Source organism: Juglans microcarpa x Juglans regia, chromosome 1D (genome assembly GCF_004785595.1).
Source record: "Juglans microcarpa x Juglans regia isolate MS1-56 chromosome 1D, Jm3101_v1.0, whole genome shotgun sequence".
NCBI classification, from domain to species: Eukaryota; Viridiplantae; Streptophyta; class Magnoliopsida; order Fagales; family Juglandaceae; genus Juglans; species Juglans microcarpa x Juglans regia.
In genome coordinates, this window is record NC_054594.1 from 20,278,449 (window position 1) to 20,347,902 (window position 69,454).

At 35.8% G+C, this 69,454-nt stretch overlaps 2 protein-coding genes and 1 pseudogene across 6 annotated transcripts in view; 1 reads left to right on the forward strand and 2 right to left on the reverse strand.

Annotated features, from left to right (window-relative positions):
• LOC121268112 (GDT1-like protein 4) overlaps nucleotides 1-1,001 on the reverse strand; it is a 13,124-nt gene extending 12,123 nt beyond the window's left edge. Inside the window, exons 1-4 of one of the 2 annotated variants that reach the window (XM_041172249.1) lie at nucleotides 848-1,001; nucleotides 570-741; nucleotides 406-471; nucleotides 1-64 (exon numbers count right to left, since the gene is read on the reverse strand). The exon at nucleotides 1-64 is cut by the window's left edge and continues 74 nt beyond it. In XM_041172249.1, the coding sequence (XP_041028183.1) occupies nucleotides 1-64; nucleotides 406-471; nucleotides 570-671 (232 nt within the window). In that variant the 5' untranslated portion in view covers nucleotides 672-741; nucleotides 848-1,001. Of the gene's footprint in view, nucleotides 65-405; nucleotides 472-569 lie in introns of both variants that reach the window. The other variant, XM_041172243.1, reaches the window with a different exon arrangement.
• A 40,669-nt stretch (nucleotides 1,002-41,670) lies between these two features.
• On the reverse strand, nucleotides 41,671-48,659 carry LOC121239546 (annotated as a pseudogene).
• LOC121234026 (organic cation/carnitine transporter 7) lies at nucleotides 48,370-54,431 on the forward strand. 4 transcript variants are annotated; one of them, XM_041129827.1, is made up of 6 exons: nucleotides 48,370-48,696; nucleotides 49,263-49,531; nucleotides 51,384-51,621; nucleotides 52,265-52,793; nucleotides 52,905-53,107; nucleotides 54,105-54,431. In XM_041129827.1, exons 2-6 carry the CDS (start codon nucleotides 49,263-49,265, stop codon nucleotides 54,351-54,353), a joined length of 1,488 nt encoding a protein of 495 aa, XP_040985761.1. In that variant the 5' UTR covers nucleotides 48,370-48,696; the 3' UTR covers nucleotides 54,354-54,431. The 4 variants fall into 4 exon arrangements, with proteins under 4 accessions (XP_040985761.1, XP_040985769.1, XP_040985785.1 ...); XM_041129835.1 differs by lacking the exon at nucleotides 48,370-48,696 and adding an exon at nucleotides 48,728-48,769; XM_041129851.1 differs by lacking the exon at nucleotides 48,370-48,696 and adding an exon at nucleotides 50,170-50,260 and having other exon boundaries at nucleotides 49,395-49,531.
• Nucleotides 54,432-69,454: the final 15,023 nt, after the last annotated feature.

The following is a 69,454-nucleotide window of genomic DNA, read 5'->3' on the forward strand; positions in this document are numbered from 1 at the left end:
GACCGACGCCAACAGAATCCATGACAACCTTGTCCCCAATATTCTTGAAGTCACTCAAATTAATCTGTACATAAATTAATTCTTTTTGATAAGTACAAAAATGCTGTTTGGAAGCCTTCAAACTTCTAACGTGGACTTTTCATTTTTTTTTTTACATAAATTATCTAATTTCTTTTGCCTCACTTCATAACAAAAACACTACTTTGCCTCGGTTCTCCCCGTCAAAATAACCAAAATTTAAATATTCACTTACAAGAACATAACGTCCAGAATTCAGATATTGTGCATATGGTAAAATTTTATTATGTTGTTTCTAGTCAACTTTCTCAGCAGCCAAACAGTATATTAGAGAGAGAGAGGAAGGAAGGGAGGGAGGGAGGGAGAGAGAGGGAGATGTGAGAGTACCTTGCTACGGCGGCCCAGATCTTCGGATCCACTAGATTTCTCCTTCTCGGTTTCAAACACAGATTCCTATGTTAGAACAAGACAACAAAATTAAGTAACACAAACTCGTAAATACATCTATACATATAAATATATGTCGAGAGAGAGAGAGAGAGAGGAGAGACCTGCGCAGAGACGGGGTGGGCAACCCATAAGACGAAGGCGGTGAAGAGAACGAGTAAGAAGAGAGAGGGAATAGTGATTCTAGGGTACGAGCGCAGCTCCATGACGATACGTTTTTCTAGAAGCTCAGCTTCCCCCCGTTTTTTTTGTTGGAGAAAATTTTAGATCTGCGTTCTGAGAGAGAGAGAGAGAGAGAAGAGATATCAAAATGGATCGTGCAACTCCACTCTCTCCTCTTTCTCTCGCTGAAATTGAACGCACAGCTTTTCCCTTGACTTACCCGTCGAGATCTGAGAGAGATCCTGCGAAGATCTCAGGTGAAGTAGAAAGACGTTCGCATATAAAATCAAATAAAAAAAATTAAAAAATAAAATAAAATCTTGCGCGTAGCAGTGGCAGTGCCAAAGTGACTATTTTTTTCCGGCACTCTCGTCCTATTACTATTTATTTTTACTATTTATTTATTATTTATAATTTTTTTTAAATTTTTAAATTTTTTTATTATTTTTTTAACATTTTTAATTAATAAGAAAATTAAAAAAATATATAATTTTATTAATAGTCAGTATTTTTAATTTTTAAATAAAATTTTAAAAAAATTAAATATAAAATAAATAATAAATAAATAAGAAGAACCAGTCATTTTCTTTTCCTCAACAACTCTCCTATTGAAAATTCCTTACATTTGGGTGTATGAGAAATTCCTGTGCGACCCATTTCCCCCTCCCTAGCTGATCTATCTCTCCCCTCACCCTCTCTACTAGCCAGATCAAACCATTTCGTTAGATCTCATTTTCGCTTTCTCTCCCTTTAATTCATAATCTTATTAAATCAAAACATTTCTCCTCCCTTAACATGAACCTAGCTTCTAGCTTCTAGTTTCCTTTGGGAATTTAGTGCAGGGTTTTAGATCTTATTTGGTTTTTTTCCCATAGAAATTACTGCAAGATCTGATCTTTCATTCTAAGTTCATAGAGAATTTAATACCCCGCCACTCTGGTTTTTTCTAAGGGTTTTGATCCAAACATATTAGGTAAGGGTATTAATTCACTCCTATACTGTTATTTCATCAAGCTATTTTGGCTTAATGATTTAGGATTTCAAAAATCAAAAATTAGGGTTCTGAAAAGAGGGAGAAAGGAGTAGAGAAGAGAGGGAGAGCTTCTGTTGGCGGAGCTGAGGTGGGGAAGAGAAAGGAGAAGAGAGGAAGAATGGAGAAGAAGAAAAGAAGAAGGAGAGAGCCTTCTGTTGGGGGAAAGGAGAGAAAGGATTTACTAAACCGTACTCATGAATTCATCTCTAGAAGACTAGAATCACATGTGAGATGTTATGATTAGAGCGTGTTTTACACCAAATTCATTTTGAAGATATTCTCTTCACTATTTTTTCACTATTATTAACAAATCATTTGAAATCATCTCAATATCAGAACGTAACATTAATCATTTATGTTCACTAAAATGACCCATCCTACGACACTAGGATGCAAATAATTATAGAAATAGAGTTTACCTGACATAGATTTGTGATAAACATTCTTTTCTTTTTACCAAGCGGACTTAGCGAAGGGTTCTTTTTTTAAAAAAAATGCAATGGAGGGTTGGTTCTTTTTCCTTTGTTGGTGTGGGAGACAAATGATATAGATTCTAGCTATGATTTAACGGATGATGTCATCGTTTCATTGAGTTGCATTGCCTTTTCACTTTGTGTAGTTATAGAAAAAATTTATTTGAAGTAGTGAAAGATCTCTAGATTTCTGTAAATCTAAAATTTTATCTCCGTACATCCATAATTCCAATGAGGTTTGTGGGGCTTAACGACGAGTTTTACGGTTGAACAGAGAGAATGTAGGTGAGTTAGAGTGATCATGGGAGGCCCAAAAAAGTGAATTATCAAATCAAAACTTTCGTTTTGATGAAGGAGGGAGGCTCCTTGCTCGTTATATAAAGGAGTTGGAAGGTAATAAAGGAGATAAGACTTCGAAAAGTAATGGTGCACGGGTTTATCAGAATCTTGGAGGAATGTCTAAAAAGTGGGATGAAGGAATTGTTTGCTATGTCAAGGGAAGGTGATAAAAGCTTCATAGCACAGAGGTGCTCAAATGCTTGCAGCAGATTTTATGGCGCTAGTGGGATATAGTCGGGGTGGAAGATGTAACTTTATCTTCATTATGAAAGATGTGGAAGGGAGAGGTTAAAGGAGGATGGCAGCTGCACTGAGGGAGCAGTAGTTGTCGGAGGTGAAGACCAGTGTGCAGAATCGATCATATAGGGAGGTTTTATTGTAGTTGACGGCGCTGGTGTAGTCCAGGGAACAATACAAGGGTGGAGTTATTGGCAATAGGGCAGCTCATAATAATGGCCAGAAGTCAGATATGGCTCCTAAGCTCACTGATACAGTATGTACGCAGAGGGAAGGAGGTGGTGGCAAGTTCTTTGTCAGCCTGTCAAAGAGTGGCGTGCACAATACCTTGCAAAAAATGCAAGAACAATTGGAGACATTACAGGAGCAAATTAATTTATTGATACGGTGCGTTGAGGAAGAAGCTGAGGTGGGCATGGACCTAGGCCACGAGATAGGGCATGGACAAGGCTATAAGCCATAGCTCGTGGGGCAATTGGAAAGTGATGAAGTCTTTGTGGGCCTTACAAGTGGTAAGGGCCAGACAGTTATGAAAGAAGTGAAGAAGGATTGGGTATGTGGGCCATAGCCTGTGGGGCATGTCAAGGGCAAAGCAAAAGTAGGAGCTCAACCTGTATAGAGAATCAGAGAGGGAGGAGAGGTTGGACCTTCCACTGACAAGAGGCAACATGGGGAGACGACGAAGAAGATCCTGATAGGCTTGCTCCCAGTTGAGATGCCGTCGATGGTGAGCCAGCAGGTGGAGACGACGAAGATAGTGGCATCACCGGAAGAAGTGAAAACTGATCCTATGGCTGTCATAGAACTGAGCATCGATTCTCAATCACAACAAGGATAGACAAGGCTAACGAATAAAGGAGGAGAGTTCTCTCTAGAGATTCAACCAGCAGCTTTGCCGACGAGTGCTTTTTACCCACTGGATATAGCCCGTGTGCTATTTTCAAAGATTGGGAGTGACGGAGGGAGACATGGGACCTTCACGGATGCTAGTCATCACAAGTGATTACTCTAAGTGGGGGGAAGGCCTATTTGTCCTGAGGAAGAATTTGGCATGCCAATGAAGACACAACAGACACCCAGGGATGAGATAGACATGGTTGGGGGGGGGGACCCAATACCTCTAAAATACATGTTGCCAAATGAGTCTAGTGTCTCTGATTGGGTGTTGCACAAGGTAAAGGAAATCCAGCATTGTGTAGGAATTGAGTGTGAGGGTTTCGACGAACAATTCATGGCTTTACTAATAGCCATTGAAGATGGACATGGACAGTCAAAGAAATTAGGTTCTAAAAAATAGTGGGAACTAAAGAGGCTAACATGGTCTTTAAACTATGAGGGTAGCTCAAGTTCAAGCAAAGAAAGAGCCAAAGGGAAGGGGCAAGCTCCATATTTATGAAGTCCAAAATTGTATCTTGGAATGTGTAAGGGCTCAACGAGGCAAATAAGTGCCTTTAGGTAAAAACTATGCTTCGTGAGTGGAAAATGAACATTATGCGTTTACAGAAAACAAAGCTGAAATCTATCACAATGAGAATTGTTCGGAGTTTAAGGAGTTGTACATATGTGGATTGGGCCTATCATGCTTCTTATGGAGCTTCAAGAGGTGTATTGATTATGTGGGATAGAAGGTGGTGGAGAAAATGGAGGAATTTATTGGGGAGTATACAGTAGCATGTTCCTTCAATAGTGTAGATGATAATATTTTATGGACTTTCACTGGTATTTAAGGGTTGAATCTAGACAGCAGTAGAAGAATCTTATGGGAAGAAATTATTGGACTGCATAGATCGTGGAATTTACCATGGTGCATTGTTGGTGGTTTTAATGTTCTCGGGTTCCTAAGCGAACATTTAGGAGATAGCAGGTTGTGACAAAAAATGATAGAATTCTCAAAGCATACTTTCGACTTGGGTTTAGTGGATATCCCTCTAATGGGAGGTGCTTATACATGGTCTAGATTGGATAGATTTTTAGTCTCATCGGATTGAAAAATCCATTATCCAGACCTTTACCAAAAGAGGCTACCTTGCCTTTTATTACTAGATTTGTGAAGGTATTTAAGGTAGGCAACCATATTTTAAATTTGAGAATATGTGGCTGAAAGTCGAAGGTTTTGTGGAAAAGGGTTAGGCAATGGTGGTCTTCTTATCAGATTCATGACACTTGTAGTTTCATTTTTTAAGGTAAACTAAAAGCTCTAAAAATGAATTAAATCTATGGAATACTCAATCTTTTAGTGATGCAGGTGCCAGTAAAAACTCCATGTTGGGGGAGCTTCAAGAGGTAGAAAGGATACAAGGGGGTCAAGTTCTTTCCTCAAAAGAAGTATCTCGGAAGGCTGAGTTAATGGCAGAGTTAGGAAGGGTTATGCTATTGGAGGAGATTTATTGGCATCAAAAACCAAAAGCATTGTGGTTGAAAGAAAGAAACCAAAGTACAAAGCTCATCCACATAGTAGCCAACTCTCACAGGATCACTAACACTATTGAGATGCTGAAAATAGATGGTGTGGATTGTGTGGAAGCTCCTGTGATTAGAGAGGATGTTGCTAGTTTTTTGAACACTTGTTTACTAAACAGGTGGGATGGCGGCCAAAGCTCGATGGACTAGTTTTTGAGTCCATTGATACACATCAAGTCTTGTGGTTGGAGAGGCCTTTTGAGGAGACTGAGGTTCACAGCATGGTAAGGGGAATGATAAAAGATAAAGCACTTGGCCCAAATGGTTTTTCCATGAGATTTTTTCAAACATGTTAGGATGTAGTGAGGGAGGATCTAATGAGAGTGTTCCATGAATTGCTTTCAGTTGGGAAGTTTGAGAAAAACCTTAATGCCACATTTATCGTACTCAATCCTAAGAAGATTGAGGCATCATAGGTGAAGGACTACCAGCCCATTAATCTTGTGAATGTGATGTATAAGATTATATTGAAGGTGCTTGCAAATCTCCTAGGGGAGGTTTTGGAGAGGATCATTACAAAATCTCAAAATGCATTTGTTAAGGGTAGGCAAATTCTGGACTCAATGCTTATCGCCAATGAATGCCTAGACAGTAGACCAAAATTTGGTCAGTTAGGGATCCTATGCAAATTAGATATGGAGAAGGCATATGATCATGTTAATTGGGAGTTCCTACTTTATTTTATTGGGAGCTGTGGTTTTGAGGAGAGATGGTGCTCGTGGATCAAATGTTGTATTTCAATAGTGAAGTTTTCAGTCTTGGTGAATGGCAGCCCAAATGATTTCTTTAATAGCTCTCGAGGTCTAAGACAATGAGACCCTTTGTCCCCACTCATATTTGTCATCGTTATGGAGGTGTTTAGCATAATGATCTTAGCCTTGGTGAACATTGGCTTTATTGATGGATTCTTAGTTGGTAATCATATAAGGGGCTCTATTAACATATCTCACTTACTGTTTGCAGATGATATACTGATTTTTGTGAGGTAGAACAAAACTAAATTCGGGCATTGAGGGAATTATACTTTGTTTTGAAGCAGCATCATAGGTGAAAGTAAATTTTGATAAATCAAAATTGGTGCCAGTAGGTAATGTTTGCAACATCCGGTAGTTGACTAGTACTTTTGGATGTAAGGTTTCATATCTTCCCATGAATTACCTTAGTCTTCCCTTGAGAACAGCTACAAGGTCTATTTCGATTTCGAATACAATGATTGAGAAGATTGAACGCAGATTGAAAGGTTGGAAGAGATTGTATTTATTAAAATGTGGTAGGATCACTCTAATCAAAATTATTCTTTCTAATTTACCAACATATTTTTTATTTGTTTTCCCAATTCCAGCAAGTGTGGCAAATAACATCGAGAAACTTTATCATGATTTCTTGTGGAGTGGGTTAGGAGACAAATTCAAGTTTCATCCAGTCAAGTGGGATAAGGTATGCTCTCCAATCTCTTCTGGTGGGTTGGGTATTAGAAGGTTGGAGATTTTCAATCGAGCCTTGCTTGGGAAGTAGTTGTGGAGATACAATACAGAATTGGAAGCCTTATGGAAGTCGACGATTGAATTCAAATATGGAGGTATGTTGAGGGTGCACCAGAGACGTTCATGGGGTATATGGAGTAGGAATTTGAAAACACATTGAAGTAGGTTGGGGGATTTTTGCTCAACACACTCGGGTGGTGCTGAGTGATGGGTCTAGAATAAAATTTTGGGCTGACCTGAGTATGGAGATCACGCCCTAAAGGATTCATTCCCTTCAGTTTTTAGGATTGCATGTGAGAAAGATGCATCGGTGGCTAATTGTATGGAGTTCTTTGGGGACTTAGTCTAATGGAACGTGAATTTCACTAAGGCGACTAAGATTGGGAAGTTGGCAGCATTGAGGAGTTCTTTGGTCTTTTATACACCATGTTACCGAGAACACAAGGAGCTGACATGATGTGGTGGATACCCACCAGTAAAAGTACATTCTCGGACCGTTCTTTTTATAAGTCTCTCACACAACCATAGGACACTCAATTTCCATGGAGAAGGATTTGGCAAAATAAGGTGTCTCCTAAAGTGGCTTGTTTTGTATGGGCAACAACATTGGGTAAGATCTTGACAATGGATAATATACAGAAAAGCAAGGTGATCATAGTAGATTGGTGTTGTATGTCTAGGAAAAGTGATGAAATTGTGGATCATTTGCTATTGCATTGTGAAGTCACTATAATGTTATGGAATAAAGTTTTCAGCAGGTTAGAGCTAACTTGGGTTATGCCTACCATAATGATTGAGCTCATGGCCAGTTGGACAAATCTAAGAGGTCTCTCATTAATCTCAATGATGGTTCCGATCTGTAGTCTGTGGTACCTATGAAAGGAGCGAAATGACCGAACGTTCAAAGACAATAAGCGTTCATTCGAAAAACTTCAATTACTTTTTGTCAGTACTCTTATTCTCTGGGTCACAACTGTAGATTTTCATAGCCGCAATTATTATGAATTTCTTGTTTTCATTTCCTCTTCCTAAATAGATGTTACCTTTTGTACATCATCTTGTGTACTTGGGCGATGCCTATTCATGCCAAAATAATCATTTACTTATTAAAAAAAATAAAAAATTTTATTTGCATGTGGACGAGAAAGACACATTTTTATAATTGCTAATATGATAACATTTAATTTCTAAAAAAAATTAAAAGTATAAATATTAAAAATTAAATCTTATCATTGAATACTAAATATATTATTTGAAATTTTTTAATTGATAATTAGAATTGTGTACTTGGGCTATGCCTATTCATACCAAAATAATCATTTACTTATTAAAAAAATGAAAAATTTTATTTGCATGTGGACGAGAAAGACACATTTTTATAATCGCTAATATGATAACATTTAATTTCTAAAAAAAATTAAAAATATAAATATTAAAAATTAAATCTTATCATGGAATACTAAATATATTGTTAATGAAAAATATATTCATAAATATTACCCAATCATTTAAAGAACTTTTTAATAATCAGTGGATCCACCACTCTCACAACTCCCCATAAAATGTAATCATCTAATCTCACTTTTATATCCAAAATTATTTTAACAATGTGACCCACATATTTTTACAAACTAACTCAAATATTTTAACTCAAATTATCGTATTTTATTCACAAATTTTTCATCTCATCGAACACTCAAATTAGGCTTAGAAATAATGTGCGGATGCATAGAGGTTAAAAAAACAGTAAACTAGATATTGGTACGTCACTTAGTGGGGAGTTTGTTTCCCACTATAGAGGTCTAGACATCGACCAAGTAAGTAGGGCAGGCCGTATTTGACCAGTTTTGTGAATCGATACAAATTCAACATGAAATAATAGAATTAAAGTTGTAAGTCAACTCAAATCTGATATCATATTAATTAGATCAAATCCATCCTCTAAGATTTGATTATATGATATAACTAATAAAGTCATTAAGGATTCTATATCAGTAGGTTGCAACGATTTTTTGGAAGAGATGTTTAAATAAGAGGGTTTTTTTTTTTTTTTTTTTGTTTTAATTTTGACAAAGTTGTTTTGATTTTTATGTGTTTTTCAAATGCTTCTTATATTCATTTTAACTTTGTTCTTTCATCACCTTCAAGCTTTTAAGAATACTGAATTACATTTTTTTTTATGAAAATTTAATTCTTTTTTGATAAATTGAAACTCTTTGGTATTTATAAGATGTTTGAATTTAATGGAAAACACTTTTAAAAGAGTGAGAAAAATGGAAACTAAACATACAAAAACTAAAAAAATTCTAGTTAAGATTAAAAAAAAAAAAAAAAAAACTAATTTTTAACTTTTTTTTCCCAAGAAAGTTTCTAATTTTTCCTATTATCTTGTCAAACAGTTTTCATCTTATATTTTGTCATTTCAATCACTTACTAATTAATATCAAACATTTTAAGTGATTTTATACACCAACTATATAAATAGATAGTCAATTAAAATTTGTTGTATTTGACATTGAAAATTAAAAATCTAAGATGAAAGAAAGGCATTTTACTTGATTCTTATTTCCTTCAAGCTCTTTTCTTCTTCACCAAAGTTACAATTATTGATGAAAACTTGAGGTTTCTGTTGGGCTTCGCTACTGCACAAAGTGCCTTATAATGAAAATTCATTCATTCATGAGGCATATGCTAAATTTCAAAGTCACTCATACACCTAATGGCTATTAATTATAAGACCAGAAATGTTATAGTGATTCCCACTATAGCGCATCCGAAAATCACAAAAATTATTATTGCACCATAAATTTTTAGAAATTCTAATGAATCCAATTAATTGCACAAATCCAATAGTGTTGATCTCTCAGGAAGGGGCCGCATTCATTCAGATCCTGGTCTTTCTTCCCCTACACAGGCTCCTGCCTCACCTTCTTTGTTATTTTCCCTTTTTAAGCTTTACTTTTTGCTCCTCTTTGTTTGACCTCCTTTGGCTCATTTCTCTGACTCACTACCTCCTACCTCCTGTGCTTTAGGAGCTCACTGATAGGCATTTCCTGCATGATGTTCTACTACATATTGCATCAGTTTGCTTATTGGATGTAACACCCGCCTAATTACCTATTAGTATTAACTCTTAATCTCCCTTAGAATATGCTTATAATACTATATTATATTTTGAACTTAGTATTATATGTATATATATATATATTTAGCATGAGAATTATTATTATTCTACTTTTTTTCTTTGAGAGTTAGTTAGGTTTATTTGACCCATTAAACTATGGCACTTAGTGTCATTAGTGGGTAAGCTTGAGCAATTTAGTAAGCAAGCACATTAGTACTTCACTTAAGGCCTTTAAACCTTTAGAATATTATGAACCAAGACTTAGAAGCCTTATAAGAGTTTGGTGGGTTAGCTTTAGAAAGACTTGGCCCAAGTGTGAGGAAGGCATAAAACCTTTTGGGCCTAACTTGGTGTTAGCTTTGACCCAAATCCCATTTACGTTAAGGCAAGCCTTTCAAGCCCCATTTTTGTGAATCATGCAACTTATCCAAAGCCTCCCATCAACCCACACCCAAAGCTCAGCAACTCACTCTTATTGGCCTTTTTAAGCCCAACAAGGCCCAAAAGCATTGTCTTGCATTTTCACATATACTATACCATTGGTTTTATCAAGCCCACATTGTGCCTCACACCCCTAAGGAATTCTTTGGACCCAAAATTAAGTTTTGAACTTGGGTTAAGAGCATTGATCAATTTACTCATGATTAGTGATTTCTAAAACCATGTTTTAAACTCAATTTCATTTTTAATTATTTCTCACATTTTTTATCTGAAATTTTCTTGTTTTATTATTCAATTTTATCATTCTTAGATCATATTAGAATCCTAGCTAAATCTCCACATATGTCATTAAAGGTAATGACATGTCAAAATCTCAAATCCACACCAATCGCCACACATGTGTACTATTGTGTGCATTTTTCTCAAGGGCATTATTATCTTTTAGCACCTCAAAATACCCTTCTCAAGGCAGACCTAGTGGTGGATGAAATTGGTTCCAAGAACCAAACCAAAAACCTAAAACCGAATGCACCTAAACACTAGTTGGATGGAAACTGAATGACTTTGAGTTTTGGTTGCACTTTTACTCATGGCTGAGCCACCACCACACGCCACATCCTTTCTCCTCCAATCCCCAAGAGCTCCTCCAGTCATCATAGTGAACCTTAACTCCAAGCCACCCCGAATAGAGCCAAACCAATTGGCCTTTTATGCAAAACACCACTCAGCAACCACCTCCATTTCACCCTTTCTTTGAGTTGCCACTTCATGATCACTTGGTAGCCAACCAAGCATCACTCCTTCACCTGAAAAGCCATTAAACTATAGACTTTTTACATGCAAAACAAATCCAAGAAGATGAGACAAGGTAATAATAAAAACTGCCCAGATTTTTTTAAAACACCTACACAACACATCATGGCATGGCATCATGCCTTGGTTTTTCTTCTCCCCTTAGTGTGCAATAGTGTAAACCGAGTGTCTTTGAGTGTTCTTGGGAAGTTCTTGAGAGATTATTGTGTTGGGAGAGGGCCACGAAAATTGTAATTTTTCTTGCCCTAGATCTTAGTTTGCATGTCAAGTTGTACTTTTAAGTGTTGAAGTGAATTTTGGTTGAGTTTAGAAAATGTTACCATGCTTAATTTAAAACCAGGTTCATTAAGGATGGATTAAGTGTTTAAATTGTTTTAAGTAGAAATTTTAGCTATGGTATGTCTTAGCATATTTTGATATGATGTATTAATGTCTTAGAATGATCATTAAAGGTTTGATTTTGAGATTAGAAGCATGTCATGATAGGTTTTAATTCTATTTTGTGTTGATAATCAATGCATGCACGGTTTGATTAAATTATGCTTAACTTATGAAGTTTTGATTTATTTCACTTAGGCTTGATGTATAAGCATTTAGTAAACCTTGTGGTTGGGATAAGAAGGAAAAATCATGTTTAATTTTAGTTTTTGAAACTTTTCTTGATAAAAAAAATTAAGAGATATCATGCATGCTTAAGGTCTAGTTTAATAGAGATTAATGTTTTTAGCCATGATTAAGTGTTGGGATGAAATCGTTCACCCAAGATTAAGCTTTTAACATGTATTTAAGAATTATAGTGACTATTTGTAACTAAATAAAATTGATTATTCATGCATTCATACGGATCAATAGTTGAAATTATATTTAGGCATCAACTAGAGTGCATACTATGGGTTGAATGTATTTGGGCTGGATCCACTTTGATTTTTGGAATTCCAAGATTATAGATGATTTTAGAATATGTAAAATATGAAGTCTATGAAGTTTAGTTAAATTAGGAGTTCATTCGTAAATAGTGAAAATTAGGGCCTTAATGGCAAATTTGTGAAAGTTTAGGGGTATTTTTGTAAATATCCATTTTTGAAACATTTTGATTTTAAAGATTTTTCATAGTAATTCAAATCCTAACTTAGTACAATTTTGATTACAGTCGCTAAGTTTTTCCAAGCTCAGGCAATTTGTAAGTTGGTCTCTAACTTACATATTGATAAGTTATTTATGATTTATTGATAAATGTCACATTCATGTTATAATTATCATTTTGAGCATGAAACATCATATTATATAATGCATTGAGTACATGATTACTTGCCTATATGTCATGTGACATTTTCTCCATTTTAACATATTGCATATAAATGTCATTTTCACATGAAAGCTTGCTACATATGCACATGTTATTAACTACATTTTTCAAGCATAACATGAAAATAATTTTTTTTCACTTGAAAGCTTGCTACTATTATCATGTTATGATAATATGATGATGTTATGTTATGTTACCAATGCATTGAGAACGAGTTTACAGACAACGTAATTTCAACATGAGTTATATTACAGTTATATCAGGTATTCACAGTGTACATGAGAAAATATGACAATACCATACGTTATGATATTAATGTTATGATTAAATGTGAATTGCTAAGAATGATGAAATGTCATGATGAAATTATGTTTGTGATAGTTGAAGTGAAAAATGTTCTCAATAAGAAAATGTGTATCTCAGTTTTCTGAAAATGTTGAAGAACCTATATGGGAGACAAATAAGGATTTTTTTTTTGCATCGCATGCATTACATATTTATCATTCATCATGTATAATTTATCTTTATGCAAGTTGGTTGTAAGTTACTGAGATTTCAAGTAAATCTCACCCCTTGTGGACCCACTATCATTCCGAGTAGAATGATAGAATTTGTGTTAGAACTTGACGAAGATGGACTAGTGGATCTGATTGATTGAAGAGGAACCAAATCTTGACAAAATATTGGATCTCATCTTAATGTTTATAGCCCTAACCCTTTGTGATTGATTGAAGAGGAGCTGATTTAGCCATGGAAACTTCTTAGCAAAAATAATTGTACTAAGATCGTGCTACTTTATCATTTGAACTAATCATGGTTATGAATGAAATTGAGATGTTTTTAGCTTATTTTGGCATAAGTTTTATTTAATCACCCTTATTCTGTTGCGGTTATAGCATACTGCTAGATGCATTTATAAGATGCATTGCATATTAACTATCATGTATGGAGATATGTAACCTTGTATTACATGTCTCGACGTTTAAAATCTCTATTTCATCCCAAGCAGAGGTTGGAGGCGTCACATTGGATCATCCCCTTTGGTTGCATTCTCAAAGAAGTGTGAGGACCCGGTACAATAATAATTCTAAGGAGATTTTTTATTTCACCAATAATTGGTTTTAAAGCCCATTGATATTTATGGACCAAGTAGACCCTATTAAATTAGTAATGGTCCAAGAAATCTTTTTAAAAGCCTAAAGATATTTATTAGACAAGTTAGACTTACTTTAAAAATTAAGATAGGCCATTAGAGTTTTTCTCATTTTAAAATCATTTATGATAGAGGTCTCCTACATAGTCTCGATCACTTCTATTTTTATGTTAAATGAACTACTAGATTATCTTTTCAAATTTCAACCTCTTTTATCTATTCATCTAACCGAGTCCAAATCGAAACTCTTCATCACCCTCCTTATCTCCTCGTAACCATGAGCAGTTGAATTCCAGTCAATCACGACAAGTTATTTCTCCCATCATTAAATTCTCATCTATTCATCTAACCGAGGCCAATCCTAGGTATTTGGATGTGATCATTGGAGAGGATAAAACAGTGTGTAAATAGTTACCATATATGTGTGTAAAACGTCAGAAAGGTGTGTTCTGTTGTAATGAATTGTGGTATTCTTCACAACCCAAGTGAGGAGATATTTAATTACTACTCCATTCTATAGATTTGATCCTATCAGAATACAAACTCTCACAAACTCCACCACGTACGTCCGAATTGCTGGCCTTACGGTAGCCCTCCAAATCAACCACGTCGGGACTCTCTCTCCCTTCTATATATACCCTCCTTTCCTCGGCAATTTTGAAAAAAAATATACAGCTGAGCTTTCACAGCAAACCACTTCAAGCCGAGACAACCAAAAAATTCCTCAGTCAAACCCAGCTCCCCAGAAATTGGTGGAAGACACCCAGAAACAGCCGGCCAGTCACTCCCTTCATCGCACCTTCTTGCTTTGCCATCGAAGCCTCGGCCCAGTTACCACCCATATCGGTGCCCTCTGGTTCCCCTCGGTAAGCCTTTGTGCACTACCTATTTGTCTCAAGCTCTGTCTTTAATCCTCTTCTGGTTCCTTTCGCTCGGGCCTTTTTTTTTTTTTTTTCCAAAGTGCATGCTTGTTCTAAACTCCTTCTGCTTCTACAGAGATTGCTTTATTCCTTCCTTGCGGCCTTTTCTCAATTTCATGTTTTTCCCTCTCGGCTAATTTCCGATCTTACACGGTTATTTTTAGGGTTGTAAAAATAAATTGGAGAATCAGAAAACCATCCTGGATTGGTTGGTTCGGTCCGGTTTTGGACTAGTTCGGATTGGAATCGGTTCCTCCATTTTAAAAACCGGTCATAATCGATCCGATCTCGGTTTTATGTTTTTTAGGACTGGACTGGACCTGTTCGCATATTTATATATTTTTAATTAATTTTATATTATATATAATTTTTATAAATTATAATTATATATGAAATAATGTTATATTATAATTTATGACATAAAATTTTAATCTTAAACATGAACATTTATTTGATCATATGTTTTAAATATAAAAATATATTAATTACATTTTAGGGTTTAATGAATTCTCAACATATTCTTTTTAATAAATATATTTATTTAATACTAATATGTTTTAGGATCACAGAGGCGTTGCTAGGGTGATCCTTCTCTTATAGTCAGGTCAGATTCTTCATCGATTTGTGACGATTAATTAGAGGTACCATTATCTTTTCTGAGGATGTAGTTATAGGGACATCTATCCGTACTTCCTCAATGATCACATCTCTTGGTTCAATTCTCCCACTTATCTCACCAAGTTCAATGAATTTGGCATTTCCTGTTTCTACCATTCTTTAACTTTGATTAGGACAGTAGAACCTATACCCTTTGGATCTCTTTGGGGAGCAAATAAAGTACCCGCTTACTGTTTTAGGATCCAATTTCCATTCGTGTGGATTGTAAAGTCTCACTTCGGCTGGGCAACCCCAAACATGTATGTGCCTTAAACTCGGTGTCCTACCAGTCCATAGCTCAAAAGGAGATTTTGGAACTGACTTATAAGGAACTCGGTTTAAGATATATATTGCCGTCTTAATTGCTTCACCCCACAATGATTTGGGTAAGATAGAATTGCTTACTATACTTCTGATCATATCCAATAAGATCCGATTACGCCTTTCGGCAACATCGTTCTATTGTGGCGTCCCAGACATCCTGTACTATGAAACAATGCCATGTTGTTCAAGAAGTTTGGTGAATGGGCCAGAGTTACGACAAAACATTTAGTGGAGAATGGTCAACATATATTTGTGAGAATTATTTCAAGAAGCTTTTTACTTCTTGTGGCACCTTTCTTAGTATGTTTGGTTTGCTTTCCTTTAATGCAATCCACACACACTTCAAGGTTAGTAAAATCTAAATGCAGAAGTATCCCTTCTTTTACTAATCTTTTTAACCTTTCATTGGAGATGTGCCTCAATCTTTTATGCCACAAGTCATAAGAATTTTCATTCATCATGTTTCTTTTAGTTCCAATACATGCTTCATGGTGATGGGTAAAGTATTTTTAACAAATGTATTATCGATGCAAAATCGATAAAGTCCATTGGAAAGAAATCCAGAATCAATAGATAAAGTGTCTCTATACAAATTGAAACTACCATTATAGAATGAAAAAAAATAACCATCAGTGTCTAGTCTGGATAGGGAAATTAAATTACGCCTCACAGAAGGCACAAAAACTGTGTTATGAAGGTGTAAACATTGACCGGTACTCAAGACTAAACAAAAGGTTCCTATGGCTAAAACTTCAGCCGTATTCTCGTTTGCTATAAAAATAAATCACTTACTGGGATTTGGTATATGGCTTGTAAGGTATCCCTGCATGATAATGGAAACATGAAAATTAGCATTCGAATCTAGCCACCAAGAGTTAGTATGAACATTTACAATGTTTGATTCAAAACATACAAAGGTAAAAGGCTTACCCTTCTTTTTAAACCAAGCCTTACGTTTCGGACACTCAACTTTCATGCGTCTATGTTTCCCACAAAAGTAGCATTTGCTACTGTTTTGTTGAACTTGATTGACTTTCACAGGCTCCTTTCCTTTCGGTGGTCCAGTTCATTTCATTCTGCCATAATGGTGGTTTTTCTTTACAGCTTCTTTAGTCACAAAATTAGCATAGTAATGTCCTTGTTGTTTCGGTCTTGCTTCCTCTTGAACTACCATACTTGCCAACTCATTCATATTACATTTATCTTTAATAGAATTATAGTGCATTTGGAATGGACCGTACTGAGGTGACAATGAGTTCAGAATAAACTGTACAATAAAGGACTCCTCTACTTTTATTCCCAGGGTTTGTAATCTGGTAGCAATATTTGTCATTTCAAGGATATGCTCTTGCATTCCTTTAGTTCCATCATATTTCATGGTGGTAAGTCTATCCATTAGTGTTCCTGTTAAAGATTTATCTACGTATTGAAACCTCTTCTCAGCATTTTGCAAAAATATTTGGGCATCCTCAGTACTAGGGAGTGAATTTTTTATATTTTCGACTATTAGACTCAGCTTGTTTGATCTCTCTCACTGTTAAAATGATTCTCTCTCATCCCTGTTACTACTCTCAATGATGGGTGGTGGTTTTGGACTCGTAAGGGATGAGTCCAGGTCAAGGACTCCAAAAGTGAATCTGACTCGCTCAACCCACTCAAAAAAATTAGAGTCATTCAAAACAGAAACATATGAAGTCTGTGAATGTAATGATGTGGGTACGCTTACTGCAAGGAAATTTTTGTCACATAATACGTTGAGTTAGACACTCATAAAAAACCCTTACGAGTCCAAAACCACCACCCATCACTAAGAGTAATAATAGGGACGAGAGAGAATCATTTAAATAGTGGGAGAGATCAAACAGGCTGAGTCTAATGTTCATGAGAATGACTATAGCCGAAAATATAAAAAATTCACTCCCTAGTACTGAGGATGCCCAAATATTTTTGCAAAATGCTGAGAAGAGGTTTCGGCATGTAGATAAATCTTTAGCAGGAACATTGATGGATAGACTTACCACCATGAAATATGATGGAGTTAAATGAATGCAAGAGCATATCCTTGAAATGAAAAATATTGCTACCATATTACAAATCCTGGGAATGAAAGTAGAGGCGTCCTTTATTGTACAATTTATTCTGAACTCATTGTCACCTTAGTATGGTCCATTCCAGATGCACTATAATTTTATTAAGGATAAATGGAATATAAATGAGTTAGCAAGTATGGTAGTTCAGGAAGAAGCAAGACTGAGACAATAAGGAATTACTCTGCTAATTTATGACTAAAGAAATTGTAAAGAAAAAGCACCATTATGACAAAATGAAACGAACTAGACCATAAAAAGGAAAGGAGCTTGCGAAAATTAATCAGGTTCAACATAACAGTAGCAAATGCTACTTTTGTGGGAAACATGGACACATGAAAGCTGAGTGTCCGTAACGTAAGACTTGGCTTGAAAAGAAGGGTAAGCCTTTTACCTTTGTATGTTTTGAATCAAACATTATAAATGTTTCTACTAACTCTTGGTGGCTAGATTCAGGTGCTAATGTTCATGTTTCCATTACCATGCAAGGATACCTTACAAGCCATACACCTAACCTTAGTGAGCAATTTATTTTAATGGGAAATGAGAATAAGACGAGAGTTTTAGCCATATGAACCTTTTGTTTAGTTTTGAGTATCGGTCATTGTTTAGACCTTCATAACACAATTTTTGTGTCTTCTGTGAGGTGTCATTTAATTTTCCTATCCAGACTTGACACTTATGGTTATTCTTTTTCATTCCATGGTAGTTTCAATTTGTTTAGAGATACCTTATCTATTGGTTTTGGGTTTCTTTCTGAAGGTCTTTATCGACTTTGTCTTGATAATACATTTGTCAAAAATATCTATACCCATCACCATGAAGCATGTATTGAAACTAAACGAAACATGATGATTGAAAATTTTTATATCTTGTTGCATAAAAGATTGGGGCACATTTTAAGTTCAGTTTGGTGTTCGATATTGCATTGGCTTTCTTGGATTGTCTTGAGGATGAAGGAGTCAAAAGGAATATCAAGGCATGATGAAGAAATTTTGAAAAATCTGCAGTTGCCGATTACACAGATATCTCTGTTGGCTATGAAACAAGTAAGGTGGTCAAGGCCAAAGACTGGGTGGTTTAAACTAAATATAGATGGAAGTTCGTTTGGGAATCTGGGTCCTTCTGGTGTGGGTGGTGCAGTTCGGAATGATAAAGGGGAGTTTGTTTGTGGTTTTGCAAAATTTACAAGTCAAAATACTAGTAATGCGGCAAAAGTTTTGGGTTTATTATATGGTTTACGTAATGTTCGGGAGATGGGTATTCGGGATGTGGAAATTGAAATGGATTCTATGCTAGTAATAAAATGGTTACAGGATAAGAAATGTGGGTTGTGGTATTTAGAGGATTATTGAGATGAAATTTTGCATTTACTTGGTGGACTTAGATTTTCTAGGAATCATGCGTATAGAGAGATTAATGCTGCGGCGGATGGGTTGGCTCGATGTGGTGCCAAAGGTTGTAATGGAGTATAGTTTTCAGTTTCAGATCTACCTATGGATATTAAAGGTATTATTAGATTGGAGAAGATAGGATGTCCATATATAAGGAGTGTTCGGATTTAGTTTTCTCTGTTTTGAGTGTGTTGTTTTTGTTCTTGGATGTTGGGATTTGTTTTGAGGGGTGAGGTTGTTGTTTTTTTTAATTTGTAATGTTGTTTCCACGATATTCCTCTACTATAAGTGAGGGTTCTTTATTAATAAAATTGGGACAGGGCCACTCATGGACATGTGGTCTTGACTCTTCTTTAAAAAAAAAAAAAAGATTGGGGCACATTTCCAAAGAAAGGTTACAAAGATTAGTAAAATAAGGGATACTTCCGCATTTAGATTTTACTAATCTTAAAGTGTGTGTGGATTGCATTAAAGGAAAACAAACCAAACATACTAAGAAATGTGCCATAAGAAGTAAGGAGTTTCGTGAAATAATTTACATAGATATGTGGACCATTCTCCACAAAATGTTTTGGTGGAGAAAAGTATTTTGTCACCTTTATAGATGATTTTTCACGGTTTGGATATATCTATCTGCTACATGAGAAATCTCAAGTTGTTTCAGGACTTGAGGTATTTCTCATGCAAGTGGAAAGGGAGTTAGATAGAAAGGTGAAAATCATGAGGTCGGATCAAGGTGGAGAATACTATGAAAAGTATGACGAATCGGGTCGTAACCCTGACCCATTTGCCAAACTTCTTGAACATCATGACATTATTGCACAGTACACGATGCTAGGGACTCCACAACAGAACGGTGTTGCTGAAAGGCGGAATCAGACCTTATTAGATATGGTTAGAAGTATGGTAAACAATTCTACCTTTCCCAAATCATTGTGGGGTGAAATCATTTAGACGTCATTGTATATCTTAAACCAAGTTTCTAGTAAGTTAGTTCCAAAAACTCCTTTCAGGCTATGGATTGGTAGGACACCATGTTTAAGGCACATGCATGTTTGGGGTTGCCTAGCCGAAGCGAGACTTTACATTCCACATGAAAGGAAATTTGATCCTAGAACAGTAAGCGGGTACTTTATTAGGTACCAAGCATGCCACAAACTCACCCTCCGTTGTTGATGAAGCAGTGATTGTTTGCTTCATGCTTCTCCATGAGATTGCTCAACCAGCCAAGAGGAAAACATAGCCTGAAGTAGATTTCTTGCTATCAGAGTAACCAACAAAATCAGAGTCTAAGTATTCAGTTACTTCCAAACTGTCAGTTCTTCGAAAGGTAAGCTGGTAATCCTTAGTTCATTGCAGATATTGCAATACCCTCATCACTGCTTTCCAATGAGACATCCCTGGGTTACTTTGGTAGTTTCCAAGCACGTCGACTGCAAAACTAATGGCTGGCCGCATGCAAATCTGTGCATATATCAAGCTCCCCACAACCAAAGCATAGAGGATTGTTGCCATCTCTTTACGCTCCCACTCAGTTTTAGAACATTGTGATAGTCTAAACTTATCATGATATTGGAGTATCAAGTGATGAACAACTTTTCATGCCAAATCTCTCAAGAACTCTTTCTATGTAACTTTTCTCAGACAATCCCAATAGTCCTTGATTTCGATCTCAAAAAATTTCGATTCCTATCACAAAAGATGCTTCACTCATATCTTTCATTTCAAAGTTCTTGGAGAGAAAACCTGGTTTCATAAAGTAGGCCAGGATCACTACTAGCCAAAAAGATATATCAATATACATGATCAAAATTATAAACTTACTCCCACTAACCTTTAGATATATACATCGATCAACAATGTTTTCTTTAAACCCAAAAGCAGTAATGGTATCATTAAATTTTAAGTACCATTTTAGATCGATTTCTTTAGCCTACATACTAGGTGACCTTTGCCCTTTTCTAAGTAGCCTTCTGGCTACTCTATATAGACCTCTTCATCCAAACTTCCATTTAAAAATGTCATTTTCACATCCATCTGGTGTAACTCTAAATCATAATGAGCCACCAATGTCATAATGATCCTGAAAGAGTCCTTTTTAGATACTGGAGAAAAAAGTCTCTTTATAATCAATGCATTCTTTCTTAGTGAAACCCTTAGCAACAACGCTGGCCTTATATCGTTCAACATTTCCTTTTGAGTCGCATTTGATCTTAAAGACCCATTTACACCCGACTCTTTTACTCCCTTCAGGCAATTTAACGAGATCCCAAACTTGATGATGATCTGTGGATTTCAACTCTTCTTTTATGAGATCGATCCATTTACTTGAATCACTTCCCTCTATGACTTGTTAAAAAGTTAGTGGATCTTTACTTGTCCCAATGTCAAATTCAGATTCCTAGAGATACACCACATAGTTTGTCGAAATAGCAGGTCTCCGATCTCTCTGAGAGTCTGCGTAAAACAACCTGTTCTGGTGATTTCGAACTTGGTTCATCAGTGGTATTATCATTCTGAGATCGGTGATCATTTACTTGTTCCAATGTATCATTTTGATGATCAATTAGAGGAACCATTATATTTTCTGAGGATATAGGTATAGGTACATCTACCCGTACTTCCTTAATGATCACATCTCTGGGTTCAATTCTCCCACTGATCTTGTAAAGTTCAATGAATTTGAAATTTCCTGTTTCCCACCATTCTCAGACTGTGATTAGGACAGTAAAATCTATACCCTTTGGATCTCTCTGGGTACCCAATAAAGTACCCTTATAAATCAGAGTAGTTATCCCCTCCTCATTTGTTAAGCGATTGCTAGAGATAAACACAGGGAATGGATGGTTATCGACTCCCTTGATACATTTTTGTTCTTCTATAAATGGTACATGAAGGTAATAAATGCTCTCCCGAACTTCTTAAGATATTATATATTTGTAACCACTTTTCTAACTTAAGCATCGGAGCTTTTCATGGGCACCTAGTGCTGTTGAGTTGTTCGTTACAGGTTGTTCGAGTGGCTGGTGGTGTGAAACACGTTCTTTACAATATGTATCTTTTAAGGGACTTTGAACTTGTTTCAGGAGATTATCTCTCAAGTTAATGGGATATTTGTGTTGTTGAGCACATGCTCTATGGAGGACCATATATCAACTTTCCTTGCCATTTCTTCATATTTCTATTTTATATCTTTGAGTCTCTCATGGATCTACTGTAAGAGCCCATTCGAACATTAGAAGGAACTCTTTTGCGTAGTAGCAACGTAACCCCATCGACCATTGTATCCTTGAAAGTAAGGAAAGTCTTTCCAGGCAAGCAAGTGGGCAAAGCTTAGGTGAGGGAAAACTTAGGCTAACTAGAATAAGTAAACACATCATCTAGGCAAGTAAAGATTTGGGTCAGCAAAGGCAAATGAGTAATATGTGGGGAGGTAACAAATACTACGTTTTGGGCAAGCAATAACCCAAACAAGCAAAGAATAGTCGTGTGTGATGTGGTATGGGCAAAGAAAATATAACAAGTGAGCATCGTGCAACACGAACACAAAGCAGGGTGAGCAATACCTAATTATAAACTAACCCCATTAGAAGAACTTGTTAGTTAAGTAAGGGTGAGCAACTAACAATGCGGTATGATTCAAGAGAGTGCCCAAAAGTTGGAATGCCTAGAGGCAATGTGGGAGTGCTCGGAAGCAGTGTCTAACCAAGTGCCCTCAGAAGCTCCTTGCTTCCACCTAAATGGCATTGCGGTAAGGAGAGTCATGGGCTCACTATCTATCCAATCACATGTAGAGACTTTATCACGTGGACGACATTCACTTGTGGTTAAATAGGAGACCAACCCCATTAGAAGAACTTGTCGCTCATTGGTTGAGCTTTTGAACTTTGGCAGAGCAAATCATTACATATTTTGCCACCATCCCAATGCACATACACCTGGACAGTTGGGAGCTTGTTGACCAATGGACTAACCCCACGACCAGCTACAAGGAACCTGTGAAGGATTTCTTTCCCTTTTTATTCTCTTTGCTAGTCATCAATTTCAAAAACTCAAAATTCAAGATCTCTCTCTCTCTCTCTCTCTCGTGCCCTAACTTCTTGGAGTGAAAGCTCATGCACGCACTTGATGCTAGAGGTCATCATCAGACTACAGACAACCCAACAACTATCTAGCTTAGGAAAGATCTTCATTAACACAGGTAATCTAGCATAATGATGCTTACAATATGTTGGGATAGTTGTGAAGTAAGCATGTCTTTTGAGAAGGGCTCTCATTATTAAGTATCGCCTCGTTTATCTTATTTGTTCTGCATGTTATCTTGCCCTCATTATACTCATGTAATAGTCATTCAAGCATTTTTATGATCTTGCCTACTTATGTATGTAGAAAAGTTTTCCAATATGTTTTACTAAAGATCTACAAAAAAAAAAAAAAAAAAAACCTTTTTAATACTATATCTCGATTTCGGTTGATGTTTAAAGGAGAATGTGAGGGTGTGTGTGTCTCATGATCCCAAGCCAAGATGAGGCATTATCTTGTGGGAGCTCTCTTGGTAACCTAGAAGTGTGTTATGATGGAGTGACATCCCTAGGTTGACAATGGATGTCAACAAGCTTAGACGAAATGGTAACGTTCTCATATCATAATCGTTGCCTCTCTATTGACGAAGGCTAGAGATCATTGTTATCAAGGACGGGTATGTGAATCAAAGCACTACTTGTAACAAAGTCCCACATGTGGTTGTTATCCGCGATATGATGAAGTGAGCCAAGATGTTTACACGGTCATTATAAGGGAAGCCATTGTGCATACCTTGGAAAGGAATGCTTTAAAGATGGGTTAACGAGAGGCCCTCTGGTGCTTTGTTGAACTAGTGGTTAATGGAGAACCTGGGTCCTCGAATTTAATGAGCTTTGGATTTACGTCGAGCATGGGATTCTCAAATGGCGTTTTACTATGTTGAATTAGTATTATTTATGATTGCTTGGGAGATTCATAACTTGATAAGATACAATGTTTTGTTTTTCTATTGTTTTTAATGTTATGGATAGTATTTGTTCAGTTTTCTCGCCGTTTCTAAATCTAAAAGCATGCATGAAGTTATTCATTTCGTTTGCTCGGTGTGTGTCATAGCTGAAGTAAATATTGATTGCTCCATTTTTTTTTAATTTCCTAGTAAGTCTCATTATCAAGATTTCATTATGTCACTCTTTGTACACTTTCACAGGCATCACTTATATTTTATGCCTTGTTATGGCTTCTCACTTGCTGAGATTTCAAGAAATCTCATCTTGGTAGTCCTCTTACGATTTCGCTCCTCGAAACCGTATATTTTGATGCATATGTAGGCTTAGAAAGTGGGAATAAGCATGAGAAACCACCGCAACTCGTGGAGTGACGGGGGTAGGTCCTTGTTTGGATAAAGATCATGTGGATACGTTATTGTTATGTTATGAGAGATTTTTGCTGAACTTGTAACATCTCGTCCCTCTATGGCTTGTAAAGCTAGAGGAATCAAAAGCTACTAATATTAAAGCATACATTTTTTGCACTAGTTATAAGGATCCCATAAATTCTTTGCACTAGGCATAAAGATCATGTGGATACTTTAGTGTTATGTTATGAGAGATTTTTGAAGAACTGGTAACATCCTATCCTTCTAAGGCTTGTAAAGTTAGAGGAATCAAACGCTACTAATGTTAAAACATACATTATTTACACTAGGCATAAAGATCCCATAGATAAAGTCCTCACTAGGTATTTTAATTAAACAAATCTCTAAAAAATCAACAAATTGTTCAATATAACTTATTTAAAATCTAATAGTCTAACTTATGCTAAATATTGTGGAAGCATAAATCATTTAATAGTAAAGATAAAATCTAAATCCTCTCTCTAAGCCTCGAGTCTTAATGTCAATGTCAACTCCCTAGACAGCATCATTGCTCGCAGTTTCCTCTAACTCTTCCTCACCTAGGGTGGAAAAATATTTAAAAACAAATAACTGAAATGAGTCGAATACTCAGTAAGAATCACATCATGCAGTAAACATAATATAAACGTAGGGCTTTCATTAAAATCATCATTTTTTTTTAGAAAACTCAACTTCAAATATAAATAAAACATTAATCATAAAGCATTATGAAACATTATGTTACCTCAACTTTAAGCATAAACATTATCTTCATTAACCTCATCTAACCATTAATCATTCGTTATCTTAACCTCATCATTATGGTTGTTACAAAACTGTTAAACCCCGTGTATTTGGGTTGGCAGCTCTCAAGATCAATGTTTCTTTTTAGAGTGATCGGCTTAAGAACTGAACCTCAAGAATGGGTCATCACTAGGTGCGCCGCAAATGATGCATTCTGACATTGCCATCTGTCTCAACCTCATGGTACCGTCCACAATCTCATATGGCCAGTTCATTAACCTCATCAAATACATGCAGTCATACATTCGCTTTTTCTTTTCTTTTCTTTTACCTTACCTTTCATACTTTAAAATAAATAGTCATACAATATAGTATTAAATCACACAACAATCATACAATTATCCTTAAGCATTATGTGTGTTATGCTTCATGCATAGATATCTCAGTTGTCTAAGTTGTTGTCTCTATTCCTTGCCTATCACTATGTCTACTCAATGCTATGCTATGGCATGCTCGATTTCACGCTTATACCACACTCGACTCAGAGCTTATAACTTGTGACACACTCGGGTCTAAGGTTCAAAATATGCTCGGTCTAAGGGCTTGCATCATGCTCGGTTTGGGGCCTAGCCAATGCATGCTTGGTCGGTCTAGGGCCTATAATATGTGACTATTTCTCTTTTTCATACTTGTACTAATATATCATAACATACTTAGGGTTTTAGTGCATCTAGTGAAGTGGGAGTTAACCTAGGTCAAACTGAGACCTACAATCAATAAGGGAGGCTGATAGTGTTAGCATTTGCAAAACCGAATTCTTCTTGGCATGTGGGCAGCTTAAGAATGCTCTAACATGCTTTGATGGTTGGGGTATACGATGAATGTGTAGTTGGGGGTTATGGTGTCCTGATGTTGATGTTGGTTGTGGGTTATGGTGTGCTCGAGCATGGGGTGGTTAAATTCATGACTTATGTGTGTAAGTGCTCGAGTTTATGGTGACTAACTTGTGGTATATGTGTGAGTGCTCAGGAAAGGGTGGTTAACCCATGACCTACATGTGTATAGGGAAAAACAAGAGAAACTTAACTACAGAGTGGGGTGGTGCATGGCATGGGAAAGCTTGTGGCCGATGGTGTGGCATGTGAAGTGTGCAAGGGGTGTGGAGTGAATTGTGGAGAATGCAAGGGAGTGGTGCGGCGCCAATTTGAGGAGTGAAGTGTGTGTGCCGAGTTTCTACAAATAGAGTTTGGGGGATATAAGTCCAAGTGCGATAAGACTCCTAATATTTTTCCCTAAGGGAATCTGACCTAGGCATGCAAAATTAGAAGGTAAATTATGAATTGAAGCTATGGTATAAGAGAGAAAAGAAAAAGGGACTAGCTATATCCTACAATGAACTGAGCCCTAAAGAATAAAAATAGAGAAATTGGATCACCTTGTATAAGTTGGCTGATAAGTTGGTTTTTCTAGCTTTCAACTTACTCTTCTTCGACCATCTACTTAATCACTTAGTTATCCACTCAATTACCTAATCAATAGAAGCAAGAGGTTATGGAAAATAGAAGAATAGACTTCCTTAAACTTGTCAGCACATATGAATATCAAAGAGACTGGTTTGATGTTTAGGTGAATTGCAGGAAACCATAAGATGGAATGAAAGGAATAAATGTTACCAAATGGCTTAGCTACTCTTTGAGATGGTCTTGAACAAAGCCACACAAGTGCTTGTAGATGGAGTGATCTGAAGAGTTAAGAAGGAGAGTGAGAAGTTATGATGCCCCCAGACCCTGCTTAGAATTGGATGGAGACTGAAGCATCGGAACATGCAAATCAAGGTTACACATGCCTCGTTCATGACAATTAACATGCAATGCACCTAGCATGTTGGTAGTAATATGCAATAATTGCAGCGAAAAAGGGGTCAATACTAAGTAAAGATTGAGCAATTAAAGTATGGTACCAAATAAAGAGAACTATTAATCCCAAAAGTTGTTGTTAAAAAATCTTCCAATAAAAATTAAGGGTTTAAAAACCATGACCCTTGATACCAGGTACATCACCAAAAGGTCACGGATGACATATAGGCTACATTGATTTGCATGTTCCGATGCAAATACAACATTTCTTCTGATTCAAAAGTTCTTGGACTTCCTTAATATGCTCAAGTAGCCTTGTTAAATCGATGATTGAGTGTTCATGGCTATATCCTCTAACATGTTAAGAGCTAGAGGCTACATTGCCCTCGCCCTTTCGAGTGTCTTCCTTGCTAAACTCCTTTTTATTCCTTTTTCCGATCACAATTTCTACCATTCTAGGGGGAACGGTAGTGGGAACTATCATAGTGAAAGTTTAAGAAATCTCAGCAAATTAAAAAAATAACATACAAGAAGATAATATAAACATGTATAGGCAAACCATGAGTATGGATGCATGGACATGAACTTGACTAAAAACTCATTTCATTCTTGTATTCTTTTTCAAAAAATTGACCATGTAATCATGTAGCAGAGTAATAAAGTAACCATGTAAGAATATCATTTTTCAATTCATATTACTCGCTTATAACCACCAATCCTTATAAGAATGTGGGTGGACACCTCACGGCTCCCTTAAGCATCATGGGCACCTTGCTAGTTACCACATCACAATGCCGGCCCTCTTGATCGGGTGTGAGTACGTTAGAATCCATATGATATAGTTGTTCACAATTCGCTTTCACCTCATTTCTAATGTGTTGCACCCACTAACGTTAGATGCTACTTCACTCCAGAATCCTTTAAAAAGAACCAGTTCGAAATCCGTTGACTGCGCTTTGTCAACCCTACCACTCCAATTTAAGCAATCCATAGTGGACAAAACAGTTCCACAAGGATATTCCCACATCCTAGCATTTGGGGTCGTGACAAAATCATTTCTTTAATGCACAACCTGAAAACCATATGATATATGACCATGTAACTTTCATGCAACAATGCCATGTACTTATGCCACATGTTAAGAGTGCATCACGTATACAGCTTGAAAGAATTAGAATATGTAGAAGACACATACTTATATATGACCTATGAAAGTTCATCAAAGCATGCATCATTTATCGAAACTCCAAACATGTCTTTTAAACTAGTTCATTCGACAAACAACATCTGAACATAGCAGCCACATATAAGATATGAATCGTAGTATGTGACAAGTAGGAATTCCATAATCCAATTTGAGCAACTGAAATTGCGGAGTTTACACATAACATAAATACGATATCCAAGAGTAAGTTAGAGGCAAACTTACAAAGCTTCAAAAATATTATTTCCCGATGATCAAGCAAGCTGAAAGTGTATGTTCCAATCATTAGACTTATTGAAAGCAACAATGCTTCAAACCAAATATATGATTCGTGTTCTAGGGTTTAAACCTAATCGGTTCTAGGGTTTCTTTTCTTACTTCGTGACCATTCCTTTCCCTTGAGCCTCATAGAGTCATGCCTTGAGGAAAAAACCCTAGGCTGAATGGTGTTAGTACTCCCCTTACTTGGTAAAACCCATACTGGTTCGGTGCTTGTTGGTCCTTGTAACCCTAATTTTAATTTGTGTGCGTTGTGTGAAAAGAGCATACTAGTGTGTGTATAACAACTCCATACCCGAAAGTTTCTTGAAGATGTGCAAGGATTTCTAACTTGTGGCTTACTAGAAGGAAGGCCTTCATGGAAACCCTAGTGGTGGCCAAATGTTTACCAACTCTACAAGGGTTCCTTTATTTCCTGCGACGCTCTTAACCCCGTTTGGGATGGGACAGTGACTGAAGTGTCGGGACATATAACTTAAGGCTACATACCCCTATACATGACAATTATGATGCAATGCACCTAATGCTCTAGCAGTATGCAATAAATCAAAGCGGAAAAATTTTCTTAACTATATAAGACTAGTAGTAATATAATAACATGGTACCAAAGTGTAAGCATCCCAAAATTTTAAATTTCATTAAAGTACTGCCAAAAATAGACATCGTTTTAAAAAATTTCCCAAAATAAGGGACCATCAAAAGAAAAGTAGTTTCTAAACCTCCAATTATAACCATTGCACTAGATCTAAGCCCCCTTCTTTGGTGAGGGTCCAGAATAATCCCTTGGTCCATATAGGCTCGTGATCCAAAAATCTTAAACTCGTGGCGACTTCTTTAGCCTTTTTTGAGGAATCTCTCGCTTGACTTAAATATTCGGTTACAAGGTCCAAATGGTCCTTTATCGTAGGGGCTTTCTCAGTTTCATCCCCATCCTTATTAAGTGCTTCCAAAAGGTCCCTAAGGTTCAGCACCGTGACTTTCAAAAGAGAAGCAGTAAAGTCATAGCGAGCATTTAAGGTAAATTGTAGTGCCCTCAGCCCCCGCTTAGGATTGGACGGTGACTGAGATGTTGGGACATGTAACACAAGGTTACACGCCCCTCGTACATGACAGAAAATATGCTATGCACCTAAGTACACTAGCAGTATGCAATAACGTAGCAGTGGAAAAACAGTAAAAGTTGGATAAACTAAGCAACATGATAAGTAATTGCAAAGCACATGGCACCGTACTAATATCATCTCCAAACATTGCCCGAACGTAAACATGTATAATAAAAATATAACATCCCAAATCATAGAGTATAGTTTAGAACTTCCAAAACATGAGACCTTCTCAAAACATAGTTCCACAAAAGTTGAGGTCTAAAACCATAAGTACTATTTTCTTCCACAAAATGACTTAACCTTTCGTACTCTTCAAGAGGATCCGGGCTTCACACATTTTTTCAAAGCCTTATTTTTGTCCCGGTTGTTATGCCGCTTGAATTCTGCAATGAACTCAAGTATACCAGTGATCTCCTGGTCGATAGCCTCGAGTAGCTCTAGGATGGAGGGCTCAGGCTGATTTATAGCCATCTTAGGCATAATCCTCTCCGGAGGAGGAGGTGCCATTCTCTTTCTCTTGGTCATGGTTGTCATTTACTATACCTGCCACAACTTCTACCATTCCGGTTGGGGAATGGTATTGGAAACTATCATATTGAGATTTCAAGAAATCTCAGCAAGTAATTACACAATATACCACAGTTAGCACAAGCATACAAAAGATATATCATGAAATGCGCGTATGGACATGTACTTGACTTATGCCTTTGACCAAAACTTGACTTGTGCACTTGACCATTTTCAAAAGGCATGTAATAGAGACTTTAGCTTTTCAGAGAAACTTCTTAACTTTTTCTTAATCACGTGATCTTAATTAGAACTTGCATTATCAGAACATATCACAAGATTTGCGTCGAGTAATCCTTAGCACATAAGCTCATATTCTTATTCAAAGGGTGGACACAACACGGTTCCCCTTAGCACTACATGTTCTTGCTAGTTACCGACCATCAACAGTCCATACACCATAATGAATACGTCATAAACAGATATTCATATTAACTCGACTTTACTTTGTCGAGTTACATGTCTTATGCGCCCACTAGCGTTAGGCACTTCTTTGCTCCGGTATCATTTGAAAAGAATCTATTCGAGGCTTATCAATGGTACTTTGTTGACCCAGGGGTTACCACTCCAATCTTAAACACTCTAGAGTAGACAGAGGAGTTCTACTAGGACATTCCCCCGCCCTAGCACTTGGGGTCGTGATAAAACTTTTAAACTCTTTTCTTTGAAACACTTTTTTTGAAAACATTTTTTCCCCAAATGTATGTGACATGAGACTTATAATATGCATACTTACACTTGACATATGACATGTGAAATGCCGTGCATGAAATAACTAAGCATAACATGTTCATTTCATAGCATAATAACATAAACCATATGAGATATCCAAACACATACATGGAATCATGAGAACTTGCTTAGGCTAAAACTCATAAGCACAAAAACATGAAGATTCATCACTTAAACATGTTGCAAACTTCAAGCATATAATATAGAAATCAAGACATAGTGAAACAAAGCATGAAATCTTAAGTTTTTGACCAAGGTCGAAACTTCGAAGATATATTCAAACCGAAACATCATGTTGCATAAACCATCAACCTTAATCAAGTAAAAACCAAAACTTATAAGAGTATTTCATGGCATTTTCATCACAAATCCGAAACATATAATTCCTTCCATATATTTATTCAAGATCATATTAGCATATTCAAACAAGCAATCAAGAGATAGCAAACAAAGCAAACACAATGATGAAAGGATCTACACAAATATATACAAGCATTAACTAAGAGTAAGTTGAATGTATACTTACAAAAATCCACGTAAAGAAATACTAGCAAGCTGTAAATCTGAATATACTATATTAGAAAGAGTAACTAAAAACCCTATCTCATGCTCTTAAGTGTGTGAGAATTTCTAAGGCATCATTTGATCTTAAACCACTCGGCTTATAGGGTTTTTGGGTTAAAAGCCCTTCATTTCACTCATGAAAAACAAAACCTAAGGTAAAACAAAGATACATGTGGTGGTCGAAAACATAGAGGATGAACTCCCCCTTACTAAACGGTTCCAAGGGTTCAAAACCCTAAGTCATTTTTCAAGAAATCGAGAGAAAGTGTGGGTGTTCTATCATTTTCGAAGTTCAATGAGATTTTAATCTCATTTTCGGGTTGAGAAAGTGACATGTGTGTGCAAAACTTAAGAGGAAACTGATCCTTACCTTTTCTATCCTTGATGGTGTCAAAATCCCATTTCTTGAAAGGATCCTCCTTGTTTGGTTGGAAAGAAAATACGAGAAAGTGAGAGAACCTTTAAGTGAACATGTGAGAATTGTGTGGAGAGAGTGAGAGTTCATGCAATTTCTGAAAAAAATGGCAAGGGAAAAGCCTCTTGGCGTGTACCCTTTCCTTTTTATAGAAGACCCTTCACTTCCCTCCTTGGTTGCTTCCATAATCCTTGCATGAATGACAAGTGGCATAGGTTTCTTCTTCCCCTTTCTCTTTTGTCGAAAATGCTTCTTAGAATTCCCTACTTGGATTGCATTAGGAAGGGACATCTTGGGGGTTGGAGTGTAGGGTTTCTTTTCCCTTGGCCAAAATTCCCTTCTTTCCCCTTTATGCTCTTTATGTCCTTAACCAAGTGAATATTTCTTCAAGGATAGCTTGGTAAAACATCACATGCCTCTTCCTTTTCCCAACAAGTAACCTTTGGCATGGATGACAAGTGGCATTGGGTGTGTGCCATAGCCCTAGCCCATCCACTTCTTTTCCCAAGTTGATGCTTCATCTTTCTAGTGCTCCTTTCCTAGGTGACCTTTCATGTGTCATTGGTCCAAAATAATCTAAGTGACAAGTGGCAAGTGAATGGAGTGCTTGGGAGTGTGCTAGCTGAAACCCTAAGGGCATATTTTTCCTCAATACAAAAGTCCCTTCGCCTATTCTTCTAAAAATTTAGTGCATGCTTGACACTCGGCAAAAACTAACCAAATTCGAAATCCTATATGCCTCCCTTCGGTTTCCCATGCACATTTTCTAGAAAAGCTCTATTTCACTTCCCTAAGCTTTTCTTCCCAAGAAATCTACCTTAGAACTCAAATTTTGGGTAAGACAATGGGCTAGGCGTGTGGGAAGATGGGCTAGCTGAAAATCTCTTAGTCTTCCTAGGTTCCTTTTGCCCCTTGGTTCATCTAGAAGGTTTCTAGCAAGTTAACAAGTGGCAATTCTTCTAGGGTAGGCGTGCAAACCATTTCTTGGTGCTTTTCTACACTTCTCTCTCCCCCTTAACCCACTATCAAGACTAGATTTAAAGTGTAACATTTTCATGACACATGGTACTAGTGACTTAAGATTTGGGTCATGGGCTTAAAGCCATTGGGCTTGGGTTTCTAAATAGAGCCGAAAATTACAAGGTAATCTAACGTCACTCTCCTTTTGTGCTCAAGTTACCAAATCAAAGACTCTAAGACCTTCCAAAGTAACTAAGGCTCCTAAAATACCATGGCAACCTAGAACGAATTCTAAGGGCCAAGTCTAGACAAACTCGGGTCATCACATAAATTCATCTTCAATCAGGTCATTAATTGTGTCCATAGTCTTGGGCACCTATCACAGCTTCTACCATGCTAAGTGGGGAATGGTAGTGGAAACTACCATAGTGAGATTTTGAGAAATCTCAGTAAGTAAACAAACAACATACAATAGATAACATAAGCATATAAGGGCAAACCATAATGAGTACATAGACATGTACTTTGACATAAAACATGACTTATGCAACATTGACTTTTAAAAAATAACATGTAACAGGGACCTTTTAACCTTTTCAAGAAAACGTCTTTTCCATCTTTTCATCTTTGGTTCTTAAACATATAACATATCATTTGAGCTTGAGTTCTTGGTCATTCACATATCATGTCTTGAAGCTCATTGCCTTATTCATTTGTTATAACATATGGTTGGATACCTCACGGCTCCCCTATGCATTGTGTGTTCCTAGCTAGTTACCGCATCATCCAATGACCCACTTGACCGTGTGACTACGTCATATTCCTTAACATACTTATTACGATAGTTCGCATGTTTCACCTTCACTATATGACACCCACTAGCTTTAGGTGCAACCCCACTCTGATGTCCTTTCCACAAAGATCCATTCGAGGTCCGTCAACTGTACTTTGTCGACCTATGGGTTATCACTCTATTTTAAACACTCCAAAGTGGACAGAAGAGTTCCACTAGGACATTCTCCCGTCCTAGCATTTGGGGTCATTCACAAAATGTTTATTGGCTCGTTTATTGAAAACAATGCACAAAACTAATGCATGTGACATGGGCTTATGATGCTTTGTTCCTTTCATGGATCATGTAATCATTTATGCCGAGATTCATGCAATCATACAAACAATATACATCCCGTGTTACAGTTTGAAAATATTAGAACATGTATATACTTGATTTACACATATGAATAATGGCATTCAACGATTAACAAAGGGTAAAACCGATTCACAATATCATTCACTATGCTTGGCCGAAACATATAGTACTTGAAAGCATGATTTTACAAAAGTAACATGGACTTATAACACCTAACATGTTCAGTATAACATCATTAAGTAACATGGCAACATAATCATATAGATCCGAATACGAGGCATGGTATTACAAGAGGTTTCATTCAACCACAATCAATATGGCAACACATATTTAGGTAAAACTGAGTATATAACATGATAAGAGATTTCATCCAATCCAATATCAAGCAAATGCAAGTTCACACGTCATATACACATATTATCCAAGAGTAGGTTGAAGGTCTACTTACCAAAATCCAATGATTACAAATAGCAAGCTGAAAATGCATATTGAAAATCATTAGACATGGACATACGAAAACCCTAATCTCATTTATGAGTGTGTGTCATGTATATGGCTCATGAAATCCATTCTCACGGTAAGAAGAGCTCCTTAGCATTCAGACTTCACTCTTAAATTAGAAGCTTCAAGAAGAAAGAAACCCTAGCTTAGCTAAGAATGGTAGTTGTGGCTCTTCTTCCTTTCCAAAGTCTCATATTCACTTACGTAATGCAATTGGTGGTTCGAGCCTCTCTCCCCCTCTTGAGGAGAAACCCTAGCCTTCCCAAGGGTGTGTGTGCACATGTATATGTGAAAGAATCCATGAATCCAAAATCACATTCTTGTTCCTCTTTGGCCGTGTGTGTGGGTGTAAGAGACAAGTGAATGGTTCTTACCTCATGTACTCTTCCCCCTTGGATGGCACTGATACTCCTTGGTGTGCTTGAAATGGTGGTTGGAGGAAGAAGGTAGGTGTGTGTGTGGTGTTTGGGTGGAGAGAAACTAGCGGGAAAGTAAGAGACTTGTGTTGAGGATGGTGTAGCAGTGTAACAAAAGAGAGAAAGTTTGAAAAGTGACAAAAGGACTCTTCACTTTCGTCTACTCCCTTCTTATAGGCGCATCCTCCTTCTTTGAAATGCCAAACGTGATGGTGCATGGGTGCCACTTGGCACCTTGGCTGAAAAGTCTCTTCATCTTCCTCATGATGGAGTTGTGTGGGGAAACCAAAAGTCCTTTGGACAAGTGGTGTGAAACTCTTCCATTCGAAACCCTAATTTCCACATATAACCTCCTCCATGTGTCTAGGTTCATTGAACTTGGTGGCAAAAAGGTAAAAACTCCAAACCTTAAATCAATTTTGAACCACTACACGTGTGCATGCTTGCCATGTGGCAAGTGGCGTGAGTCTTGTCCTAGTCATCCGCCCCTTGCACTTCCCCTCACAAAGATTCTTCCAAACTTATGTGAGTGTGTGCATGTGCCTTCCCCATGCATATCTTCTTGGAACTCTCATGCTTTCCCTCCGTGCATGAAAGTGTCAACAAGGGTGGTTGGCTTTTCATGTGGGGCATGCAACCCTATGGCCAAAACTCTAGAAATCTCGTAGAGTCTCATGCCTTTGACTTGTAGTGTCCCTATGTGCTTCTCCTTTTCTCAAATCATTGCACATAATTCTTGAAACTTTCCAAAATCCTATGGATGGTGTGTGAGTCCTTTGGGGTTACCGAAACCCTAGTTTTTCTCACTCCCCTTGCCCATTTCCACGTCCACATTCAAAGTAACCTAGAGGTGAGTTGTGCATGTGGCATATGGTTTGTGAGAATGGTGTGTTCCCTATGTTTGGCCGAGCCTTCTCTCTTCTTCTTACCTTTGGTGCATGTTGGCCAAGTGTCATGTGTGTGCTACTCAAGATGCCACTTCCCTAGGTTTCCAAATGATGAGCTTCTAGGGAAACTAAAAGGTCTTCCTTTGCCATGTGGTGCCTCCCTTCTCAACCCTAGACCCCAACTTAGGGTTTCAAGCCCTAATTCCTTTCTAGTGGCCGAAAATCCTATGGGCCTTCTCTTTTTTTTTTTTTTTTGTGTGCCTAATGCATCAAGTCCAAAATTCCTAAGTATCCTCTACCATCTTGCTTGGCCCAACAACCATACATGGCCTGATAACAAAAATATGATCGAAGACTTGGCTAAGTCCGGGTTATCACATTTCCATTTCACCATTGATGATTTGGGTTCTTTGAAAAAACCCTAGACAACCCATACTCAACAAGTTTGAGCATGGTTGAACCAAATACTCCATTAATTCCACAAAACTCACAACAAGGCCATAACACCCATTCCCTTAACTTTCTCAGGCTGAACCTTCTTCAACCCAAAACCTTTGCAAGTGTGTGTGCGTTCATGAGAAGAGAGTGGGATAGAAGTTTGAAGATTCTCATCGTGAAAATCTCTCCAATATGATGTCCTAAATTTCCCTCCTATGCTTGTGCAAAGAAAGTGTTTAGATGGAATTGGTCTTCTTCTAGAGTGGGCGAGATAGAGAGGAGAAGAGAGTAGAGGGAAAAATCTGAAATGAGCAAATTACTCTTGGTGTGCCTTCGGTAGGGCTAAGGGGCGTTGGCATAAATGCCTCCCATGTATACCTTCCTTTGTTCACACTTCTTCTTCTTCTTCTTCTTCTTCTTCTTCTTCTTCTTCTTCTCTCTCTCTCTCTCTCTCTCTCTCTCTCTCATTGTTACTCTAATATGGAATCCAAAGAGTATATGGTGCGTGGGTGCGAAATGGCGCCCTCTTCTTGCCATGGTCGAAATCCCCTATTCTTTTCTCTTATCATTGCTTTTCTTGGGAATCTAAGGGTCACTTCTTGCATGAAGGACGTGGCACCTTCTGCCTTGACTGAAATCCTAAGTGCTTCTTTGGCTTTCCCTTCTTGTGGTCTAGGTTGAATGAACCCATGCAAAAAGAACAAGTGTGGCGTGTACACCTTCATGGCTGAAACTCAAAATATCTCCCTTCATGATTGAAACCTTCAAGAAACCCTAGGATGCTTATGCATGAATGTCATGTGGCAAACCTAGTAAGGGTGGCGTGTGTGTCCTTTGCCATGACTGAAAATCCTTTCTCTCCCTTCTTCCATTTTTGGTTCAAATACAATGAATCTAGTGGAGTGACAGTGCATGGTTGCCAAATGGCGTGTGCCTCTTCAAAACTAAAACCCCATGGTCTTCCTCTATTCTTGAAAACTCCAAAAGTCTCAATGCATGTGTGCTAAGTGGCACTTCTTCCCTATGGCTGAAAATGACCTTTCCGTTCCTTCTTACAAAAAGCTTGGTTTCATGCTTGCCAAACCGAAAATCCATTGAAGATGATTTATAAAGAGGAAGAGAGAGGAGTGGCTAGATAATAAAATGAAAAAGTAAGGAAATATACCAAATACAAGTTGTCACGTGAAGTGAATTGGAGAAATTCTCTAATTTCTTGAATTGTTTCAGAACTATCTGTTGTGCGTATTTTTTTTCCCCTTTTTCTTGATACTTATGGAAGTTTATGGGTTGAGGATGGTTTATATGAGATGGCTGAGGTTCTGGAAGAAGAACAAGAAAGGATTGAGAAAGGAGAAGAAAGAATTGTGTTATATGTTGCTTCACTACTATTTTAAGCTACTGCGTGATACTACTGTTGTTAATTTTTTTGTTGCGGTTTTAACTTGTCTACTACATGTATTTCAATCCCGTTGCTATTTTGTTTCTCTTCCTACTACTTGAGGTTTAACTACAGCATGATGAGAGGAGTAGAGAAATCAGATGAGAGCTATGTGTGTGTTGAAGACTTGGTATGTATCGATTTTTGGGGCTTAAGGTGTAGACTGAGTACTGCATATTTGTGTGATTTGAATTAAGCTTAGAGATGAGATTGAAGGATAATTCCAACCATACACTCAGTTCTCATCTTGACCTAATGGTGAAGATAAATCATGGAGGAAAATAAAAGAAACTAGAAATAATTAAAGAAAGTGTTAATTACACTTTGCCCCTCGAACTTTCACTCAATTTACAATGTGCCTCCGAAACTAATAATTGCATCAAAGTTGACCCTAAAACTTTCAAAACTTCTCAATCCCCCATTCCGTCTACTATCAGCATTAAATCTAAAGAAAATTCACTGCACGTGTTGCTCATGTGCATAACATTTACTGCAAAGATGTAATTTTCATTTAATTTATTATCATTAACCATATAAAATATAAAATAATATATTCTATCAATTAATAATAAATCATAAATCATTAAATAATTTTTTTTTATTAATTTATATATGGTTAATGAATATCAAATAAATTCATTATGTACATAGATTATTCATACTTATTTGCAACTTAGGTATAAAATAATTTTATATATGGTTAATCATTAATGATTTATTATTAATTGATAGAATATATTATTTTATATTTTATATGGTTAATGAAAATAAATTAGATGAAAATTACTTCTTTGCAGTGAATTTCTGTTAGATTTGATGCTGCTGGTAGACGGAATGAGGGAATTGGGAAGTTTTGAAAGTTCGAGGGTCCACTTTGATGCAATTATTAGTTTTAGAGGCACATTGTGAATTGAGTGAAAGTTCGAGGAAACAAAGTGTAATTAAACCTTAAAGAAATAACGATAAGAAGATAATGAGACTAACTTTAAAATCCAACTTTATTTTCCTTTATCCAAAAATTATATTTTTCACCATAAAATCAAATAATGAATTATAATAAATACTCATATGAGAAATAAGATCATGTAAATAAAAATGAATTACTAAAAATTATTTTATTTTCGGTGCTCCATACTTAGAGAGGTTAACTCTAAAAATTTAGATTTGGTTCAATAACACTTAAAATACCCAACTCAAAATAATTTTATGTTTTTTAAAAATACTTGAAAGATTTTATATACTTGGCTCAATTCTAAAAACATCTGCTAAATTTAAAAATAAGAATTTAAGTCTTAAGACTTTTAAACGAGGCTCATGACCAACCCGAGAGGAAATTGGATAAGTTGTTCACAATCTCCCTTCCTTATAAATATCCCGTCCTTGAATTTGCCTATACCTTAATCGAATCCATTCATGCTCATCCTTACATCTTCTTCATGCTTTCACACACCTTCATTGCTTCAATCACTTCTTGCGTAATAACATGCTTCCTCGTATTCTGGTAATCCTCTGTTAACATGCTCGAGTTGTCTTCAATTACTTAATCTGATCAGTTGTGAAGCACTTGTACATTTCACACTACAATTCTTATTGAAAGAGCTTGAAGTCATGATCTTATCATTTGTCATGATTTTGGCATCAATCTGTTTCTACAATTTTCAAATGCTAAGGACTGGTTTGAATTCAAAGATGAGTTGAGATGGTTTGTGAATAATAGAATAAAAGTTGAATTATTTATTATATTTTGTATGGAGATTTGAGAAAGTTGTTTTGGGATTTAAAAAAGTTGAATTGTTTATTATATTTTATATAGAAATTTGAAAATGTTGTGATGATGAGATAAGATGAATTGAGATGAGTTGAAGTGAGTTTTGAATGCAAACGAGGCCTGACTACTCCTCTACATCTCCTCCATGCAAGCAAAGAAGAAGGCATATCTTGACCAATGGGTTTCAATTAGTGACAACTTTGATACTTAGGTTAGAAGAGAAGTGAGCTTATACTTCGAGGTATTTATAGTTGGACTTCTACTAATGTGTTGGTGACATGTTAGCCACATTACATTTGGGTGGCTGCATTTAACATGGGTAAAATCACTGCGTGTCTTCGGTTGGCCATAGTTTTCAGCTACCTTTAATGGATTGGTCACTACCTCCTTTGCTCTGCCATCACGATTATTTGGCACTATGCTTTATTTACAATATATTAATTGTACACTATCCGCCTTCTTACACTTAAATCGGTTTGAATAGTGAGATGATTTGTGAATAGTAATACAATTATTAGTTAAAATTAAATAAGATTAAATAAAGTACCTCTATCCAAACAGACATACTAGTTACTTTTTTTAGTTCTGTAGCGTTTAGTGTGCCACCTCCTCTAGGGAATTGTGCTAATTGTCTCCTTGTGATTGACAATCTTGCTTGGAAAAAACTACTTTATCCTCTCAATTGTACTGTTCCATTTGACCGCTTAACAATTTTTTTTTAACTTAGTGATTAAGAAAATAATTTTAAGTGTATTGAGATATTTTTTTTAAAATATTTAAATATATTAAAAAATGTGAAAAGAAAAATGAAAAAAAAACCAAAAACCAAAAGCGGTAAACTTGAGCGAGCTAGTCTGTGCAGCAGAGTAGCCTGACTCATCTTGCTTTTATCCACCTACCTCCATTCCTCTTCTGCTAGCTAGAGTTCGTTTTGCATTCCTCGCCCTAAATAGGTTACATGCATGTCTCTTCATTTGCTCGCCTTATATATCGGTCACCTTGATTTGCTCAGCCTTGCTTCTTTGGATGTTTATTTATATTTTATTGTACTCTTGCTCACTTTAGATTGTTAGTTTGCAAGGGATGTGTGGAGTCAGTGTTCTAAGAGGTTACAAAAATGTTTCATGCCATATACATCTATGCTGCAATTTGTAGAAGCTTTAACAGACTCATTGGAATAGAATATTGTGCAAGATTTGTGATAGTGGCTAAGAAGATTTGGTGGAGAAGGAACATATTTGTCTTTCATAATGAATTCTCTCACCCAAACTCCCTGGTCAAGGAAGCTAATCATACCTTAGATATGCTAGAGGAAGAAGCAAGGTAGGACTACAATCGACTCAAGTCAGAGTGCACATCAGCTGAAGTTTGGTCTCCACCTGGAACAGATTGGGTTAAAATCAATTGGGATGAGACTATTGACAAGATCAAAGGTTTGATTGGAGTTGGTATCTATGTTAGGGACAGTGATGGTCAAATTTTGGCAACCATGAGGCTTAGAAAACACCTTTTTCCTAATCCTTTACTAGCTAAGGCATTTCGAGCTTTACAAGCAATCAAGTTTAGTTTTGAACTAGGGCTTAGGCATATCATTGTTGAGGGAGACTCCCTGCAAGTGACTACTGCTATTAAGGAAAATTTTGAGCCATGGAGCAGTGCAAGTATGTATGTGAATGAGGCAAGATTTCTACTAAAAAACTTTGCCAAGTGGGATGTTTCTCATGTTAGGAGAAATGGTAACAAAATGGCTCACTTGTTGGCAAAAAATGCTCTTTCCATTTTAGATGTAATTGTAACGTTGGAGGAATCCCCTCCTTGTATTTCATTTTTATTATAATGGAATGTGACTAGAGTTTTCTCTTAAAAAAAAAAGAAAAGATTATTAAGGCTAATTTTACGACATGGCAATAAAATTATTACACTTTTTTTAAGAGAATTCCTTAAAGCTGGTCCATCCAACGTTCCTCATATAACAGCCTACCAATAGTATACTGACACCTAGACTTTCACCACAGTTAGTATGAACCAGCACTACATGGAATTAGACACTACTGCAAAAGAGACAGCCCCCTACGTAGCCCTTTCCCCTTCACGAGAGACACAGCCCCCTCCGAAAATCCACCCTTAGACTTTCTCATCATATCGTGTTCCCCATCCCGATCCAAACAATTTTTATCTGAATCGATCTTATATTATCTTTGGGCATTTGAGAGGATCATGTTCTTAAGAAATAAAAATTCTAGATGTTATAAAGAAAGGAAAATGAGAAATTTTTGAAGAAATTTCTTAGATCTAGTTCAGAGAAAAACTTTTGTTTATTTAAATTTGAATTCTGAAACGAATGTTGAGGATGATGATCATCTGTCCTTCAAATCCATGCGCGAGCCATTCATTATCATGGCCTTAAACTCATCAAAACTGATCATTCCATCGTCGTTGCGATCGACCCTGCCGATCATCTTCCTGCACTCGGCAAGCGAGCACTCTTCATTCAGGCTCTTCATGACCTAATAGAGCTCTTCTGCTAATATCAACCCGTTCTCTTCAATATCGTAGACCGAGAACGCGTCATTCAGATTCTCCAACACCTCATCCGAATCGACACTCTCTGTGTTCAACTCGACGAACTCCTGGAAGTCGATGAAGCCGTCGCTATCGCCGTCTACCTCTCAGATCATTTTCTGGAGCTCCTCCTTGGTGGTCGTTTGTCCCAGGCTGTTCATCATAGATCCGAGCTCGAAGGACAAGATCTTGCCGTCACCATTGACGTCGAGCTTCTTGAAAATCTGCTCCATCTCTGCGACCTGGGCCTTTCCATTCAGAGATGATGAGCAAGACAGTAACGAGTTGGTGCTGATAGCTGATAGACGGGGAGAGAGACACAGCCACCTTTGAAAACCCACCCCTTTGATTCAACGTTCGTTCTGGAGTGAATGTGATCGGGCTAAGCTGCTTAGTGCAAATGCAGTTCTCCTCTCAGTGATGGTCTTTTGCAATTCCTATCCCATGCGCATGAGTGTAGCGTGAGTATAGTATGATTTCTGAGGTGACAGCTTCTAAGTGGAGGGCTGTTTTTCCTTGAAAATTAGACCGACCGCTTAGCAGCGGTTCTCTAATTATAACTCTTTTTTGTAACTCGTTCATCATTTAAGATCCATTCCTCAAGACCGTGCCATATTAACTATTTTTTTTCCATCTTAACAATCATGTCCTAAAATGGACGAATTACAACTTTTAGAGTTTTGCGACTGATAGGTCGGTGGTCATATTAAGACAATAATAACACTGAGAAAGTATAGGACAATTTGCTAAGATGGAGCGAAGAAAATAAACTAAACTTTCACTGAGGAAGCAAAATTAAACAAATAATAGCTCCCAAAGCTTAAGAAATCTATGGCAGGGGGCAAAACACCCATGTGATTGAGATGATAGTCACCATCGGCGGCCAAATCTCGATTGCCACTTGAGTGTCAAGATAGAGAAATGATATTTATAGTCCTAAGATTTGTAAGTCTTATGTACTCATTTTGAAAAAAGTAGATAAATTTGAAACTCACATAGTAAAATCATTTTTTTTTAATAATGGACTCCACTTTTTTGTAAAGGGAGTGCGTGGAGCTTGTGTAATGACCCGAATGAAATTTGATGGATGAATTTCTTTAGATCTTAGAAATATCTTGAAGTCCTAAAAGAATTTCACAAATCGAATGAGCGATTAGGTTTTGGTCCGTTGGCCTAGTTGGAACCCGATCCACTATGGTAATGAAGTTGCCTTTCTATTTAATTAATGCACTTCAGAGTATGAATTTATGAAACAAATTACACCATTAGATTCGTTTGAATATTTATAATTTTACAATGTAATAATACATTTCCAATTTTTCGAATGAGTAGTATTTGGAAGTGCCTATATCTAATTAAGGCACTTAAGAGTCGAATTTGATGAAACAAATTGCACCACTAGACTTATATATGTGGCAATTAGTTCAAACAGTTGTCAAATTGCCATGTAGGATGTCCAAATCCACTTAGAATCACTAGGATTACTTTTTGATTGGACACATGGCACAATCTTAGCCACTCATATGAATAGTGTTAGGACACTTGTCACATGAAGATTGAGGTGTGATGAAATGGAGTGTGTTTCAAGCCATGCCACCATGCATGCCTCTTAGGCCAAATACTATTCAACCCAACAAAATACTATTTGGTCAACAATAAAAAAGTTTCAACCCTAATGAAACCTCAAAACATTGGAATCCAATCGAAATCCTAAAATCCCATGTGATGGCCAAAACCTTAAAACTTGGTTTCCAAACCCTAAACCACTCGATTTTGATTAAGTGTTTTATCACTTTGTTAAATCACTTCCTTGTGCAATTTACCATTCAATTATACACTCATATACACCTAGCCTCTGGCCAGGTTCTAAACAAAGAAAAGTCTACAATTTTTTTTAGCTCAAAAACTAGCTTGCTTGATAAGATTCTGATTAGAGAAGCTGGTGGGGCAGTAATGGAAGGGACCTATGAGAAGTATTTGGGGCTGCCTCCAGTTGTTGGAAGATCTAAATATCAAACTTTCAAAGGTATTAAGGAGAAGGTATGGAGGAAAATCACAAATTGGAAAAATTCTTTTTTGTCTATTGCAGAAAAGGAGGTGCTCATTAAGATTGTCCTTCAAGTAGCTCCAACCTATACCATGAGTGTCTTTTTGCTTCCAAACATACTTTGTTATGAGCTGAATAGCATGTTTGCTAAATTCTGGTGGTGTAATCAGAATACTAGCAAAGGGGTGCATTGGAGTAGCTGGGATAAATTGGGGCAACAAAAACAGAAGGGAGGCCTTGGGTTTAGGAATGTGGAGTGTTTCAACTTAGCATTGCTTGCAAAGCAATGATGGAGATTTCTTAATAACCCTTCTAGTTTAGTGACCTAGATATACTAGTAGAAATTTTTTAGAGATTCTTCATTTCTGTGTGCAAAACTGGGCAGCAGACCTTCTCTAATATGGAAAAGTGTATGGTAGGCTTCTAATTTAATTAAGGAAGGGTTGAGGTAGAGGGTTGGAAATGGAAGAAGAATTAAAATATGGGGGGACAAATGGCTAACAACTCCATCTTTTAGTGTTTAGCCCCAATTTCGAGGTTGCATGAGGAGGCTAAAGTTGAGGAACTGATTGTGCAGGAGGACAGGGAATGGAATGACACTTTAATTAGAGATATCTTTGGTAAGAATGAGGTGGATCAGATTCTTAGCTTACCCTTGAGTAAGTTGGACTGTGATGACAGAATGGTTTGGGGTCCTTCTTAGAGAAGTTATTTCTCTGTGAGAAGTGCTTATTACCTTGAATTGGAGAGGAAGAGAAGAATTAAAGAGGAATCTTCTAATGAGAAGGAAGTTGATCAAAGGTGGTTTAAGATATGGGAGCTAAATGTACTGGGAAAAGTTAAATTGTTTTTATGGAGAGCTAGGAACAATTTTCTGGCAACAAGATGTAATTTGATGACTAAGAAACTTGTAAAGAGTGATCTATGCCCAATTTGTAAGGAGCATAAGGATAATTTAGGACTGAACCAATATGCATCAGTTTTACATTTTTCAAAATCGATTACGCACCGGTTACCCTCCTAAATCGGTATATCTAGTTTTACCAGTTTTAATAAAATGCAAATTTATCTTAAAAGTCTGTTTAAAAAAAAAACTGATTTACTATTTTTTTAAAAATCTATTACTATTGAAAAAAATATACTTTATAAAAAAATCTACCAAGTAAAAAAATAAACTGCTATAAAAAATCTGCTTTATAAAAAATGGGACAAAATGGAAGATGTCAATGCATACCCTAACATATTCTTTTAAGTCAAGTAAGATGTCATATAATAGCTTAGATGACCAACAAATTCTATAAGTGGAAAATAATGTCCCAAGTCTGCAATAGACTATTGATCTTCTTATATGTCATAAAAATCTAACAGCTTTGCAATAACAGAGATTATATGTATTAGTGGGTAAGATCTTCACAATAACAGTCTAACAGATGATAAATTAGGTCTTATATGGATTTTTTGTTCCTCAATCGTCTAAAATGTTTTCAAGGCTAACATCTATGTTTCTTGCATGCACAGAAAACGAGTAAACCCATGCATGCAAGACATGGAATACTTTTGTTTGGTTGTAGTGAAAAATACATTAGGGTTTGTCTAACTTACTAGTACTCTTCACTTGTCAGGCTATTCATTTCCCCTTTATGCAATTTTATAATTATACTATGTGCCAATAGATTTATATGAGTATTTTACCCCAATACTTTGTGCTGCCTGATGATAAATTTGGGCACATGATAGGTTTCTTATGAGACCAACAAAAGATGACAGTACACACATTCATTTGCAGGAGCATTACAAATCAATAAAATCAATGATAGTACATACTTTGTGCGGGATACACACGAAATTTCTGATCAATAAAATCAATAAAATCAAGAAAATCAATTAAATCTACAGGAGGTAGGAGCATACCCACATCCTAATTCCAAAATACATCAGAAACCACAAAAGGACCAACATACAATAGCGATTCAAAACCAAAATCAACACCATCAAAAGACTAAAAACCAAAGAGAGAGATACAGAGACAGAGACAGTACCAATTGAAAATTAGTGAAAAGACACGACGGAGGGGATGAAGAAAACTTCAACGGAGTCACGGAGGCGTCAGAGGGAAGGCTAGGGTTTTTGCCTTTCGGGGGAGGGGAGGGGGGGGGGGGGGAGTGAAAGTCAAAACTGAAAATTAAGGGATTTGGGTTGGGGGGTTGAAAACTAACGTTGAAACGGCGTCGTTTGAATTGAAATTGAACCCAAAATTAAACAATGTTGTTTAGGTCCTATTTTATACTAAATAGCGCCGTTTTGTGTTTGGCAGATGAGGTATAGTGTTATTCTTTTATCTTTTTGACATATAATTTAATTAAAAAATTATTTAAATTACTAAAATTAAAATTAGGTAAACTATTCAATGTGGATTATTTAATTGGGATGCAGCCATATATCAAAAAAAAAAAAGGGAATTGAAGTAGTCATAAGGGATGAAATGGGGGAAGCATTAACAGCTTGTTATGATCAAAAGAAGTATGTGAATCACCCAGCAACAGCAGAATGTATGGTACTTTGGAAAGCCATGGAGCTTTGTAGGGATCTTGGTTATTTCAGAGTAGTTTTTAAGGGTGATGCGCAGAATATTGTGAAAGCTATCAATGAAGAAAACACAGACTATTCGATCTATGGGAGTTTAATTCAAGATTGCAAGAAGATGTTGCAGCGGCAGCAGGAAAGGAAAATGCAGTATGTTCACAGGACATCAAATGAAGTGGCTCACATGTTAGCCAAGAGGGCTTTATGTTTAGAATCAGAACTTGTTTGGATGGAAGATATGCCAAATTTTATTACTGATAGTTTAGAAAAGGAAAAGCATTGTATTGATGGCACTATTCAAAGTTAATATACAGAGGTCTGTTTCTTGATTCAATAAAAAAAAAAAAAGGTATAATTTATACGCACAGGGTCCATTTAAGTATTTTCTTCTTCTTCTGTGTTCTCTTTTCTTTGTGAGAGAATTAGGAAAATGAAATTTTATCTATATTTTATCTCTTGCAGGACTGAAAGTGGCACGAGCTTTGGATGGTTTTTCATTTTTTATGCAGTAAATTTCTTGCAATTTCTTCTTTAGTTTTTTAATTCAATTTGAGGATTGAAAGATATTTGGACAATGCTAGAGCTCCCGCTGGGAGCTCCTACTGAAGCTCTAGTATTTGTTTTTATGTGTTTTTTTAAGTTATTTTTTAGATAGATTTTTTTTAACACTTTTAAATATTTTTAAAAAATAAAATAAATTTGGAACATTATTAAAAACACTTCCTTAATTAGAAAGTAAAAAAAAAATTATTAAAAAATACTTCATTAATCAAGAAATAAAATAAAAAATATTTTTTTATGATTTTTTATTTTACTTCATAATTAAGAAAGTATTTTTTTAATAATATTGTGATTTTTTTATTTTTTTTAAATATTTAAAATTGTTAAAAAAATCTGTATAAAAAAAGAACTAAAAAAAAAAAAACACATAAAAACACAGGAGCTCTAGCATTATTCAAGATATTTAATTTCTGTTCACAGGACCGTCCACACTGGTTGCTCTAAAGGAAAATCTTTCACGTTTGTTCTTTTCAAAGGGATTAGTCATAACCAGAAGCTATATATATGCCATTGATGGAGAAAATATTAAATATATGCCATTGGCTTGTATTTTGTTCTTGCATGTATTTTTTCAACTTTTAAGTTATGTTTGAATGTTGAATTGAGTTGAGATGATAAAATATTATTAGAACATTATTTTTTAATATTATTGTTATTTTGAGATTTAAAAAAGTGAAATTGTTTATTATATTTTATGTTAAAATTTGAAAAAATTGTAATGATGAGTTCAAATGAGAGAAAAAACACGTTAGCCTTCTGCTGAGCCACCACAGTTTTAAATATTGTTAAGGTCTTATTTAGTTTTACAGATAGTCTCAATTTATCTCATCTTATATTAACATCCAAACACCATTAAAAGATAAATATTTTTTAATTAGAAATTTTTTGAATTTTTCATTTAATCATTACAACTTTTTTAAATTTTCAAATAAAATATAAAAAATAATTCAACTTTTTTAAATATAAAAATAAAAATTATATTAAAAAATTATATTCTAATATTCTACTAATATTTTTATTTAACTTATTTCATTTTTTAAAATTTTATAGAATATATTAACTCAAATTATTTTACTATTATTTATAAATTATATCACTAGTATCTATAGAGTTTTGGAAAACTCTACTATGCCATCCAAACCTATCCGCTCGTTTGATTGCTCTGTGTTTTTTATTTTCTTTACCGAATGATGAAGAAAATAATTTTAAATATATTGATATATTTTTTAAAAAATATTTAAATATATTAAAAAAATATAAATAATAAAAAAAAAACTAATTTTACCACCAGCAGTAACATCGAGCGGTGTTGGAAGTTGGAACAAAATGTTTCGAAGTCAAACATGCATGCCAATGGGAACGACTAAACGAGAGAGAGAGAGAGAGAGGGGAAGGGAGAACTTGGGGTGTTTGGACTTTTGGATTGAGAGGAAAGAGCGAAGCGGGGAAAGCGTCAACCCACCAATATTTCTTCCTTCTATGGTCCAGCGTACCCTGAATCAGATCGGACGCAAACTCTTTCCAACTTCGGACACTTTCCTCACAAGCAACAACCACTTTACCCTCTCTCTCCCCAATCCTTTTGACCTTCATTGTTACAGAAGGAGAAGAAGATCCAAGCTTTTATTAGGTTCGTTCTGTTCTACCCGATCATATTTCCATCAAATGCTGGGATCTCATCATTTGCGTCTATATATCTAGATGTTTGTCTCCTGCGAATCTCTTCTTTATGCTGTAAAATAGTTCTCTATTGTACTTCCTGTTTTGAGCATATCGGATTCTCCTCACTGCAATCCTGGGTTGTTTTCTTATACGTCGTTCTGTAACTACTGAGCGCCTGTATAACTTGACATTAAAAAATATCAGAGAAGCTCTAATAATGGGTGTTATTCTCTGTTTTTGTTTTGGAAAAAAATTAGAACCTTTTGGTTTAAAGGATAAATAAAAAAATTGAACTTGCAAGCAATCAGAAATATCTATCAAATCATGAAATAGGAGTAACTCAGGATATTGTTTCCCTCCTTTTTAGCTACTTTGTTTAATCTTTTGGCTTGAAAAAGATAATAAGTCGTACTCTCTAAAACTTAATTGTGGCTCTGCAGATGGCAATTAATACTCCACTATATAGCATTACGCAATCTGTGATTTGCATATCTGTTATTTAAGTTAAATCATAGATTTTCTCCATACTTGTAGATGGGAGATGAAACCTCAAGGTACACCGTTGATGAAGCTCTTGTGGCCATGGGGTTTGGAAATTTCCAAATTCTGGTGCTTGCTTATGCTGGCATGGGTTGGGTTTCAGAAGCGATGGAGATGATGCTACTATCTTTTGTAGGACCAGCAGTTCAGTCTGCCTGGGGGCTATCTTCTAATGAAGAGAGCCTAATAACGAGCATAGTGTTTGGCGGAATGCTAGTTGGAGCATATTCATGGGGCATAGTCTCAGACAAGCACGGAAGAAGGTGCCTATTTTCATCATCTTATTATTCATAAAGAGTCTCTGCAATATTTGAAGCCTCTTCATTTTCTGGAATCTGCAATATATCATTTAGTTCATAGGCACCTTGCACCTTTACTCCTTTTAAGTGGATGTAATAATTCCACAGCAAACTCCAAGATGAGTGTGAGAACATGTTATGTTGACTGTATATATACATGCGATGCCATGTATGCTCTCTACCATCTACATAACATGTTCATGTATGCACTCTTACCAAATGCGTAACTTAATTATGTAAATTATGTATATAACCAATTTATAGATTTTTTATTGTAATTAAGACTGACATACTTTGAAGGGGCCAGGTTTGTTAGCCAGTCAACTCCCTTGATCATAATTGAATATAATTTTGAGATATGATAATTGTGTGAGGTGTAACTCCACTATTCTTGATTGTGTTGAGATTTTTTTTTTTTTTTTTTTTAATTATTAGTGGTGAGATGCTGATATTACTAGATTGTAACTCCACCCCTTGGAGAAGAAATGCAGGACTCTTTTTTTTTTCAAGTCTGTGTTTACTTTTTCCTATATTTTTTTATTGCTTCCTTCCAGCATCACAGTGGGTCCTATTATTTTTTTCATTGGGACTGAGGTTTTAAGGGATAGGGAAAGGAGACTAAAACCCTGCCGCTCTTCAATAAAGCATCTATGACTCTGGATCAAATTAAGAACTGCTTCAACAATTGAACATGTAAGAATATTGCTTCAATCTCATGTCACATATTGGCCCAATACAGTGAAATCATAGTTTTATGCCTCTTGAAAGGTGAGTTTATAGTTTCACAAAACTACAAACTCGCGCTTGTTGGGGACACCTTTTTCTGTGGGTTCATCATGGATCTTGTATGTGATAATCTTTCAATTGGATTGTGTGTAATTTGTATTTAGAATTTTCCTGTGTGAATGTGGTTGTTATTGGTTTTAATCATTTTGGATTATAGTAGGCTTCATCTTGGTGAAAGGAATTTTTTTCAACGAAATGACATGATTTGTGGGTGACATGCGCTCTCTAATACTTGTATCATTCCTTTCCCTTCCCTAGTCTATCAAAAGCAATTTTGCTAATTTATTGAATCAATGCTCCAATGCCATGCTCTAGAACCTTTCTGGCATGGATTTATAGCTTACAGTTACCTGAAGTGGAGCGTATGATTTACACCTTTAGATAGGATGTTATTTTGTCACATTCTTCTTCATTTTTAAGTGGTTTACATGTCTTTAGGTTAAAAAAATTCTTGTTTCTTTTCCGCATAAATTCTTTTATTTAATAGAAAAAAACAGTGTCACTATTTTAAGCTAACTGGAAGCTTATACAGTTTTTTTTTTTTTTGTTTTATGAATACTGGAAGCTTATACAGTATACAGTATTGCAAGAGGTAGCAGTTACTTTGAATGTGAAGTAACTAAATTGCTAAACATAGAATGAGCTAATGATATATTGAAGAAATAGTGAAAGATGGTAATATCTACATATTTATTAGTACTCATCACTGCCCTAAAGTGTCTATGTTTGGATTTTTTCTTTACAAGAATGCCTAGTAAGATTAGGAAAAGCAATCACGCTTATCATCATCTCCTCATAACTATTGGTACATGCTTTTCTTGTTCTTTTCACTCTGCTTTTTCAAGAGCTGCCTGTCTGTCCTGCTTCCAACCATTTTGCTTTCCAGATTCCAATGTTCCCCAGTTGTTTAACTTTTTTTACTACTCTTTATCAGAAATTACAATCTGTTTCAATTTGCTGCTTGCCAATTTCTTCAAAGTAATTTTTAGTGTGTCCTAACAGTTATGCTTGGTTCCATCTATTCTTTCAGGAAGGGCTTCATAATTACGGCAACAGTGACTTCTGTAGCTGGGTTTTTTAGTGCTTTTGCTCCTAATTATCTATCATTGGTTACTCTTCGCTGTTTGGTCGGTGTTGGTCTGGGAGGCGGCCCTGTACTATCATCCTGGTTTCTAGAGTTCATTCCTGCTCCTAGTAGAGGGACTTGGATGGTTGTTTTTTCAGCATTTTGGACGATTGGAACGATTCTCGAGGCTTTGCTTGCATGGGTATACTTATGATTACCTTCTCCTCTTTCTTTTTCCCTTTTTTTTTTTTTTTTTTTTAATTTCTCACTAGATTACAATTTCTTACTAGATCTTGGTATCTTCTTTTTCCTGTTTTGTTCTCACTTTTCCATATTTAAATTCAGGAAGCAGGGGAATTGCAGTCTTATTAATAGATTTTGCAGTGTTATTTATGTTAGACGTTAATTTTATTGGTGAAAAGTTTTTTTTTTGTTTTTTTTTGTCTTCTCTTTTATGGTTAATATTCTATGTTCTGCAAACTTCCCTGTTGATCCTAGCTATTTTCTGATTTTATTTTTTCCCAGTGTGGTAGGAATACTATAACACACCTATTGGATCCTCATTCTTATTTTAACATGGGCATCCAAGATAGTGAGAAGTATGATAATTAAAATGTGACATAATAAGCTGGCAATTCACTGAGGCTAGCAATTCACCTTGTTTCTTACAATGCTTTCAACAAATTCAACCATATTGTGCTCATTATAATCAATGAGAAGAAAGCACTGCCGTCAAGTAACATATTTGAGTCTAGATCTTTGTATTCTCCCTTGTCTGGATTCTGAATGAAAAAATTAAATTAAATGAGGCAGGTGCCTTCATATTTATGCCATGTTATTTGCAGTTTGTCATGCCAAGATTGGGTTGGAGGTGGCTACTTTCATTGTCGTCTCTGCCATCATCACTTCTCCTTCTTTTCTACAGAGTAACACCTGAATCACCTAGGTACTTATGCCTTAAGGGTAGGACAAGTGATGCAGTTAGTGTTTTGGAGAAAATAGCTAGAATAAATGGAACAAAACTTCCTTCTGGCATTCTTGTTTCTGATAACCAAGTTGAACTAGGAGAAAAGAGTATTCCATCAGAAGATGCACATCTGCTATCACCGAGAAGAACTGAAAGTGCAACCCAGAAGGAGATAGATTCTAATCTGGGGGGAATCTCATCACTGCTTTTGCTTCTTTCACCAAAATTAATTAGGTCTACCTTGCTCTTATGGGTAGTATTCTTTGGGAACGCTTTTTCATATTATGGCATTGTGTTGCTGACATCTGAGTTGAACAATGGATATAGTAAATGCACGCAGAAAAATTTGCAGTCACAGAAGTCCCATGATGTGAACTACAGAGATATTTTCATTGCGAGTTTTGCAGGTAATTGATCTACATCTATCAATATTATCTTTCTAGGTCATGAGAAGAAAAAATTTGTTTTCATACTTCTGGAAGATAGTCAAGTGACATTTAACCATATTTTACATGAAGAGTTTCCCGGGATCCTCATATCAGCCGCTACAGTAGATAAACTGGGTCGTAAGCTTTCGATGTCAGCTATGTTCTTCCTATGTTGCATTTTTCTGATTCCATTGGTATTCCATCAGCCTGAGGGTTTAACAACAGGCCTTCTGTTTGGAGCTCGCATATGCATCACAACAACATTCACAATTGTGTATATATATGCTCCAGAGGTAAATTGTAGAATTAAATTATAATCTTAAGAGGCAATAACTTTCATAATGTGCTAATCGGTACCTGATGAAGAGAGATGTCCTGACACCTGAACCCATGCTTGATAAAAAAAAGATGTCATATATTGTTTTTCTTGGACCTATAACACTTAAGCTGTAGCTAAACATCTCCAAATAATGAAGCTTTTTTCTCACAAAAGGAAAATAGAGAAAGATTAGGAAACAAGCTTTGGTCATGGTTTTCCTTGCGTGATATAATTCAATAGGTGTATCAGTCCACTCGTGCACTTGTTACACTTCTATATTCCGGACAGTGTATTACAACTTAAAGTTGGTTGTTGAGGAGTAAAACTGATCAAGTTTACGTTCGTATGTTTCCATAAAGTACTTTGATAAAATCAACTAGAAATTGTCCCACCTAGATCCTGCATGCAAGTAGGCATTGTTTGTCTAACTTCTGAAACTTTGCTAATAACTGCTTAGAAAATAAACACAGAAACTCCTTAAGGATTCATGTTCATGTGGCTTTGATTGACTTGAATAGTAAAAAGATTTTATGGGAGTTGTTACGTGTTACCTTAGTGTATAATTGGAAGACCCACAATTAAAGCCCAAAGCCTAATTTAGTTACAGTTGCCATGACAATTTTATTTGTCAAAATGTTGATGGTATCTGGACATCCAACTACTTGTGGACAGAAGCAGCTTTCAACAGTTTTTCCTACAAGTTAAATCTTTTTCTCTACTCCTATTTGCGGAATTCTGATCATTGCAGCTCAACTCAAAATAGTTTTTGTTGGATTAATCATCTTGAGATGCTTTATGTTCTCCTGTAGTTCTAACTTTTAATTGTCTAAACTAATTGTTTTAGCCTACGCTAGAGACATTATACATGTGAAAATTCAATTTATGGGCAGTTCAAGATATGTTCAATTCTTTTGTATCTTTTCTATTGATTTGGTAGCATTAATCTTTATATGATTGTGCTTGAACTGTAGATATACCCAACCTCGGTCCGAACAACAGGTGTTGGGGTTGCAAGCTCGATGGGAAGAATTGGTGGAATAATATGTCCTCTTGTGGCAGTGGGTTTAGTCCAGGGATGTCATCAAACAGTAGCCATTGTTCTCTTTGAGATTGTAATTTTCTTTTCAGGGATCTGTGTGGTTCTCTTCCCATTTGAAACCAAGGGCCGCAAATTGAGCGATAGTGTAAGTAGTCCAAAACATATTAATGAATCAGTATGAACTGACCAAAGTAAATGGGGTTGCTCCCCTTACACATTCGTATTTCAAATTAAGAGGACCAACAAAAAAGAAGAAACACCAGCCTTCTCCTGTTTATCAAATGCTTATGGTCTAATTAGTAGCATAAGTAGTCAAACTTATGCATCTGTTTTTTGCTTTTGAACATCTGAAATGCCTATGCTGTCTCCCAGCTGCCTCATGTATGCTTATCTGTGCACTAAACCCAAACAATCTTGGGTTTAGTGATTGCCTGAGTTCCATTGTGAGTGGCTACGAAGAAAATTATTGGTCATTTTCAAATAGTTGTGAGATGGGAGGGCTATTAGGATTGAGGGACATTCTCGAGAGGTTCCCGAGATTTTCCTCTCTAAGGATGAGCTTGGAGACGACTAAACTACCTAATATAAAGAGAGAGGGAAAGAGGATCCTCTTGCTGCAATCCTCTAGATGACTTGATGAATCCATTTGGGGAACCATTGATCAGAATTGAATATGATACAATGAATATGCAATATGCATCCAGGTTATCCATTTTTGGTGTATAAGGTCAAGGATTTTTAGGAGAAACCCATTCCATATAATCAAATGTCTTTTCTTGTCAATCTTAGCAGCGATGAAACAAGATTTCCTTTTTTCATGAGATGGAGAAATGATGGGGTTTTTTGTATGATACGACCAAGAAAAAGACATTAGGAAAAGGTGAGATCATCTTCGAGAGAGGATTTAAGTTATTAGCCAGGATGTTAGCTATGATTTTATAGCATATATTTGAAAGGCTAATAGGTCTAAATTGATGAACTTGGTTTGGATGCTGTTTTCTTTGCACTAGGGCTAGATGTGTAGGATTCTTGTGATGCCCCAAGATTTTGCTTGGGATTACATGTCCTATCGTTCATGACAGATAATGATGCAATGCACCTAACAATATGCAACATTAGCAGCGGATAATTTTTTTTCTTAAGCAATACTATGCACTAAATATAACATATCCCAAAATAATATAAGCATAGTTCATAAACATATAATAATTGACATCCAAAAGTTATACTACTTGTCTAAAATGTTTGTAACATCACTAGTACTAGAGACGAGGCTCCTCTTGTACATAATAAGGTGAACATAATAACTACTAGGCTAGCCTAAGGAGCAGCTCACACAACTCGGCTAGGATAGCCATAATCCTATCCAAAAATTGTAGCATCAACGTGATGAGCTCTTTGTTGCCGCATCGCAGTCTAATCGATCTCGTCCAAGTGATCCTCCGTTGGTTCTCCAGATCCTGACACGCGATCTACCATTTTAGGAGGAATGGTAGTTGAGACTACCAAGAGATTTGATTACAAATCTCAGTAAGTTAACAATCAACTTAAACTAACAATTTATAGATGCATGTATGTCAATAAAAGACATGAATGTTGACGTGAACATGAATGAGCGTGACATGACTTGGCAAATAACATAACATGTGTTAACATAACTTGAATTGATATGGACTGAATTGACATGAATTGTACCTGACGTGAACTAAATTGACTTGAACTGAACTTGACGTGAATTGAACATGATGTGAATTGAACATGAACTTAGAATCTGACATGAATTGAAATTGCATGAAAATGTATTCTTGTCTCATGTTGTTACCACGAAATGTTTGTCTCATGGAGTTTCTATGATGTTCTTATCTCATCGGGTTTTCATGATACTCGTCTCATGCTGTCATATGATAGTATAGTCTTGTCTCATGGGATTACCATGACTACTTGAATAATAAATTAACTATACGTGGATGTAAAATGACTAGACTTGGAAAAATATTTCTTGATAGACTCGTATGACTCATGGCAAGATATAATGTGACGTGACATGTTCGTGTGACTAATGGCATGGCATAACATGGCGTGTAACAGATAAACATGTACAGTCAAAATGATGTCATATCATGACATGACATGTATGTGTGACTAATGGCATGGCATAACATGGTGTATAACAAATAAACATGTATTTGGACATAAATCATAGTATGACATTACATGGCATGTAACATATATATATGGCATGACATGGCATAACTAAACATGTACATATATATATATAAACATAGCAAACATGAATGATAGTTTCTTACCACTATACATACACAAGTATCTTGAAAGTAAGTTAGAGGTCAACTTATAGTTTGTAGCGTGATGTAAATTAGCATCAAATGACCTGAACTGAAAGGAGATATTTCTAAGAGTAAGAAACATAAAACTACCGACTCAATATAAAATTACCATTTTACCCCTCTACTTGTGAAAAAAAATGATGTTTTACCCCTAAATTAAGGATTTTGCAACCGAACTCCAAAACTCATCAATGTAAATTTTGTCCTAATTCTAAATATCTAATAAAAAAAGTTTAAAACATAATACAACTATGTGAATTATACTTAGGCCGAAACATGCTAGGGCTAAAATCCTTGATTTATGTTGCAATTCTTTCAAACTCCAACTTTCATGCTAAAATTGATTTATGCAACACATAAAAATCATATCCTATATTTTAAAATATGCTAAGACCATAAAACAGAGACTCCAAAAAAATCACAACTCCTTATGACAAGAAAATGTTAAAATACAAAATCTCAAACAACTCTTTGATGCAATTAGACTATTTCCTTTCCAATAAACTCTTAAGGACTTGGAAAGCCTATAAACATACTCTTAACATATTCATAAGTCCATAACATGCTTGAACAAACAAATTAAAGACCCAAAAAATCACAAAACATCATTCAACACAATCGGCTTGCATACTAAGTTCAAAATCATGTACCACATGCTTTGATTTTAGATCAAACCACTAGATCTGACTTTCTTATGAAATAAATCTTCAAAAACTAAAATCATATGTCTCATATTCAAATTCTAAACATGATCTAAGTAATTAACCTAAGATCACATATCAAAAATCAATAAAAACACAAAATAAACCCGTGAGCCTCAAGTTTGTGTTCTAATCGAACCTTAGCATGCATAAAATTTCATTTAATCAAGATCAAAACCATTAATCTCTAAACATAACTTCCTAACATATAAATCAAATTCCTAAGATCAACATATGTGAATATCAAAACCATAGGATCATGTTTCCATGACAAAATGTCAACACTTACTCAAAACATAAATTGTTTTTACACCTCCAGTTTTTAACTTTTTAAAATCATGCAAAACTTTTAGTAAAAGATCTTAACATGCAAAAAATCTAAATCCAACTTATATGTTAACATATTAACTATAAACCATAAAAATATCAGACCAAGATCTTGTGAAAAACTTCATCAAAAAAATCAAAGTTCCACATAACATTCAGACTATCGCCAAGTGAGACCTTTGCATGTTTAAACAAATTTTTCACTAATCAAACCTCTATGAAAAATTACACTACCAATGGAAACTTGATTAAAAAGGGAACAACTTATATAGAGATTTTGAAAAAATAAAGTAAGAATGACAAAAAAAAGTCTGAAATCTCCTTTAGAGTTCTCTCGAAGAAAGCAAAGTAAAAGTGACCAAAATATGAGGAACAAGCTATGGATAACTTATATAGAGTTGGGGCTTGAGAAGGGATGTGAGGGTGACCACTTGATGGTGGTTTTGTCAGCCAAAACCGTGGGTAGCAATATATGGTTTTCAGCCAAGGAAACTTCCATGTGAAGGGTGGTGGTGAGGTGGCTGATTGACCTCCCATTAGCCATTATTTGGGCTAACATGGGCAATGGAAGTACACCTAGGGAAGTGGGGGAAACTTGCTCAAGAATCCTTACATATGTGGAGCTTTTCGATGGGCCTTAATGGGCCTAAACCGATTGTGCCTCATTTGGGATTTCAATAGGGTTTGGTTTGGGGTTTCAGTTTCTAACAAGTCCAAATCTAATTTTTCTTGACCCAATGAAATTACCAAAGTATAAAAAAAATAAATATGGGTATAATGCATGAATTTGAATGGTTAATAACATGTAAAAATGATTTAATCAAATAATTAAATACTAAGTTAAAACCGGCCAACACTTGGGGTTTGGGGAAACCATTTAGGGTTTGGGAAAACCGTCTAGGGTTTGGGTTTTGTAACACCCTATTCCCATAGTCTAGGAATGTCACGTGCTTACGTAAATATAGCCTGGTAAGAGACTTGCATAATTAAATAAAACATTATTTATCACTTAAAAGAGTTGATAAAATAAAACATGTCTTAAACAAAACATAACCATAATTCCCAAACCAATTGAAATGGAAAAGACAGTCACACAATAAAGTCACTAAGTTCATAGTCTACTCCTTCTAAGCTTGGTTTGCTTGCTCATAATCATCATCCTCACTTGGTGTTTAAAAACATGAAATAAAACTAAAATGAATTGAAAACTCGATAATAACCCATCATAATGTAAACATAATAAACATAAAGGTTTTCGTAAAATTTTTCATGCTAAGAAATTAAAATCATGATCGTTCATACATATGCTTATGACATACGTAACTTGTCTTGAATTATCTGACTTATAATACTTATCTTACTGGCCAACACATTTAATCATGTGTGCAAGGTTGTGCACTAGCCCCACATCCCGTGGCAGTAAGGGGAGCCGCTAATAGTATTCTAGCATACTATGATAGACTACGCTTAGGTCCGTGACTTGCACATCCACCCATAAATCGCATTGGTACGATGCATGTGAATTGTCATTTTATTATCTAATCTAATCTTATCTTACATTTGAACATAAGAAAGCGTATGTGTCTTATACCACGTGAGATGCAAGATATACATACGAATCTAAAAAACTGTAGAGTGTTGAATCTGAACATGATGCAGAAATTTAACATGATCGTGTGCTATAATGAATGATATGCTTGCATAAATAGTTACATGCGTGGTGCATAAAAGTGGGTATCAAAGAACTGGTTTGAATAATAATTTATCTAAACTAACATGTGATAATCCTAATTTATGATAAGTTACTTAACTTGTTAAGCTACTTCTTGAATCTTACTCCGTAATTTGTCACCTACACGAAGTACTAAATGTTAATAAATTTACTTAGAAAGACCTGTAATAACATCCTACTTAATTAATGTGTACCATGGAGTATAATTGAATAAATATTCTATTTCACACAAAATCATTGAATACTAATATCATATAATTAATTAAATTCTAATAACACATTTTTATTTGAAATTCATAATTATGTAGTGTAATTAGACATTATTCTAGTAAAAATAAGTTGCAAAAATCTCAATTCATAAAACAAGTTAAATTTTCCTTATGATTAACTTAATTATTCAATTTTGCATAAAATCTAATAAATACTAATATCATTTAAATATTCTTAACATATTTGTTTATTTTCTAGTTATAACTATAATAGAATAATTTTATCCGATCTAACAAAAGAATAATGAAAAATTGTTATATTTAAAATTCAAATCCATTTCAAACTATTATTATAATCTAACCATAATTTAATACTAATAACATATTATAATTTAGTTGGAAAATACATTTTATTTAAATCTATTAAATAGCCATGAAATTATTTCATAAAACCCCATGCCACCACTCCACACCACCTCCAGCACCACCCAATCCCTAAGAGACCCCATGACCATCATGAGCATTTGACCAAGCTTCACCACTCATAGAAAGTACCAAAAACTAAAAGGCATCCAAGAACCCTTCACTCGGCAACCACCTCCCTTGCATCACCTTCTTGAGGTGCACCTCCATGATTCACTTGGCAGCCAACCATCCACCCTTACCTCTTGAAGAAGAGTCAAAGAGATGAGTCAAAGTGATGATCAAATCTACCCACTTGAACCCGTCAGCCCCCTTGGGTGGTTTTAATGGTTTTTTTCATCTCTCCTCTGCACCAGGACTTGACCCTCATCCATAGGAGCAATGTAGCAATTTTAGGGAAGAAATCATAGTAGTTTCAAGCCACTATTCCCCCCTGCACAAGGTGACACAAGCTGATTAAGGCAATCTAGAAATTTCAGCTTCTTACACCATCTTCCACCGCCACCAATCCCCTTGGACCAAGGCCAACACCTCCACCCTCTTGGCCACCTATAAAAGACCCCTTCACCTCCCTCATTTCCTCCACACCTCTTATCCAACTTCCCCTGGAGCATAGAGAGCCATATTCCCCCTTAGTTTTGAGAAAAACCAAAAGTGAGTGAGTTTGAGTGTTCTTGGGAGTCTTGTGCTAGGAGCCTGAGTGGGCTATGAAATTTGTAAGTATTCTTGCTTTAGATCTTAGTTTACATGTCAAGTTGAGATTTTAAGTGTTAGAGTGATTTTTGGTTAAATTTAGAAAAAGTTACCATGCTTAATGCAAAATTGGGTTAATTAAGGATGATTTTTAAGTGTTTAAATTGTTTTAAGTGGAAATTTAGCTATTTCATGTCTTAAGTATGTTTTGATATGATTTATTAATGTCTTAAAATGATCATAGAAGGTTTGATTCTTGATTAGAAGTATGCCATGATAGGTTTTGGTTCTATCTTATCTTGATCATCAAAATATGCATGATTTTTAAGTAAGTTGTGATTAAGGCTTGAAGCTTGATTTGTTCCACCTAGGCTTGATGGTTAAGCATATAGAAACCTTCTGATTAGGATAAGAATAAAATTTGCACATTTTGCTAAATTTTAAAAGCATACCTTGATGATTTGCACTAAGAATATCAAACTTGATTAATGAAGGATTAGTAAAGAGTAAGGTTCTTAACTATGATTAAGTGTTTGGATGAACTTGATTATTCAAGAATTAGCTTTTATCATATCATTAAGGACTATAGTGATTGTTTGTGATTAAAGAAAGTTGCTTAAGCATGCATTCATATGGATTAATAGTTGAAAACACTTGAAAGCATCAACTAGAGTGCATGACACGGGTTGGAGTGTTCAAACTAATTTCACTTTTAATTTTACAATTCTAAGAGTTTATATGACTTTAGAATATAAAAAATATGAGGTCCATGTAGTTTTGTTGAATTTGAGATTTGTTTGTAAATAGTAAAAATTTAGGACCTTAATGACAATTTTGAAAAGTTTAAGGGTAGTTTTGTAAATACTCATTTTTGAAACCCTTGTTTATGAACCTCACCCATAGTAATATTAATCCTAACTTATTACAATTTGATTTCAGCCACTACGACCTTTTTGAAAGCTTAGAAAGTTTGTAAGTTGGCATCTAACTTACACTTTGATAGATTATTTATGATTTACTGATAAATCCTTCGTTCATGTTTTAATTATCATTTTGAGCATAAAATATCATGTTATATAATAAATTGAGTGCATACTTACATGACGTGATATTTTCACCATTTTAGCATGTTGCATCTATAAATGTCATTTTCACATGAAAGCTTGGTATACACTTGTCATGAAAAGTATTTTTCAAGCATAAGCATGAAAATGAATTTAGTCATGACCCCAAAAGCTAAACTGAGGAATTATCCTAGTGGAACTCCTCTGTCCACTCTGGAGTGTTTAAGAATGGAGTGGTAACCCTTGAGTTGACAAAGAACAGTCAACAAGTTTCGAATGGGTTCTTTTTAAAGAACGCTAGAGCGAAGTCAGATTTTTGTGACACTTAAGACTGGTGGGTGTACACGTTATGATGTTATGTTATATTATCAATGCATTGAGAACGAGTTTGCAGACAACATAGTTTCAACGTAAGTTTTATTATGCTCACCGACAGGTACTCATAGTGCATATGAGAAACTATGACGATACCACATGTTATGATGTTACGATTAATTATGATGAAATTATGCCTTTTGACGATTGAAGTAAAAATGTTCTCTGAACGAAAATATGTGTCTTCGTTTTTCTGAAAATGTTAAGGAATCTGGATGGGAGACACGCACATTTTTTTACATTTCATATTTTTCATTTTTCATGTATAATTTATCTTTGTACAAGTTGGTTGTTAACTTTCTGAAATTTCAAGTAAAATCTCACCCATTATCATTTCACTTAGACTAATAGAAGTTGTGTCAGGATTCGAGAATGACGGATTAGATGGAGCACTGGATCCGACTAATTGAGGAGGAGTCTGACCTTAAGAGAAGACTGGACTTAATCCTTATGTTTATAGCCCTAGTCCTTCATGCTCTAGAACACATGAAGCAGCTGATTTAAGTTTGGAGACTTTAATGCTTAGTTGTATTAAGTTTGTGCTATGATTTGGCGTTGAACTTTTGATGGTCATTAATGCATTGCGATGTTTTTAGTTATTCTGGCATAAGTTATGTTTTCACCTTTAATTCGCTGCGAATATTGTATTCTACTAGTTGCATTTATAGGATGCATTGTATATTAACTGTCATGTACAAAGGTATGTAACCTTGAGTTACATGTCTTGACGCTCTAAGTCTCCGTTCCATCCCAAGCGAAGGTGGGAGACGTCACATTTTATTAGGTAATTTTTTTTTATTATATTCTGATGACTTGGTATTTTGGGAGATTGATTATATTGAAGTAGTTGGTTTGTAACAATAAATTTTATGTGTAATTGAGAAATTGGAGTTTATATCTGTAGGGTGAGATATGATTTTAAGTGACAAAAAGTAACTCTCTGACCCATCCGAGATCAGTGCGTTACATGAATAATGTCCTAACCTTTCATGAGTTTTTCATTTCAGGTGCTGCAAGGTGCTATGTGGGTGTAGGTGCTACCATGGTGTATAAATAAAAATGAAAAATGAAAAAAATTACATGAAGTTATGCCATGATGCCACCGGGTAGGAGTATAAAAATATGGACATATCTTCATCTCATGCTTGCATCACTCTTGTCTTTTCTCCATGGTTGATTTGTGCATATATAATGTCACTATTTGAAGACTTTTTCAGGTGGTGGAAGGTGGAGGATTGGCTACCAAGTGCTCAAGTGTGTGCAGCTCGTGGAAGAGGGAGAAGTAGCCAAGTGGTTTATGGCATTTGGCTTGGGGGAAAATTTGGTCAAGACTTTATGATGACTTTGAAGGGCTCGTGGGTATTGGAGGGAAAGGGAGGTGGCATGTGGTGTTGGCTCAACCAAGAGCAGAAATTCAAACAAAAACACAATGACACTCAGTTTAGCTTCAACTAGGTTTCTAATGGAATCGGTTGGGTTTTTGGTTCTGTTCCTTGGATCCAATTTGTCCATCATTAGAACTGAACTATGAGGGATAATATGAGGTGTTAAATGATGAAATTTCCCTTGAGAAAATGGTGCAAAAGGCAAGGGCTAGGGGCTGATTTGGTGCAATACACATGAAGGTGCACATGTGTGCTGATTGTGGTGATTTGGGCATTGACATGTTTTTGCCTCTATTGACATGTGTTGGGTCAAGATTAAATTTCTAATTTGGTCTAAAAATGATACAATTCAGTAATAAAATCAATAAATTTCAGATCAAAACAATGTAGGAAATAATTTAAAGAAAAATTAAGGTTAAAACATGATTTAGAGGTCACTAATCATGTGTAAGTTGATTAATGCCCTTAACTCAAGCTAGAAGTTTAATTATGGTCAAGTGGGGACCTTAGGGGTGTGGGGTACTTCTTGAGCTCGAGGAAAACCAGTGGTATGGTGTATGTGAGTTTCAATTAGAAGTGTGAAAAATGGAAGCAAGATTTTTGGGCCTTGTTGGGCTATTTGTTATAAGTCTCTTGGTGTTGGACTTTTAGTGTGGATCAATGAGTGAACCTTATGTCCAAATTTGAGGGCTCATATAAGGCCTCAAAGGTCTACCAAGATTGGGTTAAAATGGCATGTCTTTCTAAGTTTGGGCCAAGGGCTTCTACTATCACCAAGTTAGGCTCAAAGGCTTCTTGTCCTCTTTATATTTGGGCCTAATTTCTAAGGTGTTTGAAGAAAGGCCTAAGTTTCTTAAATCCACATAGGTCTTGGCTTATGGCATCTATCCTTAGTAATTGGGGCCCTAGATCAAACATTATTGGGCGTACCTCTAAATCCATCCATACTTAGGCCTTATAGCTTAGCTCACTAAGGATGCCAAGTGTCATTCCCCTATTGGCCTCTTGGCAATTAATCCAAAATAAAATACTAGAGATTTTCCAATGATTCAAAATGTGATTTTCATGCTAAAATAATCAAAAAACAAATTTTCAAAAATAACAACATACTCTAACTAAGATTAAGGGAGCTAATGGTAGTCCTAACGGGTGTTTTAGGCGGGGTGTTACACACAAAATATAGTCTCAAACTTTGACCCTTCATAATAAACTTTCACAAATAAAATTTTTGGCTGCCTCGAGCCGTTCTACAAGTGAAGGGTCTACGGATCTCTCAGGACTCTTCAGGGCTTCTTTAACTATTGGGGCTAATTGTGCTTACATTTTCCTATTGCTATCATCAAGTCTTGTCACAACTTCAACCATTCTGAAAAATAATTGTAATGAAAATTACCAAAGTGAGATTTCAATAAATCTCAACAAGTTAAACAAAAAACATACAGAGATTGTATAAACATGTATAAGGTAAACATGAACATGAACATGTAATTTTGTCAAAACATATTTTTCTCTCATCTAGATTCCTTTTTCAAAAGATACTGAGCTTGTAATAATGCAGTCATGCAACAATTTTTCATTTCATTTTAATCACTTATACACTTATTCCATGTAACAATGTATGGATACCTCATGCCTAATCCTATGAACCGTGGGCTCTCTAATAGTTATCGCATCACATAATCGGCTACGAGTATGTCAAATATAGAGATGCTTAAGCAAATCGACACGCCTTCACCGCGAGCTTTCAATTAGATATGGAATCCTTTAAAAATAACCCATTCGAAATCTATTGACTGTACTTCATCGACTCAGGAATTACCACTCTAATTTAATCACTCCAGAGTAGGCATGGGAGTTCCCTTAGAATATTCTCTGATTCTAGCATTAGGGTCATGTCAAAACCTTTTCTTTTAATGCACAACTTGTAAACATGTGACATGTAACCATTTTTTTTGTAACTTATAAACTTTTCATGTAAACTTTTCATATAAACATGGCATGTACTTAAGCCCAATATGCAATGAATGCAACGTGAGGATGACTTGAAATAATTAGGACATTCAAATACAAATACATAGGCATAACTCATGACGATTCAACCTGGCATGTAACACTACATACTATGGTCGAGCATGTCATTTACACCAAAATTCCAGCAGCATTAATTGGTCATATCATGAAAGATTAATCATTAAATGGTGGAAATTTATCATACCATGTGACATTTGAGAGTTAAACAATTCATCAAACAACACAAACAACATGGATGCAAGGTTCACACAAAGAGGTAAATATATTATTCAAGAGTAAGTTAGATGCTAACTTACAAAACTCCGAATGTAAAAGAATACCAACGATAAAGCAAGTTGAAAGTGTATGTGCTAAATATTAGATTCTTGAAGTCAAAAGGCTAAAATTCAAGCATGTAATCCGTGCACTAGGAGGTTTAAATATCTAACCCTCGTCAGTTTTTAAGGCGATCGATCTATCCCCATTTTCGTTCTTTATTCTTTGACCTTATCTTGTGATTGACATGCACATATACACACGGCAAGAAAACCCTAGGGTTGAATGACATCAACTCTCTCTTTGAAATCCTAGTTGCCAAGTGTGATAAATTCGGTCTTGTAAGAACAAAACCCTAATGGTCGTGTGTGTTTGATATGTAACAAAGACAAACTGGTGTGTGAGAAGCCCTATTGGTCAAGAGTTTCTAAACATGTGTGTGGAATTCTAGATCATGTTTCTTCTTATGGTGACTAGAAAAAAAAAAATCCATGAAGCCCTAATGATGGCCAAATATAACTTGATCGTTGTAAGGGTTCATTCCCATATATTTTGCCATCAAAGATTTGGGTTCTAGAAAAACCCCAGAGGCAAGACCATACTCAATCGAATTTAAGCATGACCACCCTCTCATGGTCGAAAACAAGTCTTACTTCCTTTCTCTTTTGTACTACTTCCATCACACCAAAATACAAATGCCTTCTCCCTTCATACCTAAAACCTCAAAACTTTCCCTCCTCTTGTGCTTTCATGATGTGAACTAGAGAAAGAATAAAGTGGAGCTTCCTTACCATGCTAATCTCCACAAGAGGTTCATTGAATCTTTCCTTCCCTTGAATGCACGAGAATGGTGTCTGGGTTGAGAGAAAATGGTGCTTGGCTTCTTAGGGTTATATGAGAAAAAGAGGAGAAAGAATGAGAATAAAGCTGAAAATACACAAATGACTCTTGATCTCTCCCTTCCCTCTTATATGGTTGCCGGCCATTAATGGCCCTATTTCAATGTCCTCTTGCACTTCTTTTCTCTCCCATCATTAATTCTATTGGAAAAATGAAAAGCCACTAGTAAACCCTTACATGAGCGCCAAGTGGCCCCTTCTTGACCTTAGCCAAAACTTCCATCCTCCCTATTCAATGATTACTTCTCTTAGAAACTTAAGGGACTCATTTGCATGAAAGACAAGTGGCGCCTCTTTGCTATGGTCGAAACCCTAATTCTCATTCATCATTAGATCCTTCTAGAAATCCTAAAGATCTCATGCATGCTTGCCAAGTGGCATGTGCCTCTTTGAATTTTTAAAACCCTCTCTCTTTATCTTCCTTTTTGGAGAAACTAAAGGTTATTAGTGTGCATGGGTGTCATGTGACATAACCCTAGCAAAAACAAAACCCTTCTTCATTTCCTCTCATGATGGCCTGATTACGCCCAAAGAATAACGTGGTAATTGTAGCACAGGTTTGGGGTGTCGATTCCATAGAGAGACAAATTAAGAGAATAACAGAAGGAACAAAGAAACTAAAGAACAATATTAAATGATTAACGGAAAATTAATTTTAAATGTAAATTAAAGTGAAGCAAAGTGACTAACGGAAAAAGTAATCAAATTTAACGAACAGTAAAGCGTCGGGAATCTCTTGCACAAATCCGATATTTTAATTATTTTTAATTCATTGAATAACTCAATTGGGAACTTAATTCCCAAAATTCTCAATTAGAAGGTATATATTTATAAACCAAATGTAACTCTTTGAAAAATCATTCATCACTTTTAAAATACGTAAATTATTATCACTATTGAGAAAATTCAACGACGACAATATACTCAGGGAGTGATATTGCAGCAAATAATTGATCCAAACATAATCAAATAGCTAATCCATTCAATGGAAAAAGCATAATTGAATCCATAAACAAAATAAATTCTATGATTATTTGGAGAAGAAAATATTAACAATAAATTGAGAATAATAAAACAAAAGAGTTTTTATAATTGAAAATCAAATACATAAATTAAAAATACCATTTAATGTGCAAGTTTATCCCTAACCCTACTTAAGAATTTAGTTACCTATAAATATAATGGACAACAAAAATCTCAAGAGAAAAATAAAATAAATGACAGTCATGGAAATTAATTTCGTCTCTCCCTCTTCAATCTGTCCTCGTACCTCTGTATCATTTTTCTCCTCCATGTCTAAAAACATAAAGTGTTGTCCAAGGGCCAGCTAGCTACTCCGTGTTACATGCATCCAAAAACTCCTCTTTTATTTAACAACTCCGTTTCTTTTGGTCCCACGTCCAAGAATAAATGAAGCTACTCCTCATCTCACGTCCAATAGCCAACAGCTCCCTCATGTCCGTGTTTCATTCCAGCTTCTAAAGCCAAACTGCGTGCATGTGTTTTGAGAAGGATAAAGTCCAAAAACTGCTGAGTGTTAGGTCCCGCATGAAAGCTGCATGTAGTTCCATTGCCAGCTCGTGCCAAATCCTCTCTAGCCTTGCTGCTGTGTCCACAAGAATAATAAATTAAATAATCTCAACTTGCGTCCATTGGTCAAAACGAAAAGTAGATTAATATGATGAGTTGCGTCCCAAGTCAAAATGCATGCATATCCTTCTCTTTTATGGATTCTGAAATTAAACTTAAAAAAATTATGTTTAGAAATATCCTAAAATAAATAGAAACTCAATATAAGAATACAAATTAATTCTAATGATTTCTATTTACATTTTAGCATTTTAGTCCAATAATAGGGTATTTAGAGAGCACTTTCGTACACTCATCACACCCCCCCAACTTGCTTATTGCTAGTCCCTAGTAATTTCTATACAAAATAGATGAAATAGGCTAAAGAAAATCACTAATACAAGTCACCAATTCACATTTTCCATATTCACATATTAAAACGAATCCAATAACTATATCACAAGCAATCCACCTATAGCAATCCACATTGTGTGTGTGTATTCCAAACTATATCCATCTAATCAAAAGCCCTGACACATGCAACATCAACTTCATAACTCACAGGTATGAAAGTGTTTCATATGAGGATTCCCTCCCTGGAGTTGAAAATGGGTGTACACACACTCTCATGGAGAATTAGACAATTATGTACAAGCAACAAGCATTGTGTGCTCTTAGGCTACTCTTTGATTTCTTGGAAATCCAAGAAACAAAATGTTGTATCTCGATCCTCAGCTGAAGCTGAGTATAAAGCAATGGCTACTACCTCTTGTGAACTCACTTGGATTTGGTTTCTTCTTGCTGACCTTCATGTGATTCATCCTCAAGCAGTTGTACTACACTGTGACAACCAGACTGCCCTCCACATTGCAGCCAATCCCGTGTTCTATGAAAGAACTAAGCACATCAAGTTAGACTGCCACCTCATTAGAGACAAGATTCTTGAAGGCTCCATTGCTACAGATCATGTGTCCACTCATCTTCAACGAGCTGTCTTCTCACAAAGGCTCTACCATCATCTCTTCTTCAATCTCATTTACTCAAGCTGGGAATTGTCAACCTTCATTCTCCACCTTGCGGGGGGTATTGCAGCCTACTAAAGCTGCAGGTCATATGGTCTCTAAAGAGTCAGCTACAAGTTGCTCAAGTCGTTGATACTAGAATCTTCTTAGCATTCTATTTTGCTATTTTGTTTTATTAGTGAGCTGTATAGTTGGTTATTTTTAGTAAATGTCAGTTAGGCTATGCACGACAAGTTGTAAATATGAGCC

Coding starts and splice junctions, on each gene's coding strand:
- LOC121234026 (XM_041129827.1), top strand. CDS start 49,263: ATGGGAGATGAAACCTCAAGGTACACCGTTGATGAAGCTCTTGTGGCC. Junction 51,622..52,264: donor TCGAGGCTTTGCTTGCATGG/GTATACTTATGA, acceptor TGTTATTTGCAG/TTTGTCATGCCAAGATTGGG. Junction 52,794..52,904: donor TTTCATTGCGAGTTTTGCAG/GTAATTGATCTA, acceptor TTTTACATGAAG/AGTTTCCCGGGATCCTCATA.